The sequence below is a fragment of the Saccoglossus kowalevskii genome, chromosome 6 (assembly GCF_978046115.1).
Source record: "Saccoglossus kowalevskii chromosome 6, keSacKowa6.1, whole genome shotgun sequence".
Taxonomy (NCBI): domain Eukaryota; kingdom Metazoa; phylum Hemichordata; class Enteropneusta; family Harrimaniidae; genus Saccoglossus; species Saccoglossus kowalevskii.
The window spans coordinates 17,056,409-17,128,497 of record NC_140646.1 but is presented as its reverse complement, the minus strand read 5'-3'; the positions used below and the strand labels follow the sequence as shown (position 1 = coordinate 17,128,497).

At 34.5% G+C, this 72,089-nt stretch overlaps 5 protein-coding genes across 7 annotated transcripts in view; 4 read left to right on the top strand and 1 right to left on the bottom strand.

Annotated features, from left to right (window-relative positions):
- LOC146741833 (bestrophin-4-like) overlaps nucleotides 1-5,206 on the top strand; it is a 16,809-nt gene extending 11,603 nt beyond the window's left edge. Inside the window, exons 7-10 of the mRNA XM_085500116.1 lie at nucleotides 217-297; nucleotides 952-1,106; nucleotides 2,173-2,545; nucleotides 3,350-5,206. Coding sequence (XP_085356242.1) covers nucleotides 217-297; nucleotides 952-1,106; nucleotides 2,173-2,545; nucleotides 3,350-3,391 — 651 coding nt within the window. The 3' untranslated portion in view covers nucleotides 3,392-5,206. The remainder of the gene's footprint in view (nucleotides 1-216; nucleotides 298-951; nucleotides 1,107-2,172; nucleotides 2,546-3,349) is intronic.
- Nucleotides 5,207-8,708: 3,502 nt separating this feature from the next.
- Nucleotides 8,709-11,515, top strand: LOC144359956 (uncharacterized). The gene is made up of 4 exons (XM_078012851.2): nucleotides 8,709-8,826; nucleotides 10,438-10,573; nucleotides 10,911-11,065; nucleotides 11,194-11,515. Exons 2-4 carry the CDS (start codon nucleotides 10,491-10,493, stop codon nucleotides 11,307-11,309), a joined length of 354 nt encoding a protein of 117 aa, XP_077868977.2. The 5' UTR covers nucleotides 8,709-8,826; nucleotides 10,438-10,490; the 3' UTR covers nucleotides 11,310-11,515.
- Nucleotides 11,516-13,414: 1,899 nt separating this feature from the next.
- Nucleotides 13,415-42,664, top strand: LOC100373530 (sodium/hydrogen exchanger 8-like). 2 transcript variants are annotated; one of them, XM_085500114.1, is made up of 15 exons: nucleotides 13,415-13,684; nucleotides 16,404-16,531; nucleotides 21,781-21,920; nucleotides 23,006-23,089; nucleotides 27,079-27,180; nucleotides 27,989-28,167; nucleotides 30,826-30,966; nucleotides 33,543-33,646; nucleotides 35,156-35,272; nucleotides 36,486-36,568; nucleotides 37,805-37,916; nucleotides 38,878-39,023; nucleotides 39,765-39,821; nucleotides 40,678-40,821; nucleotides 41,235-42,664. In XM_085500114.1, the coding sequence occupies exons 1-15, from the start codon at nucleotides 13,512-13,514 to the stop codon at nucleotides 41,340-41,342; spliced, it is 1,818 nt and encodes a 605-aa protein (XP_085356240.1). In that variant the 5' UTR covers nucleotides 13,415-13,511; the 3' UTR covers nucleotides 41,343-42,664. The 2 variants fall into 2 exon arrangements, with proteins under 2 accessions (XP_085356240.1, XP_085356241.1); XM_085500115.1 differs by lacking the exon at nucleotides 13,415-13,684 and adding an exon at nucleotides 16,287-16,333.
- On the bottom strand, nucleotides 42,610-53,618 carry LOC102804488 (uncharacterized). 2 transcript variants are annotated; one of them, XM_006820694.3, is made up of 7 exons: nucleotides 53,441-53,618; nucleotides 52,373-52,447; nucleotides 49,104-50,735; nucleotides 47,944-48,299; nucleotides 46,280-46,480; nucleotides 45,269-45,363; nucleotides 42,610-44,765 (listed from the first exon to the last, which is right to left on the bottom strand). In XM_006820694.3, exons 1-5 carry the CDS (start codon nucleotides 53,478-53,480, stop codon nucleotides 46,286-46,288), a joined length of 2,298 nt encoding a protein of 765 aa, XP_006820757.2. In that variant the 5' UTR covers nucleotides 53,481-53,618; the 3' UTR covers nucleotides 42,610-44,765; nucleotides 45,269-45,363; nucleotides 46,280-46,285. The 2 variants fall into 2 exon arrangements, with proteins under 2 accessions (XP_006820757.2, XP_085356239.1); XM_085500113.1 differs by lacking the exon at nucleotides 53,441-53,618 and having other exon boundaries at nucleotides 52,280-52,389.
- Nucleotides 53,619-57,825: 4,207 nt separating this feature from the next.
- Eif6 (eukaryotic translation initiation factor 6) lies at nucleotides 57,826-68,012 on the top strand. Its single transcript, NM_001184919.1, has 7 exons — nucleotides 57,826-58,077; nucleotides 60,184-60,269; nucleotides 60,829-61,004; nucleotides 61,205-61,315; nucleotides 61,955-62,020; nucleotides 63,179-63,360; nucleotides 67,586-68,012. The coding sequence occupies exons 1-7, from the start codon at nucleotides 57,971-57,973 to the stop codon at nucleotides 67,593-67,595; spliced, it is 738 nt and encodes a 245-aa protein (NP_001171848.1). The 5' UTR covers nucleotides 57,826-57,970; the 3' UTR covers nucleotides 67,596-68,012.
- The last annotated feature ends 4,077 nt before the right edge of the window (nucleotides 68,013-72,089 follow it).

The following is a 72,089-nucleotide window of genomic DNA, read 5'->3' as shown; positions in this document are numbered from 1 at the left end:
GATTTGGGTAACATAAGACTTTACAAGTAAAGACAATGACTATACCTATGTCAGTTCACAGAAATAATGCACATGGCACAGTGAAAGCTATGTAGATTATAATATTATGCGCTTGACTCAAACTGGCACACAGTCGCCTAGTAATTTACATCAGACTTTGTATCACTCTCAACTCAGCTTCCTAATAAACAAATTTTCTCTGTTCTTTTCTCAAAGGTTGCTGAAGCCATTATAAATCCATATGGAGCTGACGATGATGATTTTGAATTGAATTACATCATAGACAGAAACTATCAGGTAACAATGTATAATATTTATAAATACAATGGGATGTCATGCCTATGCATGGTAACATAATATTTCTCATGATTCCAATGTCACAATCATTGCATAACTGCATATTTTTAATAACCATTGAGGCACTAATTTAACAAATCTGGATTGCCATGGTATTTTCACAATTTTGAATTCAAAATGGCTTCCAGTGATAATTAAGTACATATATTTTTGTTGGGTTAACACAATACATTATATATTGTTGTTACTCCAGTCTAATTTCTAAGCTAGTCAAAATAATATTATAATAATAGATTTCAAACATAATATTTGTGTGATGTCATATTTGCATTTTATAGTTATACATGTCATACATTAACCTTTTAACCACCAGTTCCCTTTTTCATCACAAATTCACAAAATAGTTTCCTTTGTACTTTCCTTCAGAAAATTGGGCCAAAAATAGCCACATTTTTGGGGTAAAAACTGAAAATTCACTCAAATATTGTCTGTCGGCTCCAAAAATAGGGTTCATTTCCATAAACTATTAGAAAAGAAGTGCTGAATAATTTAGACGAGAGAAGTCTGGTGGAGAAAAGGTTAAAGTTATGAATAGTGATGAGAGGAATTATTTTTATGAAACAAATTTCAAATAAAATATGTTTTTTTTTAAAGGTAGCATTGTTGATTGTTGATAACCTTCATGGCAGAATTCCCACTCTGGAGAAGGATAAACACTGGGATGAACCAGAATTTGAGTTGCCATACACCGTAGCAACACTCAGAGGCAGACTAGCACGGACCTGGCTGGGATCAACTGTTGATGTTCTGTGAGTAGATCAGAATCAATATTATAAAATTTGTCAATATTTTTTAGCTCCGCTGTTGACTTTGTCAAGTTGAGCTTATCATTGTTCGTCGTTGTTTGTCGTCTGTCGTCCGTGTCAATGTTTTAGTTTTTCGACTTCTTCTTGAAAACTATACTCCTGAATGCTTTGATACTTGGTGTATATGTACCTTGGGTAGACCTCTTTTGGATTTGTTCATTTCATGATGATATTTTGAATTCTCTAATTTTGGGTGAATATTTTTGTCATTTTTGATAAAAAGTGATATTTTCGACTTCTTGTTAAAAACCGCATGTTCAATTGCTTTGATATTACATATATAGGTACTACATGTGGACTTCTCTGAGATTTGTTCATTTTGTAATGATATATTTAGTTCTCTAATTTTGGTGAATATGTTTGTCATTTTTGGTAAAAAGTGATATTTTTGACTTCTTGTTAAAAACCGCAAGTCCAATTGCTTTGATATTACATGTATAGGTACTACATGTGGTCCTCTCTCAGATTTGTTTATTTCATGATGATATCTTCAATTCTCTAATTTTTATGAATATTTTTGTAATTTTTGGTAAAAAGTGATATTTTTGACTTCTTGTTGAAAACCTCAAGTCCAATTGCTTTGATATTACATATATAGATACTACATGTGGACCTCTCTCAGATTTGTTTATTTCATGATGATATCTTCAATTCTCTAATTTTGATGAATATTTTTGTCATTTTTGGTGAAAAGTGATTTTTGAATTCTTGTTAAAACCAGCAAGTCTACATATTGTTCATTTTCTAATGATATCTTTTGTTCTTTAATTGAAATGTGCACTGCTAACAGCGGAGCTATCTCAGCCGACTGGCTGCTTGTTTAACTTACACTGATTGGAAATAGAAAGTGGTAACTTACCATAATATACTAATTGAAATCTGTTTCTCATATTACCTTACCTGGAGAGGGGATTTTTCAAATAAATATAACCAAGTAGCACTGCATTATGGGATTGAAATAGGTTTTAGTATCAGTTACAACACTGAATGCAATTATTTTTTTTTGAAGGTTGAAAGCCAAGGACTTCGTCATTGCCGTTCCCAATTCCATAATAAGCATTGGTCGCTATGGTAACAATTCATCAAAAGATAGAGGTGACATTGAGTCCAAAGGTAAGAAAGATACTGGTACTGAACTGAAACCTCTGTTGAAAAAAGAGACCAAAGATGGAGAGGAAGACCCAGTATGCAGTGTCACTGTGGAGGTGGAGACAGATTCTGATAAAGATGCTGCTCCTGGGACATCCAAAAAGGAGGATGTACAAACTGAAGATGAGAAGGTAACAGAGGTCGATAACAAGGATAAAGCTAGAGAAAAGCGAAAGAAGGTTATGTTTCGCAAGAAGAAGACTGAAGTGGTTGTGACTCCAAGTGGAGCAAAGGTAGGGGAACCTATTATATTAAAAGTAAGGTTTTTTAGGAAATCATAAAAAAAGGCATTTTGTGAACAGTGCAGTACAAACTGGGGGTACACCTAACAGTGTTCATTGTTGATCACGCAGTGAGTCATGTAATATGATGATGAAATCAAAAAATTTCATGGAAACAAATCGATTTGCTTGTAATAATGCATTGTAGTATATTTCACACTATTTCCAAATTTGAATGTCTTGAAGAATTAAAAATGTATTTGCATAATTAATCAGATGACTCTTGTTGAAAGTCACAAAATATTCATATATAAAATCCCACCATATTTTCTCTTAGGTTGATGTAAGCTGACACGAGTGATTACTGCCAGAGTTTTGTAGAAATCCTCATCATATTTGTTGATGTTCTGGCAGTAATCACGATACTTCAATTTGTTTTAACCGATTTTTTTGAGAGAATAAATAATAATAATTATTCTGAAAATAAACACACGAGCTTTGCCAACAGTAACCATTTTTACCATAATTCATTATCAGACAGTACCGTATATACCGGTAAATCTGTAAGGTCCGAGCAACCCAATCTTCTGTAAGCGGGTTCAGTGAATACAGTTTTTGCAATGTATATGAACTATGTGTTTTTTATCTGTCCTGTATTACATAACACTGGGGGGGGGGGGTACATCTAATGCATGTAATGGTAGATAGTGTGTTATGTACTTCCATGTACCTTTCCAGACAACCATTGTCCCAGACATCCTCTCCTACCAGACAATCTTACAGACATGCTCAACTTTTTGTATCTTTCTATTCTAGGTGGAAATTGTTGGATCAACATCACCTAATGTTGTCGTTTAAACATCATTTTTACTCACAAGATCGACTGGAATATGAAAGTGACTTGGGAATAACTTGAACATGACGTTGAATGTTTTCTTGAATGGACGAACAACTTGATGAAATGGGCTAATTGTAGCTGCCAGTACAGATATCATCGACAAAACACAATTTTTATCTTGAAATTTTAACTTTATTGCTAATAATGTTGGAAGAAATAAAGATGTTATCAAACTTTTAAATCATGAAAATTTAAAAGATAAAATTTTGAACTTGAACTGATAGAGTTATGGATAAGATATAATTACAGGTATTTGTATGGCAGTGACTTAAGAGTCTCTTAATTACAGTGTTATATCATCTCATTTTTTACATTTTGGTGTTTTATTATCGATAAATTAAGATTAAAAATAATAAATCATAAATATTACTGAAATTGATTCATAACTAGATATCTGACTTTGTTTTCAATTATTTTCATTTTGTCAGTTATTTGATGTTAGTTCATATCAACCCAGTAAAAATGATGACTTTCACTTTGACAGTGACTTTGTGATTCTCCTGGAGTTTTTAATTACTACTGTGACAGCCTTTATGGATTGAAAAATGGTCGAAATAAATGAAATTGAGATTCATATTTTTTTTTTTTTTTAAGACAATCGCAGGAAACTCACTGTCAAAAGTGAATATTTGCTACTACCACCAAATTTCCAATGGATCACTTTTAAAGTTTGTTTGGTTTTACAATTAATTCATCCTTGGAATGAATTAATTTATTGTATATTTGTATGTATTAATATTTCTGTGACTGTAAGGTACGGTAATTAAGTTTATATGTTTTCAGACTATCATGTGACATATTTATTGTTATGAATATTGGGTAAATGTGAGAAATATTTGATGATTCAGCAACATTTTCTCCAAAGAACACATCTTTACGAAACCACAGATGCTGGAACATCATGCGAGAGAAATAGCAAATTCTAACAAAAAATTATATCAGAATCAGAAACATTGTAGACTTGCAAAATCATCAGATATCATTTAGCACATAAATGAACATACAATCTCAGAGTAATAATAATTAAAAACTCAAAATTGATAAACGTATGTAAGCTTTATTGATTCATAACAATTTTGGTAAAATGTTTCAAAATTCACTTCCTTAAAAGTTTTGTTCTCTAAGTCAAGCATGACATTTCCATTTTTCTGTCTCGGTTTTCCAATTACCATATTACTCACTGCACTTAATCATAGTTGTAACATTTACTCTGGAACAGTGTGCTTGAATTGACATATTGTGTTTTCTTATTCGAATTGTTGATTAAACATATCAATTTTTTTTAACTTACTAAAAAAAGGAACAGATGGAACAGTTATGGGGATGAAATGTCATCATCTTCACTGTTGGTTTTAAAAACAAATTTTTTTATCAGGGAAACCTTACAATAGTTTTACCATGTTTTTTTTATTGTATTTTTTAGATCAAGATACATTTTGTACTTTAATCAGGGATTCAATGAATTCATTATTTTTTATTTAAAGGACGATGGTCGTCGGGCAACGCGTGTTTGAATATCATGTAAATAAACAATGTATTTTACACGCGTTGTATATGTCGCTATGAGTCCCAGATCGAACAGGACACGGCATGACGACTGCTGCCATTTAAGCTTTAATGAGTGAAAAAAAACTTATTAGATGTGAAGCTTTATTCATTTACACGCTTTTTTTTTTAAGATTATTTATTTTTTTTGGTATGTCCAAGAGAAAAATTGTAGTGGCTTCTATCACAACATTTGTGTTTTAAAATAAAATATATGTTGAATACTTTTACCTAACTTTGTACCGTAGTTTTACAATTAATACCGTATGCCATTATGTGGATATTTATAGTGCGAACTAGCTGATTCTGATAAATAAATTGGAAAACAGAATTTCCCAGCAGTAATGAAAACAAGTACAAAGTGTATATTATAAAGTTGGATTCGTTTGATATTAATTTACTCCATATTCCGTCTAATTTGTATAAGTCTAGGTGCCCACCTATATAAGTAAACAGGTGTGTGGTGTTAAAAATCAATTAAATATCTGTGAAGAGCAATTTCACTTTCCTCTCTGATTTGTATCTGTATGATTTTGTCACTTAATAAACCCAAGTTGGAGCCAAGTCAGAGTGACTTAGAAGATTTTGTCTGATTGGCTACGCATCCCTAACAGCAAGCCAATCAGAAATCAGCTTGTTTGCTGACTGGTTCTTTCAACAAATCAAATCCTATCATTGACTAAACTGTCTGACTGGTCATCATGTACAATGCTGTCTGGAGAAAGTCAGCCTATATGTGCTACATGGTTCATTTGAAAAGTGTACATGGTAATGTAATATTGCATTGTGTTGCACATGTCATCAAAACAAAGTTTATTATCATAATACAATATAAAGTGTATGATGTGTAAACAAAAAAACAAAAAGATTGATCGGAAAAAATTATGTCTGGTTACTCCTATTCTGTTTGGTGGTGCCCAGTAGCCAGAAGTAGTTAAGTAAACCTACTTTGGGGAACAATTGAATTTCCCTGATTATGCTCTATCATTTTTGTTTTTCAGTTGTTATACTAATATGTCTTCCATGCCAACATAAAGCTAACAAATAATATTCCTTAGTGTTTTGTGACAGGCTTGTTATAATCAACGTCCACTCACACTGTGACCAATTAGAAATCCCTGTTTCCACAAATAAAGTACTTTGTTGGGATATTATACCCTTGAATTTCAAGTTAAACTTGAAATTGAGTTCCTTCTTTTGGGGGACATACCAAACTTCATGCTAAATAACTATTATCCGATTTATATTACTAGTAATTAATTCAAGAGGGCGCATGTTTGCGTTTTTAGCTACCACTAGAGGGCGCCATCACGATGTATTAATTGGAGTTCCTTTAAAGGGCTCAAGTATTAATGCATTGACTATGAAAACGACAAAACGGCCTTGCTTCATCAGAGAGCAATTTAAAATATCATTTTTTTTGTTACAAAGAGACTATTATAATAATTGCCTTTTCGATATATATGGAATTTCATTGAAAGTTTACACTTCCAAAGCCAAGCAACAAGTTGGCTAAAACATTCTCAGTACAATAAACAGAATCTGAACAACGTTCAGTAACTAAGAGTTAGCAGGCAATATAGTGTTATTCACTGGGTGAGCCAATGATAATCACACAGTGACTTCCTGCAACACTAATTAGCATAAAATAATTATTTATTATTTTGACACGCAGAGGGGAAATATATAATAGTGGGAGTGGGAGAATCGTTACCTGCGCATGCGTCAGACGGTAATAGCGCGTCGTTGTTTACTAACATGCGACTACCCATGAGTCTTTGCGTTTTTAGTGCACGTTGTTATCGTCGCTTGGAACTCAATCCCCGCGCCTGCGCAGAAGACGACCCCTCCGCTTTAAACCTTTAACTTGACTTATATCTACAAGTCAAAATATTTTATCACTTTAAAACTAACAATTGAGACAAAAGTTCATCAAACTATTGTGAATTATCACTATGGGAATCAAAACTGGATTTTTAGATTTGAAGCGGGGGAGTCGTCACCTGCGCATGCGGCTAACGGTCATAGCGTGTCGTTATTTACAAACAAGCGTCTACCCACGAGCCTTTGCGTTTTTAGCGTGCGTTATTACCGTCGCTTGGGACTCAAATCCCGTGTGCGCAGGTGACGACCCCTCCGCTTTAATTGTTGTAAAATCATATATATATTATATATATAAAATTGTAAAATTATTCCCAGTATTACTGCTTTATATATATTCTGGTGGAGAAATCTTGGGAAGCACGCATGCGCACTAGTTACTCGCTTATTGTCAACACAAGTGTGCAAGGAACTTTCACGTCAACTGCTATATATGAGAATTATTTTGAACCGTAGCTCAATTGTTTGTTAATGCTGACGACTTGCTAGTGTTTTCTACAACCCAAGACGGGTTACAAAAGTGGATTGATTCAGTCCAACATTACTGTAACAATTTGGATTTAAAAGTAAATATTAACAAAAGCAATGTCATTAATATTTTTAACGGACTAGGTAAAAAGTTTCAGTTTTATTTGGACACCACAAAATTTCAGTGTGTTAATTATTAATTATACTTACCTCGGCATTGTTTTTCAAACAAATAGAAAGTGTCATAATGCTCTGTCTAGGCTACGAGACAAAGCACAGAAACACTGTTTAAAATGTACGAAATGCTCCGGATGAGTGATAGTTTCACTTATGAAATATTATCAAAGACTAGTATGTAAAAAACAAACAATTCTATCATTTATGTAGCCTATGAAGAATCTAAAACGTTTGTGCATGACCCATGGCTTAACTTTATCCACAAATTACGAGTGATAACAGATCTGACTAATTCACACCCACGTCACAATATTTGTTGTGATATTTTTGAAGATATACTAAAATATTTGTACCGCATGAAGTGAAAAAAAAACAATTTGTTGAACAATTCTAAGCTTAACTTTTACAGGTGTTCTAAATAATATTTTGAATTTTACGGTTATTTAGGTAAAATTAAAACGTAAAATCATAGAATGTCATATACTAGTACTAAATTTAATGCTTCCGCACATTCTTTCCCCGTTGAATCCGGCAGACATAACGGTATTTTGAAGGAAAACAGGCTATGTAATCTCCATGAATGCAATGAAGTAGGGGATGAGAAACATTACATTTTATATTGTAATAATTGTCAAATCAAAGAACAAAGATCTAGATTCCTCACATCCTCACAGTCATATCATATCATATCATATCATATCATATCATATCATATCATATCATATAAAATCAAACGAGATTGGATTGTGGGAAAAGCAATGTTTGTCAACACAAATGTCGCACATGCGCGGCGCGACGACTACCGCCCTTTAAATTGTAGTGCAGCTTCTTCGACAGTGTGCCAGAAACGAAATGTGACGATATTGTACATTGCTATTCACCGGAGTGCGGAGTGTTTCCTGCAGCATCGACCAACTCTCTGATTTCTTTCGTTTACCGTATATCCCCATTCCTTGCTGGTTCAAGTGACTACCCCGTACTATTTATTTATTTATTAAAGTGAGAGAAACTTTGTATATTGTGTTGTTCTGATTTATTGCATTGGTTACCGTGACGGCGGACGATCTAAAAGGAGAAACTTATAAGGTAAGCACGCTACCCGGACCGTCTATTATTAGAAGTCGCCCCACAAAGGCCCTCCTTTAGTTTACGTCACATTATGTTCTTTCTTGACAATCATTGACTGAACTCACTCCAACATGGACGCTACTGTGACGGTTGATTTCCGGGGTGACATAGCTGTACTACGAATGAACACACCTGAAAACAGAATGAATCTCCTACTCATATCAGCTGTAGATGAAGCCTTAGATCGTATTGAAAGGTATTCTTTATGAGATACGTCAACGTGCCACAAATAGGGTGGACGACGTGAGTCTAAATGCAAGCTGGAGTGTATGTATCCAATTAGGCCGTATATAAGATGTCCGTCACACCAGGAAACCATTTAGACGATATAATACATACGTGCATATTTACAATAGTAATTAGAAAATAGTCATTGATTTCAATAGTAATTAGAGAATAGTCATTGATTTCAATAGTAATTAGAAAATAGTCATTGATTTCAATAGTAATTAGAAAATAGGCATTGATTTCCGGATGATTGACATTGCTCTGGGGCGATTCAGTTCTTCTGTCGAGTGGTCCGGTACAATCCGAGAAGGTACAATTTCACTTGGTCATTGGGGGGGGGGGGGGGGGTCTAGGTATTTTTTTAACCTCTCATAACTATTCTTTTTCCCCAAACATCATCTAATATTGGTGATGATTGTTTGACGATTTAATAATAATTTGATTGTAAATCAAACTAAATAAAACTCAGATAATTGGTAAAAAATAAACGTATAGAGTAACCCTATAAACATTACAATAAGTACAATATTTCCATGTAATATACTGTACTTCTTATTTGGGTAGTATGGAGACGCAAGTATAATACCATTTCAATCGACAACCAACCAATGGTCAGACATGTAATTCACGATATAATAACTCTTTATTAATACCGGGAAGCATCGTCTCGCAAGACAATCATAGCATTAGGCAACCTAAGTACAAGACTACTAGTCCTTAAATAAGCCATGGCTCGTAAATCATACGGAGGTTGGCTTTCATTTGGGAGAGGCAATGAAATATTTATAAATGGTATATTCAAACTGTCCATTGCCATACATGGCTTTGTGACTTCAAGTAAGTCCTGGTTAATTAACTTTGCCTATTGATGGGAGTTTTATAAGTTGCTGTAGGAAGTCCAAGTATTCTAAAATAAATAGAATCCCATATGTTTCCTGGCCTGCATTCCATTAAATTGTGTGTGGCCAACGCCCAAGCATGGACGCTATTTAGCTCTGTAGCATATCATGACATACCACCTTTCTTATATTCTTCAATATTTCTGTAAATGACTCTAATTGTGGAGCCAACAGGCAAAATTTGAGCCAATTTTCATTTTTTCTGAAAAAAATGGCTATAAATTTTTTGGGGAAAGTGCAAACTATAACCGGGACTTTTTTGTGAATTTGTGATGAAAATAGGGAACTGGTGAGGAAAAGGCTGGACGACCGTGATATCAACGTATGGCCAATGTTTCTAGAACCTATTTTATATGAATAACACAGTGTCTGCTGCCGTACATAACATAACTCATGTGTCACTTTCAGATCCAATGCAACCGCACTGGTAACAATTGGAACTGGTAAATTTTATTCTAATGGTATGACGGCTGAAGATTTTTACATAAAAGATCTAACAGCTAGTTACAGAATGTTAAAAAAAATGGAATCAATTGACAACAAGGATGCTGATTTTCCCAATGCCCACGGTGGCGGCAATAAACAGTTAGAAAATAATGATTCATATTAAATTACAGTAACATTCCCGAAATTCCCTGACAGAAATCAAAATGACATTGCCCTTTGAATTGCTTTAACAGGTCACTGTTACGGTGGGGGTTGTATATTCGCTTTTGCCCATGACTATCGTGTTATGCGAAAAGACAGGGGGTGGTTTTGTTTGCCTGAATCACGCCTGAAGGGGAGTTTTACACCAACTTGTAAATTAATAATGAGGTGAGAATTTATTTAAAGAATCGATCCAGAATAACAAAAAAATTATCATTGATCATACATGGTATAAAGTTCGGTTCATAGTAATCAGTCGTCTACGCACACATCAGGGCAGCGAGAACAAGAATCATGTACCAAAAAATATATATTGAATCAATTCGCTTGATAAGAAGGATCAACGTTTACCATCAGCAGGGTCATCGAAAATACATCATACGAATCAGATCAATCACCACTTCTATGTAATTTGCTTCTCCCACTGTTGCAGTATTGTACGGGTGTATGTGACTTTTTAAAGATGCCAAATATAGTAATTGCACTGTTTTTAATATTGCCATAGATACAAGATACCGGCAGGAAGTAAATTTTCTGATATGGTGATATTTAGTAGAAAATACAACGCTGAAGAATTGTTACACACTGGAGTAGTGTGTGGGATATCTAACGATGCGGATTTATTAGATCTAGCGAAGGCAGTTATTCAACGGTGTTTAGGTGTATATATAACGTGCTCTAAATATTGTGGTTAAAAAGGTCGATAGACGCGCAAAGTTTGGAATTTGCCTCTTTGATTGGTTGTGTTTGGGTAATTTGAATGTATTATTGTATTCATTTTGTTTCAGGAAAAAAATGTTTTGATCGAGATTCGTTGAAAGTTATGAAATCGGATATGTACAGTGATGCAGTGAGCTGTCTGACTACGTTTCACACACCTGAGTCAACATCGTCGAAACTATAGTCAAAATAGATTCGTGTTGTGTTTACCTGAACGATAATATTGTAATGGCACAATTTAAGATATAAGAGCAGAAATATTGCTATCTGTTCTGCCCAGCCACATTGACTCACGTTGCACTCAGTGGCCTTGTGGGTGGGAAGGGGTAAGTGGGTCTTATCAGTGGACGTTTTTATCTATTATTAAAACATGTTGTTAATTGAATTGTATTTAATGGATGTTTTGTTTTGTTTTATTACTAGTATTACCAATTTAACGGACGGTTTTTTATTCATACTTTTCTTGGAAAGTACTCTTTCTTAGATCCAAACAGTACCTCTTTTTATATGTGAATTAATTGATAAAGAAATAACGTTTCCTTATGTGTGTTTTATTTCACATATAAAAAACGTATTATTTATTTATTTATTTATTTATTTATTTATTTATTTATTTATTTATTTATTTTGTTTCCCTTCAAAACTAATCTAGCCTCATATCACATGGGTACAGCTGTTTTAACGTGTTTTTGTTAACACCAGATAGGCTGGGCATGAGTGTAAACGAATAGAGCATATAATGGTACATTATTTGGGGACAAAAACAAGTCGCGGTACTCCCTCGCTCTCAGCGACTATGCATGTCTGATACTTCACTGTAGATCTAATTGTTAATGTGTATAATTAGTGTGGGAGTGGGTATAAATTAATAAAGCACATAGTAAAATTTAACTTCAAAAATTGTATTAAGGTAGAAACCTACTCAGTTTTTGAAAAGGTTGGTCATAATTCACATGATGATGTTCATTTGTTTATGGTAATATTATGGTAATATTATGGTAATACTCATTAACGCAATTTCATAGAACACTGTGTTAAGAAAAAATGCATTTTTCGACACCCATATTTTTATATAATCCAGAACAACAATAACAACAACTGCTCCTACATTCACAATATATATTTTTCAGTCACCAGCCTACAATTTGAAATACGCCATAATATCTCTGCCATAGGAAACTATGGTAAAAGCGTTATAATACTGACAAAATGGCCACTTATTACTGACATACAAGTTATTGCAAAATGAATAAATTCTGGGTATTTGCGTTTATAAGTATGCTTCTCCCTTGACAGATTTGATATAATTACACAAACAATAACTGTAAAGTGGCTTTTCATGAACATTTTTTTTCCTGTAATTAGAATAGAACGTAATACGGCATAATGTTCACATGCGATGGTCGTGTTTAATGATGTTTATGTGTTATGAGGGCGCTGTACAGAAGAGTTTACATTGTTTGATATGGTAGTTAACTTGAAATTTAATGTAGCAGTTTATTATTGGCATCAAACAAAATGGATGTTTGGGTACAGCGTATACACAAGGACAAATTCAGAAATCTAAAATTGAAAAAAAAAAAACATTCAGTATTAAAGCAGAGGTACATAACTTGGGGTTTGTAACTACGGTGACATGATACCAAGATCCCGTCACAATCTCGCTCTCGCATAAGCGTTCCAACTCAGAAAAATGCGAATGCGCATGCCCGAGGTAACTAGGATACTGGGATGTCCAGGTGGATTAAAATAGCTGCCCACGATATGACGGATTACGAGAACTATATTTTCTGTACATTTTCGATGTATTACATTTTTCACTATGATAGTGGCAAGAAAAGTTTTATTTTTTCATTACAAACCTTGAACATTGATATGTGTCATGTCAGAAGGTCGTAGCCTCAGTCTCGCTATCTACGAGAAGAGACTTGAATGGGATCTTGACATGATGTCACCATACAGTACTATGCGAGTTGCAAACCCCAAGTAATGTACCTCTGATTAAAGTTATAATGAAACGTACGTAATTTACGGAGCACATCGCATTTAGTGGCGAGAGTGATATAATCTTTCGTTTTAACGGGATTACAGTTTACAGTTTCACGTAATTTTACTGACAGCATTATTTACCTCTTATTACGTGTTTTATTTAGTTTATCCATGGTTTATCCATAGACCCTCTTTTAGAGGGTCTATGGTTTATCAGACCCCCCCCCCCCTGCTATCACTTGTTCTTGCTCGTGCCCGTGAAATAGTTAGCGCCCTCTATCGTACCGATGAGACAGACCAAGATAAAATGGCGACGACCTTAGGCTGTACGTAACGTGGACAGTGGAACAGATCGTGACCTTATTTCAACGAAGAATATCGTGATCGGCTACAAGATATGTCACGAGTGTTACTGTATGTAGGTATACTATACCTGTTGTCTTCGGTGCTGTTAACACGCGTGAAGACGTCCACCGGCGACGGCGAGGATGGTGACGACGAAGGCAAAACACATCATGATCAAGCACCGAGTGAAGCGACGATCGATGATACAGTCATCGAAGACAACAGGTAAAACATGTCAGGGATGATGGAAAATCTTAGAATCAACATGTCAAGTAATCAACAAACGTTGATTTATTGCGTCCACATTCCCTCTATCCTAGTAAGGGGGATTGGGAGCTTACCCTAATAATATAAAGGGTGTTTATGACTCACTCGGGTCATCACTGTGCGTACATGTACGGGGATTATGAGTCAGTATTTTCATTAGGATTTCGAGTAGGGGGCTCAAATTATAACAATAGGGAAGAGAAACTGTCGGTGCCCAATTTATAAGATAGATAAGATAATTCTTTATTACAACCATATTGAAAGGAATTCAATTTAAGTGAATGCAAATGTAATAAAGGTTTAACAAACTATTCTAAAAACTAAAACTATACTTATCATAAAGTAAAGAAATATTACTGGTACTTGGAGATAAAAATTAAAATATTACATTTCCATATATTATTAAAATTTAAATGTAATCGGAAATTAAAATGGTAAAGTCAGGCAATTTGCCTGGTTATCGGCTTCCAAGTTCAAATAAAAGCCTTTGAAATTGTGTGTACTATCTGTAGGTAGTGTGTTAATTCGATATTTGTTATATTTTCTTTATTTTAGATAATGTTCATATCATACTGCCATGCTTTATGTAGTCAGTGTTTTTGCTAAGACTGGGGAACATATGTACATGTGTATTCAACACTATTGAGGAGAATTCCGTATTGTTCTTTTGTGAAACAAATTCACTTGGGAACCCAGATAGTAACATTGTGGAACTCCGGTAATATTCACCTACTCACTGATCTCAACAAAAACACTGGATGTACTTTATAGTATTAGCTGTGGTTTTGCAGCTGTACATATAATTATATTTATTCAACACTAAAACGAACTACAGTGAGTTGTTTCATGGTCGTATAAAAATAAAATAAAATAAAATAAAATAAAATAAAATAAAATAAAATAAAATAAAATAAAATAAAATAAAATAAAATAAAATAAAATAAAATAAAATAAAATAAAATAAAATTTTATACACAGAATGCTAAATAACGCTAAATAAGATTACAAACACATAAAGGATCACAATAAACTTATACGGTACAATACAATACACTGGCTATTATTGCTAAGAAGCTGCACATATGCTGGGTCCGGTGTCAGAATTAGTATGGGGGCACACCCACAGGCACAGGTAACATTCAGTTATGTAATGTACGGGATGAACAGTGAAGAGAGTCGAAAACAAAATATAATCTCACTTTTCATATAAAATATAAACAATTAAAAGTGTATTTTCCGTTTTTGAATATCCTATATGTCATGCAGAATTGATATAAGCTTCAGTAATAAACAACATGTAAAATGAAGTAATCAACAAAAATATTTATTTTGTATGCAATCTACAATGGTATTTCATTGATAGACGATGACATAGATGCTCAGGTGTAATCAAGCAACAAATATGGGGCATACAGTATAGATTTTGTGGCTACATTATTTTCTTTGATTACTGTGGAATACTTTATTTTCGCTGGAATTAATTATCGCTGAAAAGACTTTTTGAGCGTTGTGTATGGAATCACTTTTCACTGATTTTTGATGAGTTTAATGTGAAATATAGGAAAAAAAGTATATTCGCTGGATTTTATTTTCACGCAATCATCCCTTCAGCGAAAATAGCGAAAATATATTCCAAGCGAAAACAAAGTATTCTACAGTACTTCACTCTACAAGCTGTTACTGAAGCTCACGTCAATTCTGCTTAATGTAAGAAATATTCAGGATTGGATATATTTTATGAAAAGTGAAATTGTATTATTTTTTTATTTCTATTTTTTTTGGAATGACTACTGCGCTAATCAAACATATCGTTACGATCCTGAGATGATGAATTGTTCGAGTTACGAACATCAAGTTACGAACATCAAGTTACAAAATTGACTTCTGTAAAACCATGCCCAAATTGTAACTCAATGTTCAATTAACAGTTTACAGAACTTCGAGTTAAGGGCAATATTTATGTTTTTGTTGAACTCCCATTTAGTAACTGGAACTTGAATTAATAGTTAACCGAACTTCAATTACAGGCAACACAGAACTTTTGTTTTGTTTAACGTTGTATATTTCCAATAATTCGAAGTTCGTTAAAATGACAATTAAAATTACTAAATTTGAACTTTAAAAAAAAAAAAAAAAAATCTAAATATATAATGAAACACACTACAGAACCAACAATTTTGTTGAAATTCAGAAGTGATGACTCTTGTGTCAATATCGACAGACACTATTTCACTGAGAGAATAAGAATCACTTTCAATCGCATTACTCTGGTGCAAACTGTGTGGTTTATCATTTGAATTTGCAAAATATACAGCAATTCTTGTACATCAACAATTAAATATGGGGGATAGTTTAATGTGAATGTGCAAAGTGTTGAATTGTGGGTAGGGATGTGCCACCAAGAGTTGACAATCTATATAATCTTTTATGGTACAGAAAATTTATCGCCAGTCAGATTTTGTTTAGGTTGCAAATTATTTTAATCGCCATTGATTTAATTTAATCACCATGACAACCAAAATAGCTGCAATCCAGAGGCCGGTTGATATTTTGAACACGACAAGACAAGACATGCATAGGCGTTTCAAATAGGATTTGCTAGCTAAGGTGAAAGGCTGCCTGTTGTTTCACTGCTTTTATAGGTATCTTCCTGATCTAACCCAGTCTCCCTTTTCAGCACCATGACTAACCTGTCCACAACGACAACGGCTCCTCCGACGCCAGAACCAGATGACATACCAGGCGGATCATCGGAAGATGAACAAGATAGTGGATTAACGATATTTTTTATTCTACTAGTTGTTGGTGAGTTGTCGTTTCAATCAATCATAACGCCATGGTTCAGCTCAATGTTTACTTATGTTACGTTCCAGCTGTGTTAAACTAATAAACATAAGATGTCTGAGAAGTCCTGCCCTGACATGGTTGAGAAATATAACCCTTAAAACTGATATATTATTCGTACAGGGGCCTATCATTCCCAAATATACACTGTTGTTGGGTTTTAGAAGATAATGTTATTATTACTTTTGCTGGTTTTTTCATCGCCATTCAGTGGGTGGGTATTAGAGATTCCTCAGTGACCCACAGGAGAATATTTTTAATTTCACTCCTGATGTTTTGCGGTTGACTGATCAAAACATCACATTCGGTATATTTTCACATATTGTGAGGCAATTGTTGTTAATTTTTAATAACTCATCATAGACATATTCATCTAAAAAATATACCTTATTATACTGATTATTGAAGTAAAATTATTACACATATAGCGCCTAAAACAATTGATTTATTGTTTCATATTCAAATTTGTTGTTACACTCTTTGCAATGTTCAAATTCACTTCATTTACATTAATTACCTTCCAGATTATTTATGTTCATTTCAAACACTATTTTGTGTTTGCATGTGATGGGACACCAATATAGTATTTGATGGAAATAGCATCTTTAGCATTCGCCAATGGTTGCACAGGATTTTATCTTAATGAATCAGGGTAAAGATATATACTAGGGTAATAAGGTTATCACTCAAATGTATGCAAGTGAATGGTGATTATATCGGCCAAAGTTGTGCAGCCTAGGCCTAGATAAAAAAAGAAAGAAAAGATGATAGTCAATTTTTTTACAATGCACACGGTTTTAGATTTTTTATGAAAAGTGAATTTTTTTATAAATTCTGACAAAAATCACTCAAGAAAAGTCTGTGACACATGAGATAACTATAATAATTTCTTGGGACTGAACCTCATACATGTACCACCCAGCCTCTTATTAGTCCCCGTTCGGACGGAGTCCGAAAACGGGGACTTATGTTTTGCCCTGTGTGCGTCCGTTCGTGCGTCCGTGCGTCCGTCCGTGATCACCTGTATCTCGAACATGCATGGACCGATTATGTTCAAACTTCACTCATACATCACACATTATATGGGACATATGCACATGCATTTTTTTCATGATCCGATTAACGATAGCCGAATAGCGGCCATTTTAAGGCCGAAAATGCATCAAAATTGCACATTTTCACCATTCCGGACCCGGATCTCAGTTATGCATGGACGGATTTCGTTCAAATTTGGTACATACATTAAACATAATAGGACCTTGATGCACGTCATTTTTTTTTTCGGATCAAGTTCGAAATGGCCGACTGGCGGCCATTTTGTTTTAAAGAATTCAGTTCTGGATCCGTATCCGAGACATGTCTGGATTGATCAAGTTCAAACTTCACACACACAAGGTACATCATGTCACAAATATGTATGTGCATTTGTTTCATGATCCCATTAACGATAGCCAAATGGCGGCCGCTTTAAGGCCGAAAATGCATTGAAATCGCACATTTTCACCATTCCGGGACCCAGATCTCAGTTATGCATGGACGGATTTCATTCAAATTTGGTACATACATTAAACATAATAGGACCTTGATGCACGTCATTTTTTTTTTCAGATCAAGTTCAAAATGGCCGACTGGCGGCCATTTTGTTTTAAAGAATTCAGTTCTGGATCCGTATCCGAGACATGTCTGGATTGATCAAGTTCAAACTTCACACACACAAGGTACATCATGTCACAAATATGTATGTGCATTTGTTTCATGATCCCATTAACGATAGCCAAATGGCGGCCGCTTTAAGGCCGAAAATGCATTGAAATCGCACATTTTCACCATTCCGAACCCGGATCTCAGTTATGCATGGACGGATTTCATTCAAATTTGGTACTTACATTAAACATAATAGGACCTTGATGCACGTCATTTTTCTTTCCGGATCAAGTTCGAAATGGCCGACTAGCGGCCATTTTCTTAAAGAATTCAGTTCTGGATCCGTATCCAAGACATGTCTGGAATGATCAAGTTCAAACTTCACACACACATGGTGCATCATGTCACAAATAGATATGTGCATTTGTTTCATGATCCGCTTAACAATAGCTGAATGATGGCCATTTTAAGACCGAAAATGCATTAAAATCACGTATTTTCACAATTCCGGAACCAGATCTCAGTCATGCATGGATGGATTTTGTTCAGATTTAGTACAATGTGTTGTACATATGCAGGTGCATTTCGATCATGATCTGCTTTGAATGTATATGTCACTCAAATATGAACGGAACGGGGACGTGTCATTGACAATGACTTGTTACATTAGCTTAGTTGATTGCCATTAACATTTTTCAGAAAAGCTGTTCTTCATTTTTACCATATTTATTTTTTTGTTGCTCACACAATCACGATAACAAAATTATGGTCATTGCATTGCCGTTACTTTTTCGCATAAAAACTGTGTCAAACATCTATGAAAATACTGATTTTTGAGCCATATATCAATCCTGTGGTAGAAATGTTTTGTCATAATTCAAAGTTCTATAGTGAAAAAAATCATATGTAATTATAAGATTGATTGTATTATTGGGAAATTCTGATGAAACAAACCACTTCGGGATATTCACAGTTCTATAGACCTTTTATACATGTAACTGGCTTCGCAAATTCCCACCACCAACTAGATATAGTGTCATAGCATTTCTGCTCATTTTTAACAAATCCAAAATATATTTTAGTACATACATGTACACTCACAAAAATACCCATCGAATATTAATAAGAGAATTAATTGTTTAACCCAGACAGAAGAAAGCATTGTTTTTCCTTGCCATAATTATGCATTTTCCTATCCCTGTGACTTCAGGCAGAAATCTTAATAAATAAGATTTAAGGTTCACAACTGACTCATTTTGCAATATTGTGGGCTATAGGATTTGTTTGCTAATATTGTATTCACTGACATTTATTTTATATTTACATTTTTATGTAAACCATGGGGGTCCATAGATCTTTCTCTTTGACTATGTTGTGTAGTTTGTTCTTTCGGATTGTTTTGTTGATTGTTGTCAGTTTTTTGTTTTGTGTTCTTGGACTTTGTAAATTTCCCTATATGATTTTCGTACAAAAAAAAAAATCAACAGCGAAAAGGTAAAAGTATGTTATTTCCACTTTGCAGTATATTGTATCCAGTACAAATGAATGCAGTTCATTAATGTTGTATGGTGACTCTAATATCTTCAGGGCCTTCCTGTTTTTCTAGAGTTCCATAGTAACTATGTTGCGGTTGTTTATTAGTTATTAGTATCCGTCTCCATACATACAATGCGACCACAAAAAAACATCAGATAGGTAAAAATAGAAAGCTGAACTGAAAGTCAGTTGCCGGTGTCAGGAAAGTCACAGCAGTCCAGCAGTAATCTGTCGGCCATCGCTGTCCAGAGCAATATAATTTCACTCGCAGAAATTGATAACCACAAGTGTACACACATTACATAGAAATGAGCAATCAATACAGGTTATGCTGGAATGCTTTTAAATCATTGATTGCCATGAGTGATCCTACCTGTCTTTTCATTTATTTGCTTGTATTTTTAAAAGTAACCAATGTTCAAGTGATTATTGTTGAGCTTGTGAGTGTGATTTTTTTTTACGTACAGTGTCGTAAACATCACTACAATCAAAGATGCATTGAACAGGAAGTCCATTCTGGGCGAGTATCATTGTCAAATTTTGGAGAGTAGAGGACTATTCGTACAGGAAACTTTTCAATAAGGAATTGTTAAAATTGTTCAATTAGCATATCAAAATCCTTCATTGGAACAGAATATGTTCTATATTCACCATGTTTCTAGACACACAATGGACTCGAAACAAAGGAAACCATCCGATTCAAATGACCTGCATCCTTGAAAATCACACATCTGCCGTCTCACCCCTAACACTAAGAAGTTTGAAAACGTCTCACCCATTCTATACGACCTTCGCTGGCTACCTATACCCAAGCTTATTGACTTCAAATTCCTTTGAATCACGTACAAGGCACTTCATGGTAAAGCACCAACCTACTTATCTGCCCTTCTAGAGCCATACAATCCCATTTGTAATCTCTGATCCAAAACACAATTTTGTGAAGTTGTCTTGCACCAAAACTCTGGAACAATATGGCAATGGATGTGAAAAACTGTGATTTGTTATCTGTATTTATTCAGAAACTGAAGACTCATCCATTTCAAGAAGCCTACAAGAACTAACATCAATAACTCTTGATTTTTTTCAATTCTTATCATTGTGTAGCCCCTCTGATCAGACTTTCTGGAATTGTGGTGCTATATAAGTTTCAAATAATAATAATAAAAAAAATAAAATAATAGAAGTGTTCAGGGATCCAAAGGAGATAAGGGAATGCATTTCAAAAACATATTTTATATATAGGGTATATAAGGTTTTAACTTAAAATTCTATCAAAATGGTTTTAAAAATACTAGTTTTCAGACATTTTTTCGGGAATATATTATTTTATACTGAGTAAAAAACCTCAAAACTGAAAGTTGATGACTTTTGTTTAAATCAACAATTATTGGAAAAAAATGCATGATTGTTTTTTCACTCTTATATTATTGATCAAACGGCCACAAATTACTTCAAAATAAGTCATTCAAATTGTTATACATGTTTTTTGGGTGATTTCCTAGTGCTGGTATTAATGCAATACAGCTGTTGCTTTTTTCAGTTCATACATCATCTTTCACTGAATCCTTATTGTACAATGATTTCATAATTCTCTCAGCTTTCATAAAAGTAGTGAATGACAAATATTCCTGAACAAAATGATTGACATGTCTTTTCATTCTTGGATGTGAATACATAGCGAGTAATTTTTAATTTCTCACATATCTTTAGATTCAGCCAACACGTGCGTATGGTCATACTGTAAAACCATTTATTTTCACTGACTTTTAATTTCACTATTTTAATGTTTAGAGCAATTTAACTAGGTTTTAGTCAAGTTCACAAACTGGTCAGGAAAACAATAATTTCTACATGTACAAGTGAATTTAATTTTTAATTAGTGATTTTTATTGATCAGCGAAAATACCAAGATATGAAAACCAGGGAATAATTAATACGTTTACAATATCTTGATGTTGCAGTACTCATCTAATATTTCAACATGAAATAGAGACATTTTGTGTTAAATGACTACTACATTTCTGTTACAGGTATGTGTATATTACTGGTGCATTTAATTATCAAGTTCAAGTTCCATTACTTGCCTGAGAGCACAGCGGAGGTAGCTTTGGGTGCTTTTATGGGATTTCTGTTGATGATATTAAAAGTTGAAAATTTAGCCAACTGGCAGGTGAGATTCAAATAATTAATTATTATATCTGTCCTGTAATGCAACAGTCAAAATTGACTACTTTTGTCATTTGGCAATTAAGATCTTTTGAGAAAACCTTGTATCATTTGTCAACATCATGTCAACATCACTTTGTCAACATTCTGTCATGTCATTTGTCAACATCACTATGTCAACATTGTGTCATGTCATTTATCAACATCACTATGTCAACATCACTATGTCAACATTCTGTCATGTCATTTTTCAACATCACTATGTCAACATTGTGTCATGTCATTTATCAACATCACTATGTCAACATCACTATGTCAACATTGTGTCATGTCATTTGTCAACATCACTATGTCAACATCACTATGTCAACATTGTGTCATGTCATTTGTCAACATTACTATGTCAACATTGTGTCATGTCATTTGTCAACATCATGTCAACATCACTATGTCAACATTCTGTCATGTCATTCTTCAACATCACTATGTCAACATCACTATGTCAACATCACTATGTCAACATTGTGTCATGTCATTTGTCAACATCACTATGTCAACATTGTGTCATGTCATTTATCAACATCACTGTCAACATTCTGTCATGTCATTTTTCAACATCACTATGTCAACATTCTGTCATGTCATTTATCAACATCACTATGTCAACATTGTGTCATGTCATTTGTCAACATCACTATGTCAACATCACTGTCAACATTGTGTCATGTCATTTGTCAACATTACTATGTCAACATTGTGTCATGTCATTTTTCAACATTACTATGTCAACATTGTGTCATGTCATTTTTCAACATCAGTATGTCAACATTGTGTCATGTCATTTGTCAACATCACTATGTCAACATTGTGTCATTTCATTTGTCAACATCACTATGTCAACATTGTGTCATGTCATTTGTCAACATTGTGTCATGTCATTTGTCAACATCACTGTCAACATTGTGTCATGTGATTTTTATAAATCATGTCAACATCAGTATGTCAACATTGTGTCATGTCATTTGGCAACATCAATTTGTCTTTTTAACATGATATCAATGTATATTTATTTATATATTTTGGTTGCAGAAAGAAGAAATGTTCAACCCAACAATGTTTTTCCTTGTCCTTTTACCACCCATTATATTTGAATCTGGTTATTCTTTGCATAAGGTGAGTCTGGGCCTATCACATATATTGTTGCCATGGTAACAAAGCAATAATAGGAATTGTAAACAATTATCTATTTGTATTGTGAATATTCACATTTTGTGACATCTGTTATGATCTAAGTAATCATGTTAAAACACATCTGTTTTACTTGTGTGGCAGCAGCTGGTTTGATTGGTCTGAAAAAAAAATAAAACCGCTTGATTTATTCAATCAAACTCCTTATAGATGACAACTTGAAAAGCATGTTTATTTTTAAAAATGAAACCAATGAGTAAATTACCCATCATGTTACACATTAAGCAAATAACACCGAATAAACGGCAAGGTAAAGACTATGTCTAATTATAGTAAACACGTACTGCGTGCGTGACTCGAACCGGCGCTCGCGTACGGCACCTAATCGCCTAGCTTCACGCCATTACACGTCTTCCCCTCGGCCACCGGGCATCCCCAAAAAAGGATGCTTAATAACCGAGCTTATTACGTGCAGAGAACATGAAACCCGTCCACACGATCCGCGCCACACAGCGTGGCCAGAATGCGGCAAAGGCCTTCAGATCTGGCTGTAGTAGGATGGTGAAAGTAATGGTACAGCATTGTAACAGTGAATAAGTACTGAGAAATAATTTTAAACTCATAGTTGCTGTCGACATAGGAAGTAAAGTAAGCAAATAACACCGAATAAACGGCAAGGTAAAGACTATGTCTAATTATAGTAAACACGTACTGCATGCGTGACTCGAACCGGCGCTCGCGTACGGCACCTAATCGCCTAGCTTCACGCCACTACACGTCTTCCCCACGGCCACCGGGCATCCCCAAAAAAGGATGCTTAATAACCGAGCTTATTACGTGTAGAGAACATGAAACCCGTCCACGCGATCCGCGCCACACAATGTTACACATTAGAAGCATGGTTTGTTGAATTTTTATAATCGAATTGTTGAAATTCTCATAAATGAATCCAATTAAATGACACTGGTATTAGCAATGCTAGGAAAGTTGACCAAGCTCACTCCAAATGTGTCAGTGTGCCACTTCAAAACGTCTTGTTTTTAATAATACATTCTAACAATTATAGACAACGCCAAGCCAGACTAGACTGATTTAATAAATAAGATTAGTATACAAATGTAATTACCTACTGTAGCTAATTTACATATGTTAATGAACTAGCATGCAGTCATTTAATCGTGTTTAAATCTTTTAGACTGCAGTCTGTTACAAATAACAATACGCTGATTGGTTTGAAAGATTGTTGTTTATCTTTTTAAATCAGGAGCTCAGTCGCCACAAAGGATGTTATACACGTGTGCGCCCTATTGTCCTTTCTCAGTCATCTCAGCCTGTGACAGTCATATTTTATATTTGATGCATCACCTTAGAACTATTCTGTTTAATCTTTCCTTGACTTACTGTTGCTAGGAAGTAGTGTAATGTAATCTACGTTTGGATTTCACAAATTTAAATTTTGTCATGCATCTTCACTGTGTATAAATTGAAAAATATATTTCATGAACATTTTAAAGACTTTTTCAAATGTTGATGACAAAACTGAAGATGAAACACTAAAACTCATTCAAAATACCAACGATTTGCATTCTATATACTCAAAAATGGGGTTGATGCCCTTACTTTAACAAAATTTACCATCAATTGTATGTAGCGTATTATTAAAGCGCTACAGTCGTCACACCACGGCGTGTTTAATATGGGTTCATACCGATGTAAACAATACATGTAAAATACATTGCTTATTACTACGAAAGTTGAACGTGCACTGCATGGCGACTGTTAGCGTTTTAAGTGTTTTTTTGGTTTTTTCAATTTCTCAATACCTTATAAATATAAATTTTCATTTGACTTGAGGTAGCAACACCATTATAACTCTATTACATAATTGGGTCACTAATAATAATAATTTATAATTGTAATAGTTTAATTCATCAAAATATTTTTTCTTTTTTTTTCGCTTTTATAGTTCTTTCATTGATGTTTGTATTTTATCCTTTTTTTTATTTTTTTTTATTTTCATGTATGGATTTTCATCCATTCCAATTGATGTTAATTGTTTAAAAGATTATTATTATCATAAAGCAGGATTTTGCAGTTAACAAAAAAGTATCTACTTACAAAATGTGCAAATACAGTACTGCTAAATTTTAATTTGTTTCCCAAACATACATTATGTTCAGATGTATTTTTTTTTTAAATATGGAAAAATATAAAAATAATCAATAGTCGCAAACAATCTGCCCTGATCCCATAAATAGGAATAGGTGAGCAAATGCACTGCCTGCAAGTTTATTTGCTATTTTTAAAACATAAAAAATGCTTCAGTATAGTTTGGGTGCCTGCAATTAATAAATAAAATATAAAAACTTCACTCAAATTTGAAAAATTGAATTGAATTTGAATTGAGATGTATTTTCTTAGAAGTTTAAAGCTGCTAATTCAACTTCATGCAATTTGGCCTCACAAATAGATCAGAAGAGCTTACTTAAAAATACACAGCTCAAAATTGTGTAGGTACGTTTTGAAAAGTAAGAATACAAATACACCCTATAATTTGGTTTAATATGTAAAAAATATGAATTATTATTTTTTAGTAAATTTAATAGAATACTAATTTTCAAAGATTGTAGTCCAAAGACAAAGACTGGTAGTCTGTTTGATTAGTGCTCTGTAATTTTTTAACCCTGATGTTATTGTACCATCTTTTTTTTATTATTCAGGCTAAATTTAAATTATTTCCAGCTGTAAAACTGTTTTAAATTAACAGTCAGTGTGGCATATTCAGCGTATAAATGTCTTCTGTTCTGGTTACCAAGGGAATGGTCGTTGTTGGCCTAATATTCTACTAATTATTGCCAATACTGGAAAGCTTTTGTCAAACCATACACTCACTACACTCACTATGTTTTAGTAGACTAGGTACAACTAAATATGCACAACTAAGGCCAGACAAAAATGTTTTGCTTTTTGTCATTACATGTATCAGTTTGTAACCTGTGCCTCGCACGTATGGGAGAATGGGAAAATGTTTTTCTGTTTCAGAAAATGTTTTGTGGATTCAAATCAATCAAAAAAGCATTATTTTACAAATTTTAAATCTTCTTTTTGTGGCAATGAAGAATTTTAAAGCAAAATAAATTTAAAACTGCATCATTTTTCAATTTCACCTAGAATGAGAAACAGATTTTTGTTTTCTTTGGTCTAAAATTCATTTAACTCTTATGTAATTGGATTGTATGCTTTGTTTTTTCGTTACTGTAATATATCAAAGTTGTAGCATAAATCTCAGGTTGTCAAAAATTATACAGAAACAGAATTTTTTTTTGGTTCATTTATAAACTGTTTGATGTAGTAACAGAGCAATCATTAATGCTCTTTAGTGTAAAAAATACAAGTAAAATTGATTTTTTTCTGATAATTCAATGTTGTCATATAAACATAAATTTCCTACAAACAATAGATTTAAATTGTGGCCTTCATTTTACAGATAAATATTCTCAATTCATTTCCAGCTTACCATAGAAACAAGCTAGGTATAACAGTATTTCCCATCTTTGAGGAAATCAAGACTTTTTTAATTTAATTAAAAAAATTGGGAAATCCATCATTGTGGACACCCCCTGCCTGTGTCACTTTTGCTTGTTTTGTTTTTTTATTCTTGTGTAAAATGGCAATGAGGAAAAAAAGATTAGAAAATTGTCAAAAAAATTAGTTAAGGAATTTAAATAATATGCGATATTTAATTGCCATGATCCTGAGTCAATGAAACTTTTTTGTTTTATCAATATAACAAAAAAATTATACGCACTTGTTGTGGAATCAAGGTATTTGTGAATTACAAAATAAAAATAACAAATAAAAGATTTCTAGTTTCTCTGCAATAATAGTTTCCCACCTGTTCATATCAAGTAATATCATATTCAGTTTCAACATCATTGTCAATGTTAAACTTGAATGTCTTTTGTATTTTGTAGGGTAACTTTTTTCAGAATATAGGTTCTATCATGGTTTTTGCTATATTTGGTACTTTTATATCAACTATCGTAGTTGGCGGTGGTATATATTTGTTAGGATTGGTAAGTATCTCTGAATCATTTAAAAAAAATTGCAGATCCTATTTTACAAGGTGTGGGTATATGAACCAACTTCAAATGAGTTTTAGTCACACAGAATACAAACGAGGACAGTATAACATGTGTATTCCTTATACACCCAGTCTGGAGACACTGGATTATGTACATGGTATTAGGTTTTGTTTATTCCACCATGTCTCAACTCAGTGGTAATGCTTTTGTATGTCAAATGAGTCATAGAAAATATGGTGCAAGACATCAACCACGGTTGTTGACACAAATAATGCTGCACCTTTTCCTATTGTCAGCACACACAACACAGCACAAGAAATGATTGCACTATAATGTCCGTGGTTGTATCGCATACACTCGCAAGCATGTCTTTTTAGCGAATTTAGCCAGAGAACTGATTCGCTAATTCAAGATGTCGCTAATGACTTTATTATAAATTCAAAATGGCCATGGCTTGGGGATTTGTATACAGTAATCTGGAACATAAACATATGGGGCGCTCCCTAATTACACTTGACAGTTTTTCTTTGTTTTTATGGAGGTGATAACTGCGCATTTGTTTTGGCATGCGACAAACAAGTATTGTGAAAACAGGAAATCAACAAAGACAAGAGATTTTGCTAAATCAACATTTCGCTATTACGTCATTTTACCACAATTCGCTAAAATTGCAAGTCGCTTTTTCAACATGTTTTACAGTAGTTTATTGGTTAAGTTGTGTCATATTTTACATTGAACAGGAAGCATGGGAACACAAGCAAAACATGTCAAACCTTCTTTTCTTTCCTTTTTTTTTTAGGCTGAAGTAATTTATAAGCTAAGTATAGTGGAGAGCTTTGCATTTGGTGCATTGATATCTGCTGTGGATCCGGTCGCAACTTTGGCTATATTTTCAGCGCTGGATGTAGATCCTATTTTACACATGTTGGTCTTTGGTGAAAGTATTTTGAACGATGCTGTGGCTATTGTTATGACGAAGTAAGTCGTTAATTATTTGTAAATTATTGAACAGTGGTCTTCTAACAGTAATGTTTTAGCTCTGACTGGTCCATGTTCCCATGTTTTGGAGGGATTTTGTACAATGGCTACAACTTTGAATTCACAATCAGTTTGAATCTCGCCAGTTCATGTTAGTTGTGTCCTTGGGCAAATTATTTTATATTCCTATGCTTCTCAGCGCGATATGTGTGCTTAGTTCTGATGCGCTTTGAGAAACTCAGGATGTATTCTCCCCAGTGAGTTGAGGTTGGTTTACAGATTAACTCATCTGACTCAGTATTCAGGAATACAGTCAAACCTGTCTATAGCGGCCACCCAAGGGACTTTGAAATTTTGGCCTTTATAGACAGGTGGCCTTTCTATACAGGTTTACTAATTTATTCATGAATATTAATTAGGCACTGAATGTATTAAAACGGATCTCGCAACCCCATTTGACACACTATTACACTACTGTACACAGTATCTAAACACTTTATTACAAATAAAAATGTTGATTTTAAATTGTATTATGTAAACTAAAATCATTTCACAAAAATCGATCATTGCACAATAATGAGTAGTATGAAAATCATGTTCAGCAGTAGTTTGAGTCTCATTTCCTACTAAAGAAATCATCAGCTTGCTTTGCTTAGCTATTCTAAATTTCTATGTTTCTTTTAATATCTATTGTGGCTGGTAACTGTTCTAATAAATCGGAATGTCTCTGGGCTATAGCAAATTCTTTCAAGGAGAAGAGAGAGGGACAGTTAGGATCTCCTTCCAGTTACATGTACGTGACAACTTGAAAGTTTCCTCCCAAATCACAATTCCCTTAACACTTTGTTCATTTTTTTAAAAAATCTTCTCGACCTACCTCACTTACGAAATGGTTGATCCCTAATCAAAACATTACTTTGCGCAATCGAAATCTGTGCGACTTCCATGTTATTGTACTGGTGAAACAATACAAAACATGTGAAATATGCCTGGCTACTTTGGCCGGTGAACTGAAGTCAATTTAACATCATTGTTAAAAGCATCTATTGTTACATGTACCGAGGCAGTAGCGACCAAAAAAAAAATTGTTGAACGAATTTAGTTTAGACAACGAGACGATACTGCACACACATTCCCTCGCATTGATCGATACACACTAACGCAGGGCTGACGGATACGACTCTACTTGTTGACCCGAGTTATCATAACCCCGGAAGAACAAGAACGCACATGCGCAAGGCTAATTAGCATAATTTATTTGGATGGATAAACAGGCATGGCCGTTGCGTTGATTGTTTTCCTTTTTGCTATCAGTTCCAGTTACATGTGTATTTATCGATATTTATAGGAGTTCAAAGTGAATAAATACCGATACTAAATAACAAGTGAGCTGTTATGTTTTTTTGTTGGTAATCAATTCGATCAGGGATTTACCGTCGGTATTCCGATTTACCCCAGCCACATGCATAGGGACCGTGACTGTCCCAGCGACTCGCACAACTTTTCCGGGTCGTCATCGTTGTGGTTGCTTGATTCATTCATTGAACAAAATTGTAAGTTATTCCCATGGTATACATATTTCAACAAAACATTAATGACAGCATGTTTTTTTTATCAAGACACTCAAGTTCGTAATTATGTTTTTGGCGTTCCATAGCCATCGGTACGGTGTGTTTGTTGTGGTAAACCGAATTATAAACAAGAATAAAACATAATTGCCGAAGCCATCGGTTGAATGACAGGTGTGAAAACGTGCTAACTTTGTCCTTTGTGGTCTTTGGAGCCTCGCTTAATCTTTGTACTCTGCAAGACATCCAGGAACTATGTCCGTTATATGCAGTTCAACTGATCACTGCGGCCGCTGAAGCGTGGCCGTTGGCCGCGTTAGGCAGGTGGCCGCTATAAACAGGGTACTTTACATGTAAAATTCGTAGGGACTGTTCGGTTGTGACCGCTATAGACAGGTGGCCGCTGTATCCAGGTGGCCGTTAACACAGGTTTGACTGTATTAATGTAAAGTGTTTATGATCAGTTCTCTGAATATATGGGCCTATATAAATGTCTATGTATTATTTATATTCATGTATTGACATCTGTGTGTCCGTGCATGCATGACCACCTCTATCTCGGAAATGCCTGGGCTGATCACACTCAAACTTCACACATACATCATACATCTTGGATCAATTTGTTTCACGATCTTATTTAAAATGGTTGACTGGTGGTGGCTTTATATGCTTAAAATTCACCAAAGCATTTTGGTCATTCGGGACTGATATCTTGGTTATACATGGACATCTATTGTCCATCTTGATACATATATTCAACATATATCATGAAGCCATGATGTTTTTTTCTCAGAAAGGATTCAAAATGTCCCTGACATCCATTGACTGATTTCAATCCAACTTTACAACTATACATGACATGAAGAGGAAACTGAAATAGAATTTTCTCGTCCTTGGAAGTGAAAATACTTACTCTCTTACATGTACTTCCGTACTTATGTGTAATTTTTTTCATGTTCTGATCATTTCAATTTTGTTTACTATTTAACTAATGGGGACTCTGTCATGTCATGTTTTGCTTTGCATCTTAAATGCATGTCAAATTACACTGTACTGATATATGAAATATGTCACATTTCCTTAATTACAGTACCATCATCATGTTAGATTCGCCTGCCATGAAAGATGTCAGCTCCACAGCAGCGCTTTTCCAAGCCATTGGATACTTCTGTATAATGTTTTTTGCGTCAGCGGGTATCGGAATACTTTTCGGTCTTGCAAGTGCTCTTATATCCTTTTTTTAAATGAAAAAAACAACATCTAAAGTGACATCACTTTAATACATGTATGTGTTTGTTGTGGTATGCTAATGACGTTATGTCTGGAAAATCAAACATTTAGACTGCCTTTAAAGCAGGAGGGTTGTCACTTGCACATGCGCGGGAATTGAGTCCCAAGTGATGATAACAACACATGCTAAGAACGCAAAGGCTCATGGGTAGACGCTTGTTTGTAAACAACGACATGCTATGGCCATCTGACGCATGCGTAGGTGACGACTCCCCTGCTTTAACTTTTAAGGATCCAATATTTTGTGATTTTCCAAATCTCACAAAATTTCTTAAATTGGTATGTACATGTATAGTAGTGATATCCGTGGTACATGTTGCCAGATCTTCTCTATCCATTGTTCTGTGGTTCAATAGAGTGGACACTATCATCTAAATGATAGCCAAATAACACATTTCATCTGGTGATGAGAACAATTGCAAAATGTAATTCATGTATACATGTATGATAACATTGATTATTGTCAAACAGTCGCTCATGGTTTTGTTGTATATTGATGTGCAATTTGTGTCATTCAACTCCTAAAAAGTAATTGGTGAATTTAGTTATAATTGAAAATCACAAAACATTTGTTTCCCTGGAAACCTTTCATCATCATCTCAATTTACTCAAATATCCTGTAGTGTATGTGCATACATACTTTGTACTGCCGCTCATTTTTTCAAAAAATCTGATTTTAACAAAAACAGTATTTTTTTGCAGATATAGCTTTCCTCTCAGTCTTGTAAATAATACTCGGTAGTTTATTTTTCAAAAGATCAAAATATAAATTGGTGCAATTTTTCATCGTCACCTTATATTGCCATGGAAATATGATATTATTTTCTGCATCTATATTATACTGCTTATGGCAATATCGCATTTTCATAATTCAATAATTATGGAAACTTTCACAATTTTTAAGCGTGATATGTGAATAATAGAATTGTGGATTTTAAAGATAATTAATCGATACAGTTTCTCGATCAAATCATTTCAGAATGAGACAGTTTCTCTTTTGGTGAGATACCATGATGAGAAGTGGTATCATTGTATCTTTAATTTTGAATTGCTGAATGATTTCTGTGAACGTGAGTGATTATTATCAGGTTTTACACCAAAATGACAATGGCTTTATGTGAATATATTAATACTAGTAGCTCAATTCTGAGGGGGGGGGGGGCTACGTTGTGATCAATATGGTACAGGATGGTTTATTGTAAAATGGAAAAAAACTAAACCATTATTTTGGCAACAAAATTAGATGCGCATCTTCAATATGAGCGAATATATACCAAAAATCGCACATCATTAAAATTTACGTAAGCGTATACGTTACTGATAAAACAATTATGGCAGCCATATTCTTTTTAATTCTTAATGAAAATAACCCACATTTTTTTTTTATTTTTTTTATTCGAAAATTTGGTTCAAGACATGTAACTAACAGAAAATCATATCTCTGCAATGAAAGTGTAAACAAATAAATACAACTTCACAAAATGTTGACCAAAATGTTAGTGGAAAAGTGCTAAAAGTGAATATGAAATAATTGAGAAATGCAAATGTACATGATTTGCATATACATCAAATTATTTTGAAGTGCAGACACAATATATTTCATGCCAAATCAACATCTTCATTTCATAGTATATTTTTATCAAGATATAGTAACAAACAAACAAACAAACCAATCAACCAACCAAATAGTGTTGTATGATTTTTGACCTTGGTTTGTCATATATGGTGATTGGTTATTTCTGTCAACCATATTTTGTGGATTTGAGCTATATTTGGTTCTCTATATTTATTTTGAGATTAAAATCACTAAGATATGCAATTTATAAAATAAAAAAGTTTGCTACCATTAAAACATAGAAAAAAATTTATCAAAGTAAATCATTCAAAAATTGTTTCCTGATGATTCACACATGTATGTCATTCATTTTTAACAGTTTTACGGAGTAAGGATGTGTTTCTAAGGAAACAATTTTGGAACATTTTGAAATTTTGGAATCCATGTATTAAAACACAATATTCCGTGGATAATTAATATTCAAAGTTTTTTATTTGTTCATTGCAGCCATATGTAGCCCTATTAACACTGTTTATCATTTTTTAGCATAGGTTCCTGAAATTCTGAGATGTGATGGAATGTTTCTGCCATAGGATCCAATTATAAACTAGTCAAAACACACATTTTTTATAAATTTTGAGGTTGTTCGGTGACAATTTTTTTCAGAATTTTGAACATTACAGTAAGCCACTCCTTCAGTTGCTGGATTTGAAGAATGTTTTAAACATGTTTTTTTAATGGTAGCTATCTACCTTAAGGGCTGAATACAAAAATAGAGCACAGTTGCCAAAATAAAACAAATAAAAATAGGAAATCAGTTTCAATAAATAAATTGCTCACAAACATTTTAACATTTAAAACTCTTGTAAATATACAATATTATCCGATAATGATAATTGTGTAAAATATTGCATTTGTGGTTGAATTTGTGCTGTGTATATTTCCTTGACGTTTGTCCACATGTTAAAACATATCGACCTCAGAAAAACACCGTCATTAGAATTTGGAATGATCTTGATATTTTCGTATTTACCATATGGACTGGCGGAAGGTATCGAGCTATCAGGTAGGTACTAGCAGTTAAACACTGCAATGTTGGCGCATGGATCTTGTTTTGACATGTGTGTTTTAAATGATTTATTTATGTTCTATGTATGTTCTCTGCGGAACTAGACAGAACATGCGTAATTAAATTTTGATATGATCAAATATAAAAAAAGAATAAAATGCATACTTATAGTTCTATTTTTATCACAAGTTCTTTGTATTTTCAAAATATATAATTTTCATAAAGCTGTCGCTGTTTTTATCTTCACCAGCATCTTTTATCTTCCATTGTCAGTTATTCATGAAGTTAAAAAAAAAAATGTATACCTGCAACTTGCCATTGGTTGAATTTCAATGGAAATATAAAAATTATCTCATTGTACTGATCCCAGTATGAGATACTTTGAATCAAAGGCATTGTTTGTTGTTCTGAAACAGCTGTGTCCAAGAATATTTAATGACCATTGAACGTAGTAGAACAAAATTTGATTTTTTTTAACCTTTCACAAAATAAAGCAGCATTATTTTCACCACATTTTGTCAATAAGAAATAAAGCCCTTTGGTTCAAAATTAACAAAGAAATTATTGAAAAATACATAAAAATTTTGAATTCATGTCGCTGACAATTTGCAATATTGCAAAAAAATTGAAATACATAAAGTCTGGCTTCAAAATGCAGTTCATTTAGACAATTTGTAATTACTTTTTCTGCAATAGATTGATGTGTGTATAATATATTATTTAGTATTTAACTGTGTGTACATGTGGTAGTGACAGCTAATATTATATGGCAGTCATTTAGTCTAATAATAGAAAGCGAATATGCATTATTGACTATTAATAGAGAAATGCTATTGTGAAAATTTAATTTTTGTCGGTTTTAGGTGAAAATATGACTAAAGTTTTTATTCAATTTCTTTTTTTTTGCAATTAAAAAATAACTTGTTGCTAGTTTACTGTGGAATACTTTATTTTCGCTGGATTAATTTTCGCTGAAAAGGCTTTTTGGGTGTTTTGCTTGGAATTTATTTTCACTGATTTTTGATGAGATTAATGTAAAATATAGGAAAAATATATTTCAGCGAAATTCAAGCGAAAATAAAGTATTCTACAGTATTTGTATTTGGAAGGTATCAAACGAATAATTTAACATCTTTTTAATAAAATGTATAATGGAAATATGTTTATGTATATTCCTCTCTCAATTGTTAGTGGTTTTATTTTATTTTTTTGCATTAAATTTAATCTTGAACTTACTTTTCCAGCCAAAATTTTACCTATTTTTATGGCATTTTTTTCGTTGATTTAGAACCGAATTAAACATAATTTTCTATAACAATTTGATAAAAATTAAAAAAAAAAATATATTAAAAATATTATGTGTGTTCAATAACTGATTTGGAATTTAAACTATTTGTCTGTGTGTCAAGAGTGAACAAAATAAGGACAATTGATTGCTTCTTAGGCCCCAAATGTCTGACCCGTCGAACTTAGAATATTGTTTTTATTTTTTATTTGATTAATTAGGCATAATGGCAATATTGTTTTGTGGTATTGTTATGTCTCATTACACACATCATAATCTATCACCGGTGACGCAGATTACGGTACAGCAGACGTTCAGAACTGCGGCTTTTATTGCAGGTAAGGCGAAAAGAAAGTGATCAGAATATATATATATAACAAATGTGACGTGATCCAATATGACCAGTGTTGTGTGCAAAACCTGACCGTTGAACATGAACATTTTCACAATGCTTAAACTTGAGCGGTCACCCATTGTCAAGGCCAAAATTTATGATATTACCTTGGTAACATAAAAAAGCATCTGGAGTATAGAAGGGCAAACGAATGCAATGATGCCTTTTATGTCTCTGTGAATTTCAAGCTCTGTTTTTCAGCATTTTGTCGATTTTTATGAATTTGAAAAAAGCCATTCACTGTATATTTATAAATATATTAAGGCTTAATGAAATAGTGCAAACCATGAAATGAACATCACTAAAATTAATACTGTAAAATGACTAATTTTCTCTGGGTTTAAATTTCGCTGATTTAACATTTCAGGCATATTCAGTGAGTTTTAAATTTCACGGTTTTATCATTTAGATAATGTGTTCTATGCTAAATTTTACATATTCACTGGGTTTCAATTTAGCACATTTTCCAGTCATCGAAATAAGTAAAATTAAAACCCAGTGAATAATTAACCCTTTTACAGTATAATGGCATTTTTGAAGATGGTTGACATTTTATAAATTCATGCCTATATTAAAAACCTAGGTGACATTTTCATGATTTGTATCAATTGTTTTGTTGAAGCTTTCCATATGGTAGAATAAGAAAAGTAGATTTCAAGTTTTCACAATATTGCCACTAGAGGGAGCTGTATAGAATTAGGGGATGATTGATCAACCGAGTTCACCATAATACCAACTTGAATTCATTGTTTTGTGTTGATACTGAACATGTTTATGCCTCACACTTGTAACAATATTCTGTATTTCACTCCTGTAGGTGTATCACTTAAATAAAGGGCGGTGGTCGTCGCGCTGTGCATGTGCGACATTTGTGCTGATAAACATTTTCCCACAATCCAATGCGCTCTTCAAATGGAAATCACAAGTATGAGGTTTGACCTGGGCGCGACTTGCACTAATTACCGCCGGTGACTCCTTTGATACCTTCCAATCACCTAAAAATTACCTAAATAAAGCTTGGAAACGTCTCAGTTCGTACTCGTTGATCTGCGCAACAGCCAAAGTCGCCATCTTTGCTTATATGAGACCCATGTATCTCGCACATGCGTGGCGCGATGACTACCGCCCTTTAAATTTGTTTTCTGCTTCTTTTACAGAAACTTGCATATTTGCGTATCTTGGTTTAGCCATATTTAGTTTTAAACATGAATTTAAAGCCGCATTTGTTATATGGAGCATAGTGAGTACATTCTTTTGTTATTCTCAGTTTTACTTTAATAATTCATATGTTCACCACCAGAATTTCACGCCCAAATTGTTCTACACTTTTTTCTTATATTCTTCAATATTCCTGGAAATGAACGGTTAAAGGTTAAAGTGCTATTGACACTGCATGTTAAATTTTGGCGAAATCAAACAATATATTTTGCATGCTTACATGTTGTTTGGTACCAATTTTGAACACTGTGCAGAGCAATGATGGTTAATATCTTATCCTGTCATTGTGTGCAATATGTTTAGGTATTTAATAGTTTCATATGCTGTTCTTGTTTTCACAATTCAAGTAGTGTGGTGAAAAAATGAACAATGATGCACCAAATGAGTAATAAAATTAGGATGTGATTTAAGTGCAGAGTAGTCATACCAATCATGAACTCACATGGTAAACATACATGTACACTGCTAAAAATACTAAAAATCATCTTGGGCTGTGTTGCTAGTGTTTATGTTTATACACAAAATATTTATCACCACGTGTGTTTTGCGTCTTTGAGTACAACAATAATCTCGCTCATTTCTGTTCACATGATCAAACATTTCCAAGCCTCTGCTGCATTTTGTGATGCGATTGGTTTAAACGTAAAATAGAATCTTCAACAATATATCACCATACATAGACATATTCTTATCCTTTATAAAATGCAGGCTACTATCTCAGGTCACATGGTCTCCTTTTCATTACTTGCAGCTTGTAGAAATGGATTTCTGTTCGAAAATATAGCATATAGCTAGCATTTAAATTGTAATGTGTCACACACAGGGATGTGTATTCATTTGGTTTTACAGCATTATACAATCTGATTTAAAATATGATCCTGGTTTGGATTTTAAATTTTTTTTAATTATTTTTATTATACACTTTTTTTTCATTGAATCTATTATTTATTTTTGCTGGCAGTTTTTTTAAAGTTTTGGTAATCGCCAAAGTCCACAAGTACATGTATTTGGTAATATTTAAAACATATTTGTACATACCGTAATAAAAACAATTATAAAATTAATAGTATAAATAAAATATATAAAATAAAATAAAATTGATGCCGTACAATACATCAGATTTTAATCAGATTGATATGAGTTGAAAAATAACACAGCAGATGACCTAGGAAGAAACACCTTGTTAAAGTGTCCTGTGGTTTATCGCATACAAACAAATGCAGTTACTGACTATACTTTCTATGTATTATTACTTCAGGTGTTAGTGTTATTTGGAAGAGCAACCAATATTTATCCTCTGTCGTTAATTGTAAATAGATTCCGAGAACACAAAATAACACGAAAAATGCAATCCATTATGTGGTTTAGCGGTAAGTACGTCAAATTACAATCATATTTTCAGTCTCATGCATTCCCAACTACAAAACATTGTTATTAAAAATAATCCCTGTATGCAAATACCGGTAGAACAGAAAATTTAAAATTTTTTGTATGTGTGTAAATGTGAGGAGAATTGAGAATAGGGTTTCACACTTATCTCAACCCTAACGAGCGTAAAGTTCAAGGCGCGTAAAACAAGGAATAGGAAACAAAGAAACTACTTATTACACGCCACTGGAAAAGGTTACATGTACTTGCATGCTAAAACAAGTATTCAGGCCTTTTATAGCTTTGGTAGGATCAGCCACCATAACAAATTTTAGCGGTCTTAGTGCTGATTGGTTCATATTGCTATGAGCTATGATTGGTTAATAAGAGAATAGCATTGAAATGGCGTCTGCTATCCTTATTTGTGCTATACACTTGACAATTGAATTGAATAAACCCAATATGAAAAATTCAAGAAAGCACTGAAACACAATTGAATAATATTGAATCAATAATAAGAATGAATAATCACAGTAATAATTAGGGAAATAATAGTGGATTATTCTCCCTCTCATCGACAGAAATTATGACTTCAAATTTGAAATATGTACATGAATTCCATTTCTAGTTCTATTTTTTTGTAATTAAGCCATATGTGTTATCTGACAACTCTCAGTTTTGAAATCTCAATTTATTTCACGAGAAAACATTTTCAGCTCCTTCAAAATGTTATTGAGCTTGGTAATTTCATTTAAAAATAAGCAACCTAATCGAGTATGTACACAACTCTGCAAATACCCTTGTAAGTACTTTGCATTTTATCAGAACTCATCACTGTTTACATGTAAGTGAAATTCTTGAAATGGAACAGCACATGTTCTTTTTCTTAAGGATGTTCCACCTTTTCAGATACCCCTGTACAACATATGTAATAAGACACATTTCACCTTTCTTTGTCTCTAGGTCTACGTGGTGCTATTGCATTTGCTCTAAGTCTACATTTAAAATTTGCCAATCCAGAAACGAGGCATGTGCTCGTTACAACAACCCTTATTATCGTCTTATTCACGATTTTAATTTTGGGAGGTTCAACGCTTCCATTACTTAAGGTAAGTCTGTCTTAGTTACGTGTTTGGTGTCTTTTTCTGGGCAATATACACACATATCAAAATATAGTTGCTGGGTGAGGTGAGGGTGTGTGCCAAACATTAGGACATTGTGTTACTATCTATTGCATGCATTTAATTTGGGAAGAATTGTAACAATGAACTTGTCACTTTCAAAGAATGAGTTTTCATTCCCATTGCTACTGGTAAGAAACAAATTAATTAATTGATGATGGAAGTGGTGTGATTAATATTATGGTGACAATAGTGGTACCACTTTTTGAATTACCCCGGTACATTTACAATATTCACTCCATTTGTAATACATATAAATACTTAATAATCCTGTATACCATAAATTCATTTCTGGGTTCACATGGACTACTATTAAAGATGTACTTCTAAAAGAGTTAACACATTATCGGTTCCATCTGAGTAAATGCGTTTCCCATAGTTTTGTGCATTCATTACATATTAACACATTGCCGGCTTAGATCGTTCATTTCGGCTACATGTGGAAGCTTTCATTAGACCATGTGTTAAAACCATTATTTTTGTTTCAATATTTTTGTCCTTGTGTTACATTACATCTTTGTCTATGTGCTATGCAAATTTTAAACTAAATATTACGAGAAACATTCAGCCTCTATATGGCGTACAGAGTGTTAACGTAACATTTATTTGTGGGACCCATGATAAATGCTTTATTCTCACGTAGTATTTCACCTCTGTTCCATTATGTAGTTCTTAAAAGCTGAAAAGAAGCCAAAGGAGTTATCACTCAGCAAGACAGAGGAAATGGTAAGTCTTCATAAACTGTTCTCATGGATACATTTCATACTGTTTGACTGGTCATGTTAGCTTTCCATTTTGCATTTTCACTTTAATATCACATGACATTTTAACAATCAATGTCTACGTCACTTACTCACTGTATGTTAATAGAATTCTGTGAATTGCTTTAATTTCACAAGAGATAAATGTTCATGAGTAAAATTCCAAATTTGGTAGCAGTAAAAATTTATCTAGGGTCTTCCGGAATGCCATAAAAATCGTGAACATTTCTAGCAGCAAAAACTTAAAGCGGGGGAGTCGTCACCTGCGCATGCGTCAGATGGCCATTGCGTGCCATTGTTTACAAACAAGCGTCTACCCATGACGCCTTTGCGTTTTTAGTGTGTGTCATCGTCGCTTGGGACTCAATTCCCGCACATGTGCAGGTGACGACCCTCCCGCTTTAATGGTTTACTGTAACTTGAAGAACAACTTCTGAACTATAATAATCGTTTGACCTTTTAACCCTTTGAACACCGAAAGTCATCTGTCGTCACTTTTCACAAAATAAACACAATTTTTCAATATTTTTTCAAAAATGTTGATCAAGACTTGTAGATAATGGGAAATGATCATTTGGTCCAAAATTACCCTTAGAAAATTACAATTTGTGGAAAAATACAAAAAAACACTGATATAAATGATTTCAGTGAACAGTGCTTCTTATAATCCTTTAACAAATGGATAATGTACAGTGAAATATTTGCTGCACAAAATTAGTGAATATGACTCCAGGTCTTAACCCAGGAAAATTTTCATTGCTACACAGTTTCACATGAATTTGTCATTATTATTCTAATGCGCATTTTCTCATTTTTCTCAGGGCCACGCTGTTGATGCTGAGCACTTATCGGAATTAACGGAGGAAGAATACGAATTTAATTTTGTAAAACCTAATCTGAAAGGTTTTATCCGAGTGGACACCAAATATTTTATTCCTTTCTTCACAAGAAGGTTTACAAATGAGGTTAGTATGTGTGTGTACATTAGGTTTGGTCAGAGGGGGAGGGGTAGGATGACGTGGGATGGGACGGGGTGTGGCGAGTATTGGCAGGATGAGGGAGACAGGATGTGGTCTGAGGGCAAACGACAGGTTGAGGATGGAGTGTCAGACTGGAGTACTGAGGCAGTACAAGGAGGGGAGATAAGGTAAAGGCAGATTAAGGCACTGAGATGAAGTGACAGGGTAAAGTAAGAATGGACATTGAGAAAGTGAGGGATAGTGAGGTTAAGAATGAATATTAAAATGAGGAACCTGAGGGGATAGGCTAGAGAAGCAGGTTGGTGGGAGGGAGAATAGATGAACTATTCATATATTTATTTATTTGGATATTATGAAAAATGATATTTAAAAAATGTTTGTATTGTGTATTTTTATAGGAATTACGCGATGGGCGAATCCAAATGAAGCATCTAACAAACCGATGGTATGCTGAAGTAAGGGGACCAGCATCTGATGAAGAAGATGAGAGAGAAACAGAAATATAATAATAATATATCAAAAATGAATGTTCATAATATTTATGAAACATTGTAAATATGGGTATGGTATTGGTGAGGATTGAGCTTTTGGTGGGACAAGATGATGAGCGCCCTCTATAGATCGACCTTTTTACTTTAATAATGCATCTTGTAAGATGCACATAATTTGTCTGCAGGGCAGAGTTTAAAGCTTCTATGTAGATTTTTTTTTTTCACTTTAGTTATCTTGGTATATACTGTAAAACATGTTGAAAAAGTGACATACTATTTTAGCGAATTGTGGTAAAATGACGTAATAGCGAAATCTCTCGTCTTTGTTGATTTCCTGTTTTCACAATACTTGTTTGTCGTCTGCCAAAACAAATGCGCAGTTATTACCTCTATAAAAACAAAGAAAAACTGTCAAGTGTAATTAGGAAGTGCTCCAGATTTCTGTGTTGTTTATAAAGTGTGTGTGTTGTGAAAAAGACGTTGTTTGGCTGCCATTTTGAATTTATAATAAAGTCATTAGCGACATCTTAAATTAGCGAATTAGTTCTCTCGCTAAATTCGCTAAAAAGACATGCTCGCAAAAAAGACATGTTTTACAGTAAACTCCCACTCGTTTTTGAGAACATACATGCTCATCTGTCAGGATTATGTAGTTTTTTAAGTAAAACGATAACCGGGGTGGGGGGGGGTGTCAGTGTGGGTGGATACAGCAATATCACAGAGCTGGTATGAGTTTATACTGAGACAACAAGGAAAAGGCATTGTCGTACATGCTGTGTTTTTTTTTTTATTAATTTTGTATAGATCAAAGCTAATATGAACTTTAAACAGGGTTATTTATTTCACATATAACCCCCAGTATTAGATTTTAATTTGGAACAATGAATTAAGGGGGGGAGGGGGAAAGGGTGGGGGTGTCAATGATGAACATAAGGTATACAATTCGTTCTTGGCCTTTAAGTATTTCAAGGACAGGAAGTATTTTTGAGGCTTGTACAGATTTCAAAATAAGGGAGAATTTTTCAGATCATGTCAAGAGATTCCATATTGGTGCAATGTAGATGTTTACATGTTCTCACAGTTGCCGCATGTGGACAGCCAAATGCATGTGATTTTATTTTTTTCTGTGTGTGTCAATTTGGACAGCAACTGCTTGATATCATAATGGGACGTCACATATCATAGACTAAACACTTTTTAGTCTTGCTGTTTTTCTTTATACAGTGTTTGTGGGAGAAGCAAGAGCTTTTTATGTAATTTTTTCCTGAAAGCTGTAATGAAATGCTTTGTAAATAGCCGTATTTATTAATGAATAAAATCTGACATAAAACAAAGAATGCAAGTGTGATAAGTGTTTGACAAAGTTATTGCGCTATATTTTATTTTTTAATTGTGGGTAAGGCCATATTTTTTTTATTCCTTGTTTCTCTGGTTTTATAGGGCAATTTTTTTGAGGAAGGCGGAATAAAAATAAAATTAATTAATTTTTTCCCATTAGGTTTGTGTGATTCTCAAAGAATTGTAAGTGAGATTATTGATCGGAGAGAAGAAATGAAATAAAATTTTATTCCATGTATAACCTTGTTTCTCATCTGCGCGAGAATTCGGTACTTTAATCATGATACTCCAACGAAAATGCAACTTGGATTTGTTATGCGGCGGGCGGTAAATAATGAAATGAAAATATTGTTTGCGCTTACAAGTCGGCGGGCGCGAGAAATTACGCTGAAATAAAATTTTATTTTTATTTCATTTTTGGCTCCTGTTCTTTCGGCGGGTTCGCGAAACAAGGAATAATAAAAGTCTGGCCTAACTGCTATGAGCCGTACATATCTACACCACTATTATTGTGTATGGAGAAAGATTAATACATGTATGTATACAGGACTATAAGAACATGAAAAAAATGTTTCACTTCCACCATAGTGGGCGCATCACTGTTATCAATACAACTTTTCAAAAATTTTTGCTTTATGTGTAAGGTTTTCAGAGGTGACCCAAGGTTTTCAGATTTGGATTACCTTGAAATAGTCTCCCACCTGCACTTTCCCAGGAATATCTGCAAGCATTGATTTAATAAGGGTAACAAGTACTTGTTATGTCAAAAGACCTGTGGGACAAATCCTTGCATATTAGACTTTCAGACCTTTGAAATTTTGTTTAGTAGTTTTGAAAAAAAAATTCCCCAAGCCATACTGTACTAAACTTTACATCAGATCCATCATTCTAAACACCACTTCAGCACAGAGTTCACGAAAATTGATTGGCAAGAAATTGCCAATGTAGATATCTGGTGAATACAGTACACATAATAATTGACACTTTAAAAGGCTTTAAACAAATCTGTAACATGGTGGCGCTCTTCTTAAAAGCTGAAAATTAAAGGTTCATCAAAATACAGGATTGTTGACATTGAGTACAAAATACACGACTCAATCTAGACAGCAATAAATAGACACACTTACCAATTAGAATTTAAGCACATGCCTAAAAATTTATTACAAAAATGATCACTTTGTGAACACATAAAGATAATAAATAAATATTATATAAAAAAAGCGGGAATGAATATGAAGGTTTCAGATAACATAAATGTACAGACCTAAAATCAAAAAGAATATACAAGTCATGCTTGGACAAGTTATACATGTACAGCAAAACCAGACTCAGTTACTTGGTCATCTTTTTTGACTAGGTCCACTGTATTTTGTATCAATACATATGTATGGCCAAACAGATACATGTATGGCATCTTACAGAAGGCATAACCATGATCTCGTTGCAATGCCTGGCATACACCTCATTGCATCAATGGTTATCTCTCATTACGGGCAAGTCAAATAAAGAATTCATTCATTTCTCCCACAGAGTGCCAACCTGCTGTAGATAAAAATCTAACCAACTTTTATTCACAGGGCAAATGAAACTTAAAATATTTAGTATTAAGATGTAATTGTATCTATGCAAGTTTCTGATATTTGATGTGAGAAATTATGGAAGATGATCTTATGTGATACACTAATGTACCCTCTATGGGCAGACTCACTAGAACTACCAACAGGATTGTGATGGCATGCACTCCAGTAGAACATTAATCAATCAATTATTAAAAAGTTTAATTCCCTGCTTAGAGAGCTCATAGAATAAAAAGTTACTGACAATTCAGTATCTGTAGCGTAACCATCTTGAGAAAACATCTGGGTTCAAGGTCAATCTGCTTTGGCATGTGGTGAGTATCTATATAGTGTTCAGCCAGTGTATCATGACGCTTATCGCATTTCTATGATTCATTGTTCGTGTTCCTGTGGAGTGTAGCCATACATAAATGATTGTTCGCATTATATCCACAACAGTTGCGTTCACAGCTCTTCTGAGTTTTGCATTTACATGTATGTATACCATAATGTAACGATACTTGCATACTCTTACATATTTCTTCTGAAATAATAAAACATAGCGCAACAATTATAACCTTGCCTTTGTTCATTGATACAAGGTATAATTTGGAATAATGAATTGACAGGCATTAACAAGGTGACAATGATTTCAGCTATTTCAGGGGGGGGTGATACCAGTAATAGTGCCTTTTCCATTTCAATTTTTCTGCCAAGTTTGTTACTGGTTGACAGGTGAAGCTGGTTTTGTACTCGTGAAATTATGATATAGCATTCAAAGTGACTTGCACAAGCAGTCATATTATTGAAGTAGAATTTTGTGAGAAAAATTATGATCAAAAATAGACAGGTTTAATTTGAATGACAAGCAGGGAATATGAGCTCTGACAATGTACATTCACACAAATTTAATGGAAATTCATATACGTGAGTGTTGCTTGTAACAACTTTCTTTTAATGTGGAAGGAGGGAGCATAGCAACTAATTTATGCAACTGGATTTGAAGATACTAGTACGGCAAATGAAATACATGTATATCCAACTCACCTGAAACCTTCATGTGCGAATATCACATATTCTCGTAATTCATTTATTTTAACAAAAAGAAGCTTGGCAATTATTACATCTAAGTTTGAGCAATTCTGTGAATAAAACAGATATATTTTGGGTTTATTTCTTAGTGTTCTTCACGCTGGTTCAATAATGGACAGCAAAGCTATTTATTTTGTGCAAAGTCGAAGAAATAAAGAGTTCTCTATCACAAATGATTGAGACCATAGGTCTAAAATATATGTAATTATGTATATAATGAAGTTAGTAAAGTGAAGTAACAATATTTAAATTTTAAATAATTAATTATAAAATAGATCTTTTAGCAATGTACAAATGTGGCTAAAAACCAGAAAGTGGACATGAAATGTGACTTTAATAACTTATGTGCAGCAACAGTGGTAAATAATCCTATGCAAAACAAATCTTTGTTTTGAAAGGTATAATTGCAAAAGCACAAAAGAGAACAAAGTTCATAAAGAAGCAAGGGACTTTTATTGAATATTATGACCTGTAATTGTTTTTTATGTTTGTTTTTTTTGTCATCTGTAATTGTAACTTCCGCATATTGGTTAATAACAAAAATAATATTGTGAGTGTACAAGTTACAGTCAAAGTCACTGTCACCAAATTTATAATATGTGTATACATCCCGAATATTGTGAACACATGCTTTGCATATATATTTGCAGTAACCAGAGTTCCAGAAGTTGATTTCAGGCAGATCTTCAAATTATCAACACACTCATCCAAGCCGAGTATAAGACTGGCATACAACTTGGCCTGAAGCAAAATCTTGTTAATTGTGTGGAATTAAATCTGATTTGGAAAGCTTTACTTTCACAGCTGTGGTTTGATTTAGTGAGCAAAATGTTATGGCTGTTCTCATGGTTCTCATGGAGTTTTGGTTCTTTGAATTTTAGTGAGAATTTGCTCACTACATTTTGCTTACGAATCATCCAACCTCACCATCTAGTAACCACTGTTTTCATCAGCAGATATACTCACCTGTATTTATATAACTAGGTGCTTAGAATCTAAGTGGAGTTTGAGGTTGGCTGCATCGCAACTCACAGTCTCACACTGTGGACATTTATAGCCACCGTGGAACTGTGCGTAATGGTGTGATAACAACATCACATCTATGCTGGTTTCGTATACACAGTCTGGGCACTTATATGGTGCAGTCTTTAAATCAGAAAACGTCACCTGCATTACAAACATCAAAATATTGGGAACAACTATTAGTGTTTGTATCTAGTGTACAACTTCGGTTATATTTAATATCTGAAAACATAGCATCACGTTTCGGTCATCAAGTCAATTCTGATGTTTCCTTGAACTTCCAATGCCATACATTTTTCCGGGAAAAATGTGGAGCAATATTTTGGTCATTTTTATGTACTTCTGTAATTCATTAATTTTGGACCAGTTGGAGCAAGTGTAGGACAAAGTGCTTCGAGTAGTACAATACTAGAAATAACACATGAATATTTTCCTTCTTGGCTAAAATAAGTTCTTATTAACATTGTAGTCTGAAATAAAAAAGGCAGTACATGTTTTCACTCGTATTGGTTTTGCGCCCTGCTCAGACACCAAAAAAATACAGATATAATGGCGTAGTATTCAGTTTGTTTGTATATTTATTGCATATATATCTATTAATTATTATTTTGTCTAGTCACCAGTTTAACCAAGGGAGTGTAACTAGTACACTTACATTACAATTACATTATTCCACAAATCTTTCAAAACAGAATGCATCACTGATCCAACACTTTTGCCTAATGCCCTTGGTTGGACATAATTTCCCACTAACAATAGGTCTTGATCAAACGAATTGAAAAAATATGGAATCAATTTATGCAGGTTACATTTTATAAAATGCAATAAAAATTTACTTTTTGTATTCAAATATGGGAAAATGAGATGGTAGAAAATCAACGTGTTATGTGACACTGGTTAATCCTCTATTAAACAGAACTGAATTTGTAAGAATCTTGAGTCAAAATAGAACTCATTTCTTTCATTTTTACACATGCATTGTTTATAAATCGTGAATTTCACATTACCAAATACAAATCCCATAACCATGGTAACACTTATTTGAAGATTGCTATGTCAGTGTACAAGCTTTTGTTGCACCAGAAAATGTGCACATTTCTGCATCACAAATGATCCCTGTGCATCAGTGACGCACCATATCAGCGACGCACCATATCAGCGACGCATCACATCAGCGACGCATCACATTAGTGACGCATCACATCAGCGATGAATCACATCAGCGACGCATCACATCAGCGACGCATCACATCAGCGACGCATCACATCAGCGACGCATCACATCAGTGACGCATCATATCAGTGACGCATCATATCAGTGACGCATCATATCAGCGACGCATCATATCACCGACGCATCATATCACCGACGCATCATATCAGCGACGCATCATATCAGTGATGCATCACATCAGCGACGCATCATATCAGTGACCCATCATATCAGCTTAGAGAGCAGTGATACACATTTGTGGTACTTTTTTTTTACCGGAACGTGTATTGATTATTCCCCTCCCCAAAAAAACGAAGAGCAATAACGTCGAAATCCCATTCTTGATGACATCACTTCATAATGTGTGACTTGTAAAAAAATTTTAATCTCTTACCCTGTGTACATTTTTGATTTTCGAAAAATGCTCAAACACGAAGGGTACAGATTCCCTACATCCTTCACAATCACCTGACATCACGCCGCTGCTGTCTATTGGCTTATTGTCCACAGCATGACCGTTGCTGTCTGTCGGCTTATTATCCATGGCTTGACTCCTACTGTCTGTCGGTTTATTCTCCGTGGCTTGACTCCTGCTGTCTGTCGGCTTATTCTCCGTGGCTTGACCGTTGCTGTCTTTCATGTATGCATTAGTACGTAGCACTACACTGACGTTTTGTTCCTGTACTGCATTTGTCATATCAACTTCCACTGACACAGCATCATTACCAGTACTCACAGTGGAGTCTACAGCTAGATATGAAACAAACAAACAAATAGTAATAAACTTTCACCTTCTCTGAGCACCAAAACCAAATTTTTCACCTTTCACAAAAAACAAACAAAAATAGTTTTGTCCATCTTTTTCAAAAAAATGTTATTCAAGACTGTAGCCACTTGGAAATTATATTCAATTTTTTATAAGCATTGGTGACCATCCATGACCATGAGCTAGCAAGCATAATGGAATAACCACCACATTTGTAAACAAGAACAAAGCGACACAAACGCTAACTTTTTATTTCATATTACCATAGTAAATTACTAGAAATTAAAGTCATCTCGCATTAATTTCTGGTGATCTAAATTCAACAGTACTATAGAATTTTCCCAATTTGATAATTTTATAGCACTTTTTAGAAAATATTTTGTGACTGTGTCTTTAGGAACCCAACGAAATTATCACTGCTACATTAATTTGTGATTTTCACCAACTTTTGAATATTTGTCTCTCGTAAGATTGGAACGGCTACAGAACATGTTTTGGAAAAGCGTCCACTGGGCTCGTATAAATGGTTGAATCTCCAACACAAAAAATGATTGAGGGTACTGATTCCATGCAGTGAAATGTACATACAGTATTTGCTTTATTAGAAGCGCATCTCCAAAAGAAGTGCACAAAACCCAACAATTGTATTTAATGTTGGATGATTAAAATGTGACATAAAGTGGCCATATATCCAACTGTTATTTTACCTGTATGCTCACTACTAATAGAGGAATACAGTAATTACACTATGTAGAATGGGTACAATCTATACTATAAATGAGACCTACCCAGACCCTTATTCCCAGCTGGTGTACCAACACTTTTCTTAGCAACAGGCTCCATTGTATACATCACCCCTGCTGGACCAAGAAACCGGTTTTGAAGAATCGTATGAATCTGTGACGCATGTCCACTAATGTCTGTAGTGTTTGTAGTGGTATCGGCCCCACTTGTGTGTAGCGCCACACTCTCAACTCTTTGCTGCTTAGCTGGACAAGTCGATTCTGTGTCTGAATTCGATAAAGGTCTTTTTCGTACTAAGAGGTCATCAACGTCCATACTGATGGTGGTTGCTATGGGAACAGTAGGTTTTGTAGATGCTTGTACGCTATTCGGTTGCAGCTGTTGAGTTGTTGTACACTGAGTATTTTTCATTATAGGTGTTGGCAACTGTGTGGTCAGATTATTGATTTTTTCTTCCGTGTTTTCCTTCATCAAATTTTGGGTCCTGGATCTTGGCAACATTGAGGCTTGTGCAAATTGCACAGTCTGTTGAAGTAATGTTGGAGTAGATGTTGCTGTCTGAGGTGTCAACGTCACAGACTCGTGACAGATCGGTTGTATGCTAGTACGTGGGCTTTGCAGTCCTGGAACAAAAACAACTTTTGGTAGCGACTTCATAGCTTTGCCCGAGTTGGCAATGACAGACGGAGTCAGGATTATGGGTGACATTGATCTGATAGGAATCGCAGATTGCGGTGCAGATGTTCTTGAAATCTGATGCATTGGAACTTTCATCATCGGCACTGCTTGTGTGGTCGGACACCTGACCATTACCATTCTCGGTGGTAACTGATTATCGTTAAAAACCTGATTACACAGGGTAGCTTTGACTGGTACAGACTGCTTGTATTCCCGGATTGCAATTTTAGGAACCAACTGTGATTTCCCAATAAGCGAATGTACTATATCACTATTTATCTGATGTTGGGTTTTTGTTCTATTAACAGTCTCTTTTTGTTTTGGTTTGGCAGTCAGCTCTATTGTGCCATTAACAATCAACGTCAGAGACGTACAGACAAAAGGTACATCCCTCTTACTGGTCTCCCTTTCGCTTGATATCATCATTTTTAACGCTTTTTCTAACGAGTTATGGAGATCCAGTAACTGCTCAACTGATTCTTTTTCCATTTTATCTAGCATTGCTTTATCAGCGGTTTGCAATTTTGCATCAGGATTCGCTCTTAGTAGCGGCTGAAGGGCAGTTGCTACATTCTGCAACACGCCCACTATGCGCTGAGTTTCAGGCGTTGCATCAGTCGTACTGTACCCAGCACTAGTTATCGGTTGCAAAGCAGAAGCCACACCGTGCAGTGCACCAACAATGTCCTGGTTAACCTCTAAACCAGATTTGTCATTAGATAGCGAGTTTTTCGGCTCTGCCTCATCCTCGCACGAAGCTCCATTTAAAATGGAAGGAAGCTGCGTAACCGCCGAGATCACTGAAGTCTGATCTTTGTCAGCCGGCACGGAAGTTGATCGTAGTACACTTGTTTTCGGTTTATTGAATCTCACTTTACGGTTATTACCAGATGACGTTATCACGTTATGCCAGCATTGGTAATGTACTTCTAACTCTATCATTGAATTAATGGACTTGTCGCACAGATCACAGCTGTATGGATACTGTACACACGCACCTAATGCAGATAAGATAAGAGCATTTGTTACACACCAACAATTTTGCATTGCATTGTACGGTACTATAAAAATCCCTACCATATAGGAGCAGAAATAAACCAAAATGTTTTATATACTGAGTGGTTAAAATACAACTTATTTTTACCACTATGATGCATCTCTGTCATTTACGCATTCGCTCAAAACATATTTGCACTTTTGAATTTTTCTTTGAATTGTACCTCATTTGAGATAAACTATGTCACCAATATTGAATGTATTCCAGAATATTTATGTCACATATACTGTGAAATACTTTATTTTAGCTGGAATTTATTTTCGCTGAAAAGACATTTTGGATGTTTTGTGTGGAATTTATTTTCACTGATTTTTTTATGAGTTTAATGTAAAATGTAGGAAAAAAGGTATATTCGCTGGATTTTATTTTCACTCAATCATTCCTTCAGCGAAAATTAATTACAAGCGAAAATAAATTATTCTAGAGTATAGGATTTCATCGGACACAGAAGCACAATAGTGTCTCACTGAACATAAACTTTAACACAATTCAAAATGTTTTTTTCATCACAATTTGGGATTATCCCTCAATAGCACTACAAGCTGAAATATATTTTTTGATTTGATCGAATTCTATTAGACCTAAAAACACTAGTTAATATTTATGGTTAGTGAGCATACCATCAAAATTTGATATCTCTTATTTTGCCACTGTACAGCACCCTCTGTTGACAAAAAGTGAAGACATATACTAGTAATAACGAAAAAGTCAAACTCAAAAACTAAAGTCAAACTCTTTTTTGAGAAAAAAAATTGACTCAATAGGAAATTATGTTTTGACATAGGAATTACATAAAAATGTTGCTAAATTCATCCCTGTGACTGGCTATTTTTTTTTTTCATTTTTAGTGGTATCCACTTGTGTTCTGACAGCAGAAAATATCAGTTTCCACCAAAAATGACCCAATGACATTCATTAAACATACAAAATTTGGGAGAGAATCACATAAGGTACTTCTATATCAAAATTTTAAAACGTTCTGAGTAGGGATTTTGGGAAAGAAGTCAAAATATATCAGTTTTAACTAAAAATGACCCAAAATGAACAATTTGATAGAGAGAGAATCATCCAAGGTACTTGTATACCAAACATTATCACTTAGACTACTGGTTTTCAAAATGAAAATGTAATTGTTGGTGGGCGGACGCTGGATGACAAACAACAATCAATCAATAATATTAACAGCTTTGCTGTGTCACCTTTGATGACAGCAGAGCTAAAAAAAATGTACCAGATTATAACGACTGACCTGGATTCTTACCATGACCACGGTTACTAACGGTTACTAACCTTACTGTCACCTACATGTATACAGAGTGTATCTTTCAGATGTTGATTATTATGCAAATACAAAACTACCACATGTACTGTGTTATCATGTTTGCTCTATTAGAATCGCATCTTCAAGAAGAGCATACCAAATATCATTTATTGCGTACGAGACCATTAAAATATGCCTCACTGGTATTTTGACCGTAGACTCACCTTAATCACATAATCACACTATTGGAGCAAAGACTGTATCCATCTAATGCCATCACCCACAACCCACAGAGCTTCCGATAAATAAAAACTTACATTTGTGTAATAAAAACTCTCTAATCCCTTGGCAAGATCGTAAGCATCCTTTGCAAAGAAGTAAATCCGGAGATCCTGCAAGTCAAATGTATAATAATAACTTTATTACACAACTTAACCATCTGTGGGCTTAGTAAGGTAAAAAAAAAAAATGAATACAAAAGACAAAAAAAATAAGACACACTAAAATTAAAATACACTGAAATTCAACATAGAAAGAAATACAAATTAGAAAATCTCTGAAAAAAATTGATTAAACAGCAGCAAGGTTCTCCCAGACCACAGTTACATATTTATCTTTCACAAAATTGTATTTTTTACATAATATGACAAAGCCATATTATTTCCCATTATTTTCACAAAGCTTTCCATTCTGGACAAGTCATTAATTTTTATTTTAAAATACTTCAAGACATGTTTTCTCTCTACTTCATAGAAATTGCAATCTAAGATGAAATGCATTTCATCTTCAATTTGATCTGAATTGCATTTTTTGCACGTTCTTTCATTTTCTGAGGTTTAATAATGAAGTTTGCAGGCAAGCAGTATTTGTGTGTGGGGGGGGAGGGGTATGTGCAACTCTTTGGCGATTGAAGGGTGGGGTGTTATTTGCAACTCTTTGGTGATGAAAGGGAGGGGGTCAGTAACAGTAGAAAGTAAGAAGAACAAGTTGTATTATTTCAAAACATGCAAAAACGTTATTAGAAAATAACATTGCCATTATTAATAAGTTTGAACACAATAAGCTGCCCACCCCTTCATTGAAGTGGTTCCTTCCAAAACCTCCCAAGCCGACCCAACCCACGTGATACAAATATAAATGAGCTAAAACTAGATGTTCCGAAGAAACGTTCTCCGAAATATTACTATCATGATATAAAGTGTTGGGGGAAGTCCGAGAATATGCAAATGACGGGAAAAAGGAGAATATCTCAGTGAGCCTGCAAACAGCTGTCACAAAAATACCGATAATTAAACATAATGTAAAACAGTGAAAGCGTTTATTTTGTACACTACACGCGCCGAGTTTAGCGACTGTGGCGGCGATTACGATCACACACAACTTACTTTTCGGCGTTTCTAAGACATCATCAGGCTTAGGGTCCATTTTGCATGAATGATACGATATAACAAAACCCTAGTTCGCAGCAAATACACCGGAGCAATATATAAAAGATGTTTTCGCCAGTCTATCCTGAAAACCCGTGTGTGAAGGAAGCTCCATGCAAATCAGATGGGCTGATATTTTTCTGTTACCCGATTGGCCAATTGACGTATGTGACGTCACTGTCAGGCCTCCGTCACATGATAGTAGTACACAGTCACTTGATCAGTTAGACTTTGACCTCAGGTCACCTGAACTGAACTCCTCTCTATATATAGACATTGGCGATCTGTACGACGTGATAAGCGACGTGGTTATTTACACCGTAAATTTAAATTTTCACCGCACTGTTTTTTCGGAATATTTAATGGTTCTGTCCACAGATAAATATATCGCGTTGAAAGTCAAAGAGCAAAATGTGTTTATGATCTACGTCTGAACATTTTAGAACGATGTACACACATCAGTTTTGTTTGGACTTTACGTACTTTGTACCTGGATCACGCCATGTCCACGTGGGTTTGCTTTATCTGTATGAAAGAGTTTAGCAGGTGACACATCACATGACCAAGGGCAAAAGGTGGATTTAGCGGATCACCACTACAGAGATGACTATTTGAACGTCAGGGTGGAACTTGAAACCAAAGACACTCTTTGTTGAAACGAAATAACATGCACATAAAAAAAAAGTTGGATAATTGCCAAAAAAAAATATTTATATAAAAAATCACACATACGTGAATACTTAAAAGAGAAAAAAATACAGCGACATCATTATGAAAAAAAAAATGTAGCTCAAGACCAGGTAAAAGAAAACAAAATAATTTGCAAAGTAGTAATGGGTACTAACTCTTATGTTTGAACAAATCCGGGGGCGGGGGGGTCACTGGCCTTTCAGTTTGGTAGAGGTTTGCGGTCGGGAAGTAAAACTCTAGATCCCATCATAGACACCTCAAAAAAACATACCCCATTATAGACCAAATAGTGATTTTGTATACCCCAGTATAGACCAAATAGTGATTTTGTATACCCCATTATAGACCAAATAGTGATTTTGTATACCCCATTAAAGACCAAATAGTGACTTTGTATACCCCATTATAGACCAAATAGTGATTTTGTATACCCCATTATAGACCAAATAGTGATTTTGTATACCCCATTATAGACCAAATAGTGACTTTGTATACCCCATTATAGACCAAATAGTGATTTTGTATACCCCAGTATAGACCAATTTGTCACTAAGTTTATTCAGTTATTATAGGTTGAATCTACTCATCACCCGGTACTCATCAATAAAAGTACTAAAACTCGGGTAAATACATGTACATGGAAATTAAAAAACTCCATCCCTAGACTGACAAACCTCATATTGGACCTAAAGGCAATCAAATGAATTTATACCACATTCTAGACCAAACAGCTAAAAATTACGACCCCGAACATGAGTGGCGGCACGTCTGATTTGTTCCTAGCTGTCTAAACATGAACGTTGTTCAGACACCCGTTGCGATATTACATTTACGGTACTCATGACGTGACTCGAGACTGACTACGTATACCTGTTTTCGACTTTGTACACGGATCATACCATTCTTTGCACATTGACCTGACAAGATAAGTAGACCAGGTGACATATCACATGACCAAAAGAAAACGTGTGTGTCGTGGCAGTAGAGCTTCATGGCAACACAAGTGGTGAACAAACAAACAGCCCAAGACTAGATAAGATATGAGGATCTTTTGAGCCGTCGAAATAAACATCAACTATACTTGAATACTAGTCGGCTGACTAGTAGATAGTTTGCTGAAGGAAACATTCGTCCTATATTAAAATGCAACAACTATGACTTTACAGTAAACATTTCATTGCATGACGTTGACGACCAAAATGCCGACAGCGTGAGTGCCCCCCCCCCCGCCCCCGGCAGTTGATACATAACTGGGTAGTGCTCAAAAGTGTGACCATTTTTATACTTGAATAGTGGCAAAATCTATACTCATATTTATACCAAAAAGTACTATTTCTGTCATCACTGTTTATTCCAAATAAAACAGTTACTGTATTTGCTCTATTTGAAGAGCATCTCCATTAGAAGCACACTGAGAAATATGCGCCCTCTTCTATTCCGTGTTAAATGTTGATTGCCTTGTTTAATTCTCCGGGTTAATGTGTATATGAATCTGAGGCCGGGATCTGAGGTAGAAATATTCGCTCATATACGGACCCATAAGTATACCAAATCGGAAAAATATTACCTATATTTATACCTATCTTGGCCAGAAATAAGACCGATACTTATACCTAATATCCAAAAAAAAACGAGACCCATTTCAGGGGCTTGTTCCCATTAGGCAAGTTGTTGTATCTCCCCCCCCCCCCCCGGCGTGAGTGCATTTCACGACCGTACTAGTTCTAACTTTGTGGGCCTGGCAAACAACGCGGCAATGCTCCCAGATGCAAGAGCTGTACAAATGTAAGATAGTGCAATTTACAGTTTTTATATTACTTTCATGCTCATTTTTTTCATACAACTTTTCATTTTCTAGATATTCAACCTTTTATCAGTAAAGCATGACATCACAGGTTACAGGAAATAAAAAAAGGCATTTTACGTTTTTAGAGGAAATAAAATGAAAATTCCATTTACAGTAAAAAAATAGTTTTTTCACACTTTACAGAGTTGCCCATATCTACGAATTTATTTATTTAAATTACATTATTACGAAAATACCCCTTGCCGACCCTCGACATCATAACTACTGTTGTGACAAATTGACAATATGATTTCATCTATAACTTCAAAAATAGGACTTCAAATTGGTTGAGTTTTTAGAACATGGTAGCATACATAACCCGATGCCAACCATACATATAAAATAGCAGCAAACTGAAAATAGTCATTTTTACGTGTTTCTACCTAATGACTATTTTTTTCTAATTATTGTTTACATCATTTCTAAAAAAGTAACTGTGAGGTCGAGTCTGTTTTTTGGTGACTTATTAAAAATACAGGAGACATATTCTCACAAAATCAAAATATTACTTGGAATCTAATATTATCGCCAACCAGAAAAAAAACAAAACAACAACATGCGATCGTAGTGCCACTCACCGTGACCGAGTCGCTATTAGGATTTATTAGTTGTCTGAGAGCAAACCGAAGTTGTTCAGAATCGGCACTTGCAGTCACCTATATTAACGATAAATACATAATTTGAAACGTTGCCATGAAAGAAATATACGAATTTCAATTGATATTTTAGTTGCACCGTGTTTTTGACTATTTTAGGAAACTCCCTTTTCCCTTAGACATAACCATTGTTTATATTTTATAGGTGTTACAAACAAACAAAGTAGTTAATCCTCATTAACACCTTCTTGATCTTGTCGTAGTTATGGCCTAACGACAAATAATAAAGCAGTACTTACACAGCGTACATTGAGTAAATATAAACTTGTATACTTGTCAGTGAAAGGCAAGATTTAGTGATAAATTGATTACCTTACTATTTACAAACAAAATTAATAGACTAGTCAGGGAAACCATTAAAACAATTGATTCAAACAAAGAATAGAAGAGCATACAATTTAGACAACCAACAAACCCAAAAACGTTCTCATTTAAAAGTGTTTTTTTGTGATTCTTTTTTAATCTTGTTTTTATTCTCAGGTTATCAAAATTCCAAAAAGGATACGAGTTCAATAAAGATTATCAACATTACGTCAACATGTAAAAATTGAAATGAAATACACTCGGAACCACGGATTATTTTGAGAACCACTAAATTTCGATGATAATTTTCTCATGATTTGTAATAACATTATTACTATTCATATCAAAAATCGGACTCCCCCTGATGATATGGACTCATAGAAAATTACTGAAGATTTGAAGAAAATTTCAACTTGTGTTTGGATATTATGGTCTCTCCGTGGCTCGACCTGGGGAACTTGAAGAGCGCCTTTCTGTGGATAAATGAGCGTATGAATACAGTCCAATCAGGGAGCGAAGCTATGAAGGAAGACTTCCGAGCGAGTGAGTGATTTACCTTTGAACTCACAGTACACAGTAATTGATGACAGGGAGACTGTAGCATTATGTATAAAATTTGAAGCAAATATTTTCAAGTTAAAAGTTGATTCCAACTGCTGCTACATTTAAACAACTTTGCACACTATATATAATATATTAATTATCACTTGAGAAGTTGCTATTAGTGTACCGAAAATTAGAAAAAAAATGATTTTCAATATGGCGCAGTTGTAAGTTGACCCCTACCTAATAATGGTATGACCCCAAAGCACAGTTATCTATGACGTCATATGTTATTTCACAAGTGGCGTGCAATAAGAACTTCAATATTTCTGTGGAAGTGTTTTATAAGCGATTGTGTAAGGTTTTTTGTACAATTCGACTGGTTCAGCTCGTATCGCAAGCTCCCATATTAACTAATATATTAATTTAAACCGCATCTTTCTTTGAATAATGGCTGTACGTGCTCAGTTCGAGGGTAATAACGAAGTTGGCGTGTTTTCCAAACTAACCAACTCGTACTGCCTCGTGGCGATTGGGGGATCGGAAAACTTCTACAGGTAGGTATTTACAAAAATGTGTGTGTTCCGTTAAAATGTTTCTCGCGATTGTGTATGTCATGGAAAAAGGTGGATTTGAACCGCCGACGTGAAAAACAGAAACGGTATTAAAAAAACAGTGGCAGTGCGAGTACACAGTTCACAATGACGTTCTGTTTTCTAACATCTTTAAATATGACTTCCAAAGATTATTCCTCACACCACACTTCTTTTAGTGGTATGAATATTAATAACCGACACCACATAGGTGACTACAGGCTAAGCACAAGTGTGCTTGTACACTTAACGTATAATTTGCTGATAATTTAACTATTGATCACAATCATCAATTACTAAATTTTCATAAAACACCCAAACTTAAATCATCTGTGGTGTCAAACCCACCAGGGACAATCCCCCCTGCTACACATAAGTAAAAGAGTTTCTTTACGTCCCTACCTCTAAGCTAAACCCCTAACCCTAACACATAATTGTTTATGCCACTCCAGGTATATGCAATTTAAATGGGGGTGGGCCACCTGAGGGGCAGGGTTAGGATTAAATTTAAGGGAGGCCCTGAGGAACTCTTACCACTGAGGGCCATGGCTAACACAATCTCTTCATATGATATCAAGGATTTATAAGATAGGGGTGTGCAACTTTCATAACCATATACATATATGGTGATATGCAATGAAAATCTCAAGAGATTTGAAGTTGAAAGCCTAATCCAGTTCCTTTCATGTCAATTAAACCACAGTCCCTCAACACCGGTGTTGAAGAGCTGTGATTAAACATAGTTCAAACCAACAGTGTCTCAGAATATAGTAGGTGCTTAAAAATTTTTAATTGCGCAGAACGAAATGAGCAAGATTGTTGTCAAATTTAAAATGCTCAACACATATTTCCTTCTTTGTGAATATACACGGACACTACCAATAAAGATCCAAGTTGAGCATGCACCAACTTCTTCATTTCGCATGTGATCTTTATCGCATATGTCTCGCCCCTTCATACCTTGATTTTATAAATCCTTGATAACATATACCGGGTAGTAAGTGTTATTTTGGGATGCAATGGAGGAACACCTTGCAGTCACTTTTCATGAAATTTATAATTTTTATGAATCGGCGTGTTTGGTTTGGAGTTTGGTTTACATCACTATTTTTAATATTACAGTGGGTAAATAAATAATTATTTTATCAATGTTTCAAACCCATAACCATGGTAAAACTTATAGCGAAAGTGTTGTCTCCTGCACACACGCGGGAAGTGAGTCCCAATCGACGATAACAACGCGTGCAAAGGCTCATGGGTAGACGCTTGTTTGTAAACAGTGACACGCTATGGCCATCTGACGCATGCGCAGGTGACGACTTCCCCACTTTTAACCAAAACCTTTGAAATATACAGACCCTAACCCAACCTCAACCCTACCACTTTTGTGCAGTTAAAAATAGAATTCCTATGACAGGACTATAACCATCCTCTTAACTACACCTTTATCAATGAAACAGTCATAAATTAGATCTGTGAACATAGCAGGTTGGAAACAATGTGTGATATTTTTACTCTGTTTTGACATCAAAAATTTACAAAATTGTGACATCAAGAGAATTCTTAATTACTGACTCGACTTGAATAAAAACATAATCATTAGCAGATTCCTGACAAACACAGTGATATGCAAATTAAATCTAGTGTCACCTATTTTCAAACATTTGTACATGTAGTATTTGGGCTACAAATCAGTATTGGGCTGTTATCAGTTTATACAGTTATAATAAATAAATGTATAAATAAATCTTGGTGTTTGACACATAATTTGTTTTTTATAGTGTAACTTTGTAAAATTAGGTGTGTGAAAGCAACAGGTTTTGAAGTTCATACCTAGCATTTCCTAACTTAGTAACGGCTGATAAAACGCCAGAATTTTATAAGTAATGTTATAATTAAGATTTCGTAACAAATTACTGTGACCATGTGTATACTGTATGACTAACAAACTATTAAACCTAGAGGAATTCAATCGCTTCAATTTTTCCAACTGAAGTAGGGGGGAAGAGGGGAGCATTTTACTTACAAAACTCTGTGTCCTAATTCATGCATCTGTTTTCATATTTATAGTATCTTTGAGGGTGAATTGTCTGAGGTTGTACCAGTAGTACATACATCTATAGCAGGATGCAGAATCATTGGAAGAATGTGTGTTGGTAAGTTAATTCCTTACTCACCTTTGTTGTGTAAATTTATTGTCATGTTAGTCACAGCGTTGTGAAAATTGGATTGCGTACATATGTGTCAATGGTTTGCTTGCAGGGAGTAAAAGTTATTTTAATTCTTGAAATCTATTTTTTGTTGAACTCTTATGCTCTTGTTTTTTTGAAATTATATTTTTGTGCGAACTGTCTGTGACCAAAATAATCAATTATTGTGAATTATATGATTTGATATGTTTGATTATGACGAGTCAGTGAACTAGATGAAATTGTTGATCTTTTTCATCCTTCTACTCAACACATAGTATAATGGAAATAAAATCAGTATAGTGTTTGTACAATGTTTCTTTCCTTCCACTATAGTGTAGTTGTGTATATCACCTAATCCCGAGTGGACTTATTCTGGTTCTGAGTAAACAGAAGTAGATGATGGCGATAGACTCGCAAAAGTGATCTATTAATAATTAATAACTTAATTGTTTTCATTAGGAAGTCGAAAATTTGTAATACTATGTTTAAAGTTCGATAACATTGACCTAATTGTCTTTGTTAGGAAATCGTCATGGTCTTCTGGTGCCTAATTCCACAACTGATCAAGAGATGCAACAGATGAGAAATTCTTTACCTGATAGTGTAAAAATACAGAGAATAGAAGAAAGATTATCAGCATTGGGCAATGTTATTGCATGCAATGATTATGTAGCATTAGTTCATCCAGATCTTGACAGAGTAAGTATATAAATGCTGCAGTATTAAAGGCGATACAGTTCAGAAGCGTTTATGTTCAGTCTGGTGGTTGCTACCAAAATTTGCTACCAAGATTTTTTACAAAAATTCAGACCATTGTAACATAAAATAAAGGCAAATTTGTGTTATTCACACATTCACTGGATCTGTGTAATAACACTTGTTTATCATTTTTTCTCCAGGAAACTGAGGAAATATTAGCTGATGTGTTGAAAGTTGAAGTATTCCGTCAAACAATGGCTGATAATGTATTAGTTGGTTCATACTGTGCTATTAGCAATCAAGGAGCTTTGGTAAGCTGTTAGAGTACATTCAGCACAAAGTATCATGTTCTATAAAGACTGCATGCTACATTGATCCATAGGTTAATTTTAAAGAGAAAAGCAAGCCTGTTGGAATAGACCATTTCCCGTTCACTGTTAAGTGGTATCATTTCATACATACGGTTATGTGATTCATTTGTTCCTGTTTAGATTATTTTGGGTTCCATACATTAATAAATTTGGGATCCAGGCACCTGTCACCAGTGTGTCGTCAGTGATTTCTCATTCATGTATCATTTTTACAAAGATGTTAGAGAAGGTCATGCATAAGCACTTCGATTTGCATTTTGGCAGCCATTTTTCTCAGAGACGTGTGAAATTTTATGCGATTTATTAGAACATTTCCATTATTTAAATTATTAATATGACATTATTTTACACTGAATCCTGATGACAACTTGTTTTATTTATCTCCTCAAGTAAATTTATTTTTGGCAATTCACACTGTTCCATTACTCTGCATCGTTTTTTGTATGTACAATACTCACAAACTAAGTATGTGACCATACATGCATTCAAGTTCTAGGCAACAGTTGTAGTCGTCCAGTTCAATTATCCTCACCTCTTTTCAGCTTGAATATTAAACTTTCATTTGACCTTGTTTTTCAGGTTCATCCACGTACTTCTGTTGAAGACCAAGACGAGTTATCATCGTTACTGCAAGTACCACTCGTGGTAAGCAACACCTTTGCATCATGCGTTTTATGCTTCAAGCGAAAAGGTCATCTTAAATCAGTTTTCAAATCGCTATTCCTATAAATTGCACCCTCTGTTGATAGAGCGCTTCTGTGATGCTGAAATGGTGTGAGGAAGGAAACATAATTGAAATCAACAACTGTTGTATTGACGTTCATTATCAAGATTATGGTGAACTTTTTTCAAACATAATTTTCTTTGATGTATGACTACAGATTGCAATGATATTGTTGCTTTGAATGGCCTTCATATCACCTATTTAACCATAGAAGCACTTCCCCACCGAATGGTGCAATTTATAGGAAAGGTTATTTTAACCCTGCTTATGTGGTTTCTTGTTCTATCAGACACCTTGTGACAAATAAAAGAACCTAGGTGGCAAATATTCTTTTAATATTGCCGGGTCATATCTACCAATCAGATCGCTGGGTGCCCAAGCTATAATCAACACAATGATTTGATATGTAGAATACTTGCATTGACATTTGGAACAGACTGGAAGGAACATATACTTTATTATATTTTTCAAATTTCTCAAGTCATGTCAATTATATGCCACTTTGACTATCAGAATATCACCACTGATACTAACTAAAACAGTGTCATTGTCAATATTGAAATAATATATGATTGACAAAAGTCAGAAGATATACACTCAAATGTGATTGCAGCCATATTAGAAGCCTGCTATACAATTGTAGAATAAGGTTTTGACAACACTTAACTTTTATATTGCATTTTGAAATAACCCAACAATTCCACACTAACAAAAATAATAATAATGTTTGTCTGAGTAATGTTTTTTTTTTTAAGTACAATTTCACCTTGTACCAACTGGACAAGAAATTTTATTTTGTTAATGTTGATTTAGAGCAAATGAATGAAAGGTTTTTATTGCTGACAAAATTCATTGCCACTGTAATCATAAACACAAACTGCAAAACAAACTTCTAAAAATTATATTATCTTTCATGGTTATCAGAGCTTTTCCCAGAGTATATTATGCATTCTTTCTAGATTTCCCAAATTGGTAATGTGAGGGCAGTATAACCCTGCAGGTTGGGAGGGGAGAGTTGTTGTTTTGTAATAGACACTGTATTTCTGTTATTAATCAAATTTGTTCCTCTGTGTGTGTAGGCTGGTACAGTGAACCGTGGTAGTGATATTATTGGTGGTGGTATGGTAGTTAACGACTGGTGTGCATTCTGTGGACTTGACACAACAAGTACTGAATTATCAGTGATAGAAAGTGTATTTAAACTTGGTGATTCCCAGCCAAGCAAAGTTACAACTGAAATGAGAGACACATTAATTGAAAGGTTAGTCCATAAATACATCTACAGGTGCATATAGTTAGTTTATACAAAGAGCTTTTCTCAGTTCCTGATCGAAACAAAAATCCTGTAAATAAAACTGGTGTTTGGTTTATGCATGTGTTACACCTCAGAGGTTATATTGGTTTGGTTTAAAGAGTAAAATACTAAATCTGATAAAATACAGTGATAGTATATGAGATACAGACATTGATGTTCCATGCTCCCATATGTCGTGCTAGTCGTATCTATTGCTATTCATTATCCATATATCGATCCTAGCAATGTTGTTAGCCATATTTCATTAATGGGAACAGGAGAAGCATAAAACTCTAGCTACCAATGATCTGCTATCAAGCATAATATTCCAGGATGCTATCACGTTTAATAGGATATTATTAAATTATCATAAATACCAGAAACAAAACCAAAGGAACAGGTTCTATATTACAGTGTAGCACCTACATTGCTAGCCCTGCGTACAGTGCTGTGTGTACGGGGACACGTTCGGTTGATAGATGTCCCCACCACAGCTCTGCGTACCTCCATATATATTCTCTAAAAACGAGTGAATCAGTAGTGACTATGCTTTTTGCATTGGCGCCCTCTAAGATCAGAAAAAAGAAAATCAAATCTCATTGCTAGAGGGCAATATGCCTGCCACCAATATTTGTTTATTACTTTCAAAGGTGATATATACTATTAAGTTCCTCTAAAAGCCAAATCTTTAACTCGTTAGCTCTATTTATTTGTAAGTGTTTTTTAATCAAAGATCAAATGAGAATAACCTAATAAGCTTGTATGTATATATACCGTACTCGACCGCGTTTTATATTTGGGGTCACATTCGGCAAAGCACCCACCCCTTCAAAATGCAACTGTTTTAAAACTTGGTCTTGCGTAACGAATCTTGGTAATCGTTTTTATATGATACAGCGTGGATATCAATCACTGTGAACATGTTGTGAATGCATAGAATACGATAACCGTGTTTAAGCTACGCTTCGACAATGACCTGTTAATAAAAGTAAAATGCGATAAATATTTCATGCCATATTCAGTTTACCTCTCAAAAATGGCTAGTTACTAGTTTTTTGGAAAAACCATGTCGTTTTATTCCCTGAAATCAATTCCAACAGATCGTACTTCGACATCGATAATTCACTTCCTCATTGTGTTACCAGAAAGTTTTCGTGAATTTCCGAAGAATTGCGTCAGTCAAAACACAGCATTCTGATTAGTTAATAACCAACTTGACCCATTGGGTCAAAGGATGCTGCTGTAGGTCAAATCTGCAAATGCATTATGGTGGAAATAATGACAATTTTGACTTCGACTGTGTTCCAACAGACTCAAATGTTTTTAATTCAGTAAATTATGGTGGTACGTAATTAATATTGTAATGTGCGTATTTTTTGTGATCATTTCTGTTTCTTCATTGTGAAAATCAATGACGACGCAACTAATTTAGTAATTTGATTTTCCCTCAAAGACGCAATTTGTCACTTGATGAATCAAAATTTTCATTTGCACTCTTTTTCGAAGGGGGTGCTCGGGTAAGCGCCCACCCCTAAAAAAATCATGATTTTCTGAGTTGAGGCCCCTGGGTGCTAACGCGGTCAAGTACGGTATATTAATATCCCCATCACATTATATAGTACTTATATTTTCTCTTTTCATAAATATTTTGTAATATAAATTTATTTCTTGTCAATAATTAATTTGTATGATTGTAATGGGCCGGAGGCCATTATACAATTAATAAATTATTATTATTATTATATATTTACTCTCTTTTTTAGTCCCCGTTCGGACATAGTCTGATAACAGGGACTTATGTTTTGCCCTGTGTGCGTCCATGCGTGCGTCCGTGATCACCTCGAACATGCATAGACTGATTAAGTTCAAACTTTACTCATACATCACACATCATATAAGACATATGCACATGCATTTTTTTCATGATCCGATTAACGATAGCCGAATAGCGGCCATTGTTAGGCCGAAAATGCATCAAAATTGCATATTTTCCCCATTCCAGACCCGAATCTCAGTTATGCATGGACGGATTTTGTCCAAATTTGGTACATACATTAAACATAATAGGACCTTGATGCACGTCATTTTTTTTCCGGATCAAGTTCAAAATGGCCGACTGGCGGCCATTTTGTTTTAAAGAATTCAGTTCTGGATCCGTATCTCAGACATTCCTGGATTGATCGAGTTCAAACTTCACACACACAAGGTACATCATGTCACAAATATGTATGTGCATTTGTTTCATGATCTCATTAACGATAGCCAAATGGCGGCCACTTTAAGGCCGAAAATGCATTGAAATCGCACATTTTCACCATTCCGGACCCGGATCTCAGTTATGCATGGACGGATTTTGTTCAAATTTGGTACATACATTAAACATAATAAGACCTTGATGCACGTCATTTTTTTTTTTCGGATCAAGTTGGAAATGGCCGACTGGCGGCCATTTTGTTTTAAAGAATTCATTTCTGGATCCGTATCTGAGACATGCCTGGATTGATCGAGTTCAAACTTCACACACACAAGGTACATCATGTCATAAATACAGTGGCCCCTCGCTAAGTCGCGGGTGTTGGGATCCAAGCAAAAACCGTGACTTATCGAGGGCCGCGACTTACCGAGGGATGTCGTGAAAGAGGGAGGTCGTGCATTGAAAAACATATAAAAAGCACATATAAACCCTCGGTTTAGTTAATTGATGTATCATCACATGTGTCAGGCAGTATTCGAATAAAATCATGATTATGTTTGCTGTAAACATTGCGTTGATTATTTTGTTTGTGTCTGATATTATGTGGGCCGCTTGCTGTTGCTTGCGACTTCTACGGTAACAGCTTCCAAAATAAACCAGTTTCATCGCAATTATAAACATGTTCGTCAAAATAACCACCTTCATAGATAATTTCTCTCAGTTTTTCGGGAAAAGTTCTGACAGCGTCAAAACAACAATAGAAATTTTGGGAGCCATCCAAGTACCCGCGACTTAGCCGAATCGCGACTTACCGAGGCGCGACTTAGCGAGGGGCCACTGTATGTATGTGCATTTGTTTTATGATCTCATTAACGATAGCCAAATGACGGCCACTTTAAGGCCGAAAATGCATTGAAATCGCACATTTTCACCATTCCGGACCCGGATCTCAGTTATGCATGGACGGATTTTGTTCAAATTTGGTACATACATTAAACATAATAGGACCTTGATGCACGTAATTTTTTTCCGGATCAAGTTTGAAATGGCCGACTGGCGGCCATTTTGTTTTAAAGAATTCAGTTCTGGATCCGTATCCGAGACATGTCTGGATTGATAAAGTTCAAACTTCACACACACATGGTACATCATGTTACAAATAGATATGTGCATTTGTTTCATGATCCGCTTAACAATAGCTGAATGATGGCCATTTTGAGATCGAAAATGCATCAAAATCACGTATTTTCACAATTCCGGAATTGGATCTCAGTCATGCATGGATGGATGGATTTTGTTCAGATTTAGTACAATGTGTTGTACATATGCAGGTGCATTTCGGATCAGACCACTGAAAGTGGTCTGAGATTTCGGTAATGATCTGCTTTGAATGTATATGTCACTCAAATATGAACGAAACAGGGACGTGTCATTGACAATGACTTGTATAATATATAAAATATTCATATTTCTAGTAACTGCACATGTCAGTTAAAAATTTCACATCTTTTTTGTTTTTTTTCATAACTTTAGGAAAGATGAGAGAAACTTCTACTTTCATGTAATTTAGTGACAATTTCAGAATAGAAATGAAAATAAAATACTGCGTTGATTATAGAAAACAATTTGACCAAAAACATTGGTGTCAAAAATATTCACGATATGTTATTTTGAGGGCATCAACAAAGATGAAATTTCACAATTTGTTGAGGCAAATTAATTGTTTGCTGGTAGAAATTTAAGCGTTTTCCAAAACTCGTCCATTAAACCATAACTTATTTATCTGTTATGAGTCACAGCTGTACATTTTTTGTCATTTGTTAAAAAAAAACCATGCCAACACTGGATTTCAGTTTTTCCCCAGAGAATGGTTGACCTTTCGTGGTAATAACATTTACTCTCAGCCATAAAACCTGTTTTATTGCCATTCTAGTGTTGGTTGTAAACTAAACAAGCCTGCTGGGAAAGTTAAACTGACATTGTTTTTTCTCTCCACAGTATGACGTAAGTCAACTAAACTGGATGATATACTTACGAGTCTGAGAGATTAGGAAAGATACAACTATTTGAAAATGGACAATTGTGAAAACAAGCAGCCAGCCAGATTGAATTGTTTATTATAAATATCAACAATGCTGATAGAAGTTCAGCATTACCAACAGTGGACTATATTTACTAGTGCTGTACAAGTTAACTCGCACCCTCCATAAAGAACCGTGCGTGAAGTGTGCATAAACACATTGTTATCTATTTATGGTAGTATTACTATCAAATACTTGAGACAAAAGCGCTGTGAACTGCATTTTTTTTGAGACAAGCTTGGTTATTATTTTCAACTCAACAACTTTCTCTTATAAAAGAAACACTGGTATATGTGTATTGAATCCAATCATGGTTATTAAAAGTATAATTCAATTTTCCTACATTAAATGTTGAAGTTCTTTAGCCCCGATCTACATGTATCAATCTACATGCACCCACTAATACATGTACCAGTCTGATTACCCAACCCTTTTGTTTTTCTGGGGAGGGTAACTTGTCATTTCGAGATAAAATGTTGACTTAGTTGAGTGAAGTAATTCGAATTACTGATTGTCTATTTGATATGTGAACTTTACATTTTCAACATCTTTGTGAAACAGATAATCAAATTTGATATTTATCAGTGCTGAACACCTATATGTTAGATATGCCTTGACTGATTACATTAAAACTTCATACATACATCATACATCATATTATACATATGTACATCAATTTGTTTCACAATCTGATTCAAGATGACCAAAAATCATCAAAATCTGGTATTGCAGAACCGCTTCTCAGCTGTTTACAGATAAATTTTGCTCAAACTTGCATACATTGGACATTATGGGATGCACGTCACTTTTTCATGTTTTTCAGATCGGATTCAAATTGGTGGACTGCCCATTTTGTTTTAGTGAATGTGGTTGTAGTGCCATATATCTGACATGCTTTGACTGATTATGTTCAAATTTTATATATTCATTATACATCATGTTTAATTAATACTGTTCCAGAGCAATACATCTCAAATGGAGAAGTACTCATTTGAGATCAGATACAAGATGTCTGAATGTCAGTCATTTTAATGATAAAAAATCATCATAATCAAGCACCAGCTTCTGGATCCATATGTCTAACATGTTTATGTTCCAATTATATTACTATAAACAAAACTATACATCTTACATTTGATAAAAAACGTGGCTTGTTTAGTGATTCGTTTGACAATTGTTGAATGGCATCAGGGTGGAAGGTCGAATTTTATATTTTTTGTATCGAAACAAATGAAATCCCACATACATACTAGAGTTTTTTCGCAAGTAGTATCTGTTGGGCTAGATAACAATTTTATAGCGATATCTGAAGCTATCTCCCTTAATGGCGGAGAAGAGTTTAAGTAGGTTACTCTATGAATATATTTTCTTATTTCTGCCTGGGCAACAAGGTGCAAACAGACTGGAAGGAGCTTGGGGAGCTTTGATAGAATGCAAGTCTTGTAGCCATTAAAAACAAATTGCAAGGATGCATTCTACACTTTAAAGCATGGACCCTAATACTACCATTTTTGTGTTATGTATTCATGACACACAAATTAAGACAGAAGTACCACTTTTGAAAAACGTGCATATCGGGTTACCTCAGGGTTTCACCAGTCCAATCGACAATTGAAGGTGGAATATATTATAAAATCAACATTCTACGTGAAGTATTTCCTATTAAGGACCAGGTCCAACCATGTTGAATGTGAAACAGAATTTGAACAACAATGCATGTTACTCGCATTTGAAAAGGGTTTTAACTTTAAAAAACGATGTGTAAAAGTCGACATGATAGATTTATGTAGGCAATATTTGGTAATCATGTTCTAAGTAACTATTAAAATTAGCTAGACGTTTCGGTTGATGGCCTATCTTCAATAGCATATGAAAAGATTGTAAAATATTAAAAGGGCATGAGGATCTAAGAATACACAACTTCACCTAGGCGGCAAGGAAAAATAAGTTGTATGGTTTTCTGTGGTTCTGTAGATTCAAAACAATATAGTTTTCACATCGCCATTTACTACACCAGACATATTCATTATGTTAATTCCCTTTACGATTAAAATAAAGTGAAACATGATAGAAGCGATGTCTGGTATAATGTAGATGTTCATCTCCCAGTCTTATGAATAACTGAACCACATCTTCCTGCTTCTAACTAGGCTAACTGTTATATCAGAAAATCAACTAGCTTCGTGTAAAACAGGTTGTTGAGTGTGGTTTGGACCAGAGCTTGAATAATTCTATGGAGATTCCAGTCGGGATCTGCTATTCGATGCCAGCAACAATGATGATGTGTTTAATATTCCATTTTCTGTTCCACGCATAAGCGCAACTACATACCCATTAAAATGTTTGGTGGTAGAGATGACATACAGGGGCTAAGAAGCAGAATTTCCATTTGATCAGCTGTGAAAAGGGGTCTCTACACAGATCTTGAATGGAAGATACCCAAAGAGCTGTGTGTTGTATTCCATGCATGCTGGTTTGTTCTTCTGGTCCGGATTCTGTGTCAAGAGTTGAATTGACCCTGGGACTATGTCAGTATTCCCGGTCTCTATGCTAACTCGGACTGGATTTAGATTGGGGGTTGTGTCAATATGTCTGGGATCCATGTATTCTACAAATCGAGTTGACATTCAGCCAGTCATATTTGTATTATTCTCTGAATCGAGTTTATACAGGCCCACGCGACATTGTTTATAAAGTATTTACATTGACACATGATACAATTACAAGAGCAATTAAAGGGGCACCTTCCAGTTAAGCCTAATCTCACAACATATTTACTTTCTGGATTAAAATAACAATGGATAACAAAAGATAAATTAACATTGTAAACAACATAAACAATAGTGTCCCATGATTCTTTGGTGCAATCCCTGGGATTGAGCGGTTCCTCTTTAATAGAAGAAGATTGTCCAACATTTCAGAAGTGAGCATCCTTATCTTATTTGCATGCTCGCACATTTATCAGTAGTTGTATCAAGTTATAAAATCAATAATTATGTCACGCATTCATCTACTCCAGGATATCTTGGTTTTAAGTCCTACGAGGTTGATTGAGACTTTGATGCAGCTGAATGGAATGGAATACTACAAAAAGGTTGAAATAAAAAGACGACATACATGTAGTGAAAAAACACATTTCTAGAAATCGAATATGGAGATATATAAGCGTATATTATGCACACAGGGAATTAGTTAACACTATTTTATTCAGGTATTATTCAATAAATATCCATTATCTAGAAAGATGCATGTCTGTGTGTTCCGGTTTTCCTGTTTTGTCAATGTTATAACCATAAACCTAAAAACGGAATTTTTGTCCTATGTTACAACCAATTATTATTTCCTAATGATGTTTTTTTTTCACAATGATATTTACAAACGCAGTCCTTCTCCTTTCAAAAATTACCACAACTGCAGGTAGGTATATCCAAGCTCACATCAGCAATGTTCCAGACACTGTTCCAGAGTTGGTCTGAATAGGTATTACCAGAATGTGGTAACAAACGTATGTATGTATCATATGAGCTAGTAGAGCAAATTATCGATCATGCATTTTCAAAATTGAGTAATTAATATTACGGATTGGACTTCACATGAATCAATGGTAAATGTGTTCCCAACAACCACGAGCATCAAGTTGTGGGATGTATGTACTGTTTAATTCATCACTTGGCCAATACCTTGGAGTAAAACCTGCGTAGCCATACATTTCCTATCAAGACCAGATCTGAGACTAGTAGTGCAGATGTGAATGAAAAAAGTAAGATGCAATAGCAGCCCTCTAGTGGCGTATATCTATAGAGGGGAGTTTGTGTGTGTACAATACGTAGCACCTCACGCACCTTAATCAGTTTAATACTTATTTTAATGTTGTTCTTGGTATAATAAGACACTGTTGACAATAACTGCACTGAAAAATAATAACTATAAAAATACTCATAAAAACACTCAGGGACCAGACCTCTCCACACATCTGCCGTGCTTGGTTGGTTAGTGGGTTGAAGCTATCAGTACTGTACACGGCTGTCTAACCTTGCATTTTAATTAATAGTAATTTACTGGTATTATTTTTTTCTGTTAGTGAAACTGTACACATCATCTTGCATTGTGCAATTCACTAGACATTCCTGCTTCCACAGAACACTCAAGTTACATAGCTTATTAAAAGGGTACAATTTAACCACAGTCACTCTACAAGGAGAGTGACTGTGATTTAACTGACCTCATCCTACGAAGGCACGTGCTGAGAAATCCGACATTTGGGTTATTAACCAGAAGAAATTGTTACTGTCTATGGAAACAATTTATGTATCATGGCGATTAGACATACACTTGGGCGAACCAGGATAATTTTAACACAGATCTAAATCACCTGTCGCAAGTTTTTAATATACTGCCATCACCTACTCTGATAGTCTGTA

What these genes read in the sequence shown, in the direction of transcription:
- LOC144359956 (XM_078012851.2), top strand. Translation starts at nt 10,491, where the DNA reads ATGCGAAAAGACAGGGGGTGGTTTTGTTTGCCTGAATCACGCCTGAAG. An exon ending in ACTTGTAAATTAATAATGAG is followed by an intron (nt 10,574 to 10,910) that starts GTGAGAATTTAT and finishes ATATTGCCATAG; the next exon opens with ATACAAGATACCGGCAGGAA. An exon ending in AGTTATTCAACGGTGTTTAG is followed by an intron (nt 11,066 to 11,193) that starts GTGTATATATAA and finishes ATTTTGTTTCAG; the next exon opens with GAAAAAAATGTTTTGATCGA.
- LOC100373530 (XM_085500114.1), top strand. Translation starts at nt 13,512, where the DNA reads ATGTCACGAGTGTTACTGTATGTAGGTATACTATACCTGTTGTCTTCG. An exon ending in TTTTATTCTACTAGTTGTTG is followed by an intron (nt 16,532 to 21,780) that starts GTGAGTTGTCGT and finishes TTTCTGTTACAG; the next exon opens with GTATGTGTATATTACTGGTG. An exon ending in TCAGCAAGACAGAGGAAATG is followed by an intron (nt 39,822 to 40,677) that starts GTAAGTCTTCAT and finishes CATTTTTCTCAG; the next exon opens with GGCCACGCTGTTGATGCTGA.
- LOC102804488 (XM_006820694.3), bottom strand. Translation starts at nt 53,480, where the DNA reads ATGGACCCTAAGCCTGATGATGTCTTAGAAACGCCGAAAA. An exon ending in TGTCTTAGAAACGCCGAAAA is followed by an intron (nt 52,448 to 53,440) that starts GTAAGTTGTGTG and finishes TTTGACTTGCAG; the next exon opens with GATCTCCGGATTTACTTCTT. An exon ending in AGAGTTTTTATTACACAAAT is followed by an intron (nt 50,736 to 52,372) that starts GTAAGTTTTTAT and finishes TATCTGCATTAG; the next exon opens with GTGCGTGTGTACAGTATCCA.
- Eif6 (NM_001184919.1), top strand. Translation starts at nt 57,971, where the DNA reads ATGGCTGTACGTGCTCAGTTCGAGGGTAATAACGAAGTTGGCGTGTTT. An exon ending in GGATCGGAAAACTTCTACAG is followed by an intron (nt 58,078 to 60,183) that starts GTAGGTATTTAC and finishes TCATATTTATAG; the next exon opens with TATCTTTGAGGGTGAATTGT. An exon ending in TTAGCAATCAAGGAGCTTTG is followed by an intron (nt 61,316 to 61,954) that starts GTAAGCTGTTAG and finishes CTTGTTTTTCAG; the next exon opens with GTTCATCCACGTACTTCTGT.